At 36.8% G+C, this 72089-nt stretch overlaps 3 protein-coding genes and 1 long non-coding RNA gene across 6 annotated transcripts; 1 reads left to right on the plus strand and 3 right to left on the minus strand.

Moving 5' to 3' along the window:
• Positions 1 to 13292: 13292 nt before the first annotated feature.
• On the minus strand, positions 13293 to 16138 carry LOC108482429 (trihelix transcription factor PTL-like). Of its 3 annotated transcripts, none has more exons than XR_008283310.1 (3): positions 15552 to 16138; positions 13796 to 15008; positions 13293 to 13641 (listed from the first exon to the last, which is right to left on the minus strand). XR_008283310.1 is itself a non-coding variant. In XM_017785562.2 (3 exons), exons 1-2 carry the CDS (start codon positions 15989 to 15991, stop codon positions 13865 to 13867), a joined length of 1584 nt encoding a protein of 527 aa, XP_017641051.1. In that variant the 5' UTR covers positions 15992 to 16138; the 3' UTR covers positions 13293 to 13641; positions 13852 to 13864. The 3 variants fall into 3 exon arrangements, 2 of the variants coding, with proteins under 2 accessions (XP_017641051.1, XP_017641050.1); XM_017785562.2 differs by having other exon boundaries at positions 13852 to 15008; XM_017785561.2 differs by having other exon boundaries at positions 13293 to 15008.
• Positions 16139 to 21854: 5716 nt separating this feature from the next.
• On the minus strand, positions 21855 to 22826 carry LOC108481137 (uncharacterized). The gene has a single exon (XM_017784302.1). The coding sequence runs from the start codon at positions 22824 to 22826 to the stop codon at positions 21855 to 21857; it is 972 nt and encodes a 323-aa protein (XP_017639791.1).
• Positions 22827 to 26375: 3549 nt separating this feature from the next.
• LOC108481138 (uncharacterized) lies at positions 26376 to 27574 on the minus strand. The gene is made up of 2 exons (XM_017784304.1): positions 27457 to 27574; positions 26376 to 27361 (listed from the first exon to the last, which is right to left on the minus strand). The coding sequence occupies exons 1-2, from the start codon at positions 27572 to 27574 to the stop codon at positions 26376 to 26378; spliced, it is 1104 nt and encodes a 367-aa protein (XP_017639793.1).
• Positions 27575 to 39523: 11949 nt separating this feature from the next.
• On the plus strand, positions 39524 to 40914 carry LOC128294855 (uncharacterized). Its single transcript, XR_008285166.1, has 3 exons — positions 39524 to 39569; positions 40036 to 40120; positions 40902 to 40914. It is a non-coding gene; the product is annotated as an uncharacterized LOC128294855 (long non-coding RNA).
• The last annotated feature ends 31175 nt before the right edge of the window (positions 40915 to 72089 follow it).

The raw sequence follows: 72089 nt of genomic DNA on the forward strand, positions 1-72089 counted from the left end.
ATCAAGGTAAGGTTTATAATTTATTGTGACCATATATTAGCAAGGAAGGAAGCTCGTGCAATGGCTAACAAAGATGGGCGTGGGCGCAAGGCGGACGGAGGTCCGGGTCCGAGTCCGAGCTAAGGTATGTTTTAATGTTATATTTTTAAAATGAACGGACTTCAAAGAGTAACCTTTAAGATAAAATGGGACGATATATTATTGAAAGGAAATGCGCGTCCGGTGGCCAAGAAGATGTTGGTTAACTGGAGGTCCTGTGTTCGAACAACGTTATGCGCAAAACGGGTTTCTTTTTGCTGAACGACGTGGGAAGGACCGTGACGGATTGAAATGCTACCAACCGCAGGAGGATTGGTGAGTGGTGGATCGTCAAGAAGTGGAGAGTTTGAATTAAATTCAAACTTTGATTATGGCCATGAATTAAGGAGATAAGGAAGGAATTAAAATTGGAAAAGGATTTTATTTTATTCTAATCTTAATCTTATTTCTTTTTGCTCTTATTCTTTTCTATTTTTCCCAAAAGCTGAACAATTTTCTCATTTTTTTAATTATTTTCTTTCCTTCTCTCATCTATTCCCCTCTTCTCTTTTCTTTCTCCTCTTGCCGATTGTTCTTAAGCTAATCCCTCTCTTTTCTCTTCCGTTATTTCTTCCATAAACTCTCTACCTCTCATTCTTCCTCTCTTTCATTTATAGTAAAAGCTGAACCGATATTCTTTTCATTGCTAACCGAATATCAACAAGCCGAAATCCTGTGATCACTGCTTGTGCCGATTTCTTCAAAGCCAGGTTCTCCTATGTTCTTTTGTTTTTATTTACAATTATCTTTTCTTAATCCTAGATACCTGACAGCAATTCTACTTCAAGGTTATAGCCCCACATTATCATCTTCTTCACCACCCAAAAGCCGAAAGTACCACGGGTTTAGGGGCTTGTAGCCGGAACTTCTTCAAACTCCTGGATTCGGGTTTTACCATTGTTCTAAGGATAAATCTGCATCGGATTGTGAGGAAATCAAGTAAGAGTAAAGGGTAAGTACTTATCATCTCAGATCTGTTCTTATTTTTCAAAGTTAAGAAAAGCCGAAATCCCTAAAATATAGGAAGGCTGTCGAATTGGGCATGTGGCTCTAAGGGTTTTTAACTGACGTTTTCTGTCAATGATTAGTGTCTTCTTAAGTGTTGGATTGAAAGCGTGAATCATTGGAACAATCGGATTCGGAGCTAGCTATCGACTGTGGCAAAAAGGTAACGTTTCAAAGGCTTTTAGGGACATGGTTCGATCATGGGTGAGTAAGGTTTGGAATTTAGTGATTATGGTTTGTAAATAAGAATTGTGCTAATCAATTGTAGGATATCGAAAGAGATCTCGAGAGCGATCGTCATGAATCAAGTGTGTACCAACACCTTTTCTTAGTTCAATTTAAAAAAGTCGAAATGCCGAAATTCCGGCATTTCATAGGCTTGTGAGTATGCGAATGCTCTCAAGACATAGAGTAATTGTTAGATCTAGCACCGCAAAATGGTAAGTAAGCTTGTGTGACGTTTCAACGTACTTCGAAAAAAGGGCCTCGATGGGCCAAAACTGAGCCCAATGGGCTTACGGCCCAATATGGGCAAGAGGTGGGCAAAGTAACCTGTCAGTTAGATGGGAGAATCAAATTGCATAAGATTGTTAAGAATTACTGGAATAACGTGTATAGTTGCGTAAGTACGAAATTACCCCTAAAGAGCATAATTACCGAAATACCCCTAGGGTTTATATTGGCTAAACTGCATGATTGATTAATACCGTATTTTACATGATATGCATTTATTAATATCATTGCATGGGATTGGGGTATTGATAGAGGAAGTCTTGAATGTGGTTCATCCACGTCTTGGAGGCTTTGCCTCAACTGTCGATAATTGAGCAGAGTTCTTTTAATCGTGGAGTGTAGAAATTTGGGTGGGTTGAGATATTCCCACATGGAGTGTAGGGTGGTACGGGACTGTGTAGCGGTTGGTGGGTTGAGTAGTCTCCCAGATGGGTTTGCATGCATTATTACCACTGTTACTTATGTTACTGAACTGGGCCTAAGGGCCACATTGTTATGTAAAAAAAAGGGCTAAGGCCTTGCTACTGCATTTTGAAAAGGGCTTTGTTCCACTGTGTACTGTTATCTGAATAGGGCTTAGGCCCAATGGGCTCGAGCTGATTTGGGCTTTGGATGGGTTTCAGATATACATCGAGTTTTCCCAAACTCACCCTTCCTCTTCCATCATTGCGGTGAGCCCTAGTTGGTGGACTTGAAGTCAGGCGGGATTCGATCGCCACACGTTTTCGCAAATTCGTTTCTTCCGTGAACGGATTTTCGACATCTTTATTTTATGGTTTTGGGTTTTTGTTGTAATAAGGCCGCTAATTATTTTATGGTTTGGGTTGCTTTCCTATTATTTAATTCTATTATGATAAAACTGAACTATGGTAATTAACGGAATGGATTAGCTTTAGGACGCGTTTTCAAAAATGTTAAAGTGTTTTCAAAATATCACAAACACAAGTAAGACTTCCGCTAAGCAAACGTATTCAACCTTAACCACTTTCTTAAGGTAGACACAACCAAACGGTTTTATCCAAATTATACGAGATGTTAGACTGTGGCAATGGCGGTGTGCATGTCTAGGATTGGATCCGAAGGGAGCTTGGTACTTAAGCAGTCCGACGGACTCACCTCCTCTTCTTCCTGGTTTCCTACCTGGTGCACAGCTTCCGTTCACTTTAACCTACTTTTAAAAGTGTCTTTTACAACACCAAACTAATTTTTTCCAAACTAAGTAATACGGAATGATTTGAACGCTTCGATGTGGCGCATCAGATCCGATCATAACGTCTAGGCCGGGTTTAGGGTGTTACACTTTAGCTGCCGTGAAACATAGGCTACTATCTTACCATCTTGCATCAAAACACAGCCTAAACCACTTAATGACGCATCACTGTAAATTGTAAATTCTTTACCCGATTCAGGCAAGACTAACACAAGTGCTTCTGTCAATAAAGCTTTTAATCTGTCAAAGCTCTGCTGACATTTATCAGTCCACTCAAATTTTACATCTTTCTGTAGCAAACGAGTCATTGGAGAAGCTATCATTGAAAAAATTTTCACAAATCTCCGATAATAACTGGCTAGTCCCAGAAAACTTTAGACTTCAGACACATTCTTCAGTGGTTTCCAATTTACAATGGCTAAAATTTTATTCAGGTCTCCTCGGACACCTTCAGCGGATACTATATGCCCAAGAAAGCTAACTTCCCTCAGCCAAAATTCACATTTACTGAATTTAGCATACAGTTGTTTCTCTCGCAAAGTTTGCAACACTGTTCTCAAATGCTCAGCATGCTCATTTTCATTCCTAGAATAAACCAAAATATCATCTATGAATACCACTACAAACCTTTCTAAATACGAGCTGAAAATTCTGTTCATCAAGTCCATAAACACTGCAGGTGCATTTGTCAAGCCAAATGGCATCACAAGAAACTCATAATGTCCATATCTGGTTCTAATAGTTGTCTTTGGCATATCCGATTCCTTTACCCATTGTTGATAATAACCAGAAAGAAGATCAATCTTCGAAAATATAGCAGCACACTTTAACTGGTCAAACAAGTCATTGATCTAAGGCAATGGATACTTGTTCTTTATTGTAACTTTATTGAGCTGTCTGTAATCAATACATAGCCTTAACGATCCATCCTTCTTCTTTACAAATAAAATCGGTGCACCCTAAGGTGAATAACTAGGTCGAGCAAAACCTCTGTCAACCAATTCTTGCAATTGTACTTTCAGCTTTTTCAACTCAAGAGGAGCCATTCTGTAAGGTGCTATGGATAACGGTGCCATTCCCAGAACTAGGTCTATAGAGAATTATATTTCTCTTTCCGGTGGCAAACCAAGTAATCCTTCTGGGAATACATCAGGAAATTCACTTACTATCAGCACTGACTGAATCTTTGACCCAGATACTTTAGTATCCATCACATATGCAAGATAAGCGTCATACCCCTTTTTGACATATTTCTGTGCTAATATTGCTGAAATCACATTAGGTAATCCATCCAATTTATCAGATTCAACACGAACCAATTCACCATTCTGACATTTCAATACAATATACTTTTGCTAATAGTTTACCACTGCATCATATCGGGTTAACCAATCCATTCCTAAGATTACATCAAATTCATCAAATGACAATAACATCAAGTTAGCCGGAAAGCAATAACCTTTTACCATCAACGAACAGTTCTTACAAACCTTATCCACCATAACACACTGGCCCAGGGGGTTTGAAACCTAAACCACAAATTCAATGTATTCAACAGGTAAATTTTTAACAGACACTAGGTTCATGCATATATATGAATGTATGGAACCAGGGTCAATCAATGCAATAATATTAGTATCAAATAGAGAAAATGTACCAGTAATAACGTCTAGCGCAGAGGCATCTTCTCTAGCACGAATAGCATATGACCTCGCAGGTGCCCATGCCTTATATCTAACTACCATATCCTTAGTAGTACCTCGACTACCACTAACATTACCAGGGTGACGGGGTGGTCTGCCTCTCACCACAAGGTTGCTCAGCTTTGGAGCTAATTCTATCTTCTTTTCAACTCTTTTGGAACAATCCTAAGAAAATGATCAAGTGAACCGTATTTGAAACAAGCTCCACTTCTAGACCGACATTCCCCATGATGAAACTTGTTGCAATGTTTACATTTCAGTTTGGGATTACCGACACTACCCACACTGGTCATAGATGGAGTTGAAGACCTCAGGTTAGATCGTTGAGAGCCCCACTCTCTTCCAGAGTATCCCATAGAAGTGGTCACATAATCATACTACTTTTTTAATTTCTTAGAAGCAAAATTGTGACTTACTCATAGCTCTTTTTCTAGAAATCCGAGCCTCTTTTTTGGCTTGTTTTTTTTTCTTTACTCAGTTCCTTAGCCTTGTGTGCTTAGTCGGCTAACGCTGTAAATTCTCTTATCTCAAGAATCCCAATCAACAACTTGATATCTTCATTTAGACCGTCTTCAAAACATTTACACATTTCAGCCTCGGTTAAAACCCGTTTCCTGGCATACTTACTCAGTCGAACAAATTCCCATTCATATTCAGATACAGTCATGCTTCCTTGTTTGAGTTCCAGAAATTCTTTCTTTTTCTGATTCATAAACCTTTGACTAACATATTTCTTCCTAAATTCAATCTAGAAGAATTCCCAAGTAATATTCTCTCTCATTACAACGGAAGTTATGGTATTCCACCAATGATAAGTCAAATCTTTCAGTAAGGATACTACATATTTCAGGAAATCGACAAGTGTGCAGCACAGTTTATCTAAAACTCGAACATTATTTTCGAGCCAAAACTCTGTCCTTTCCAGATCATCATCTGCAGTAGCCCTAAATTCTTCTCCCCATGTTTGTGGATTTTACCTATCGGAGGCTTACCAATTCTAACAGGTTCAGCACCTTGTGATACCTCAGGAACTGGTTGAGGAGCAAGTAGGGGAGGTCGTTGTATAGTGGGGTTTGTTCTCAAGTATTGTGTAAACCATTAATTCATCATTTGAAAGAAGGCTTGTTTTGCCTCCTCACTTCGGCCATCAGACACAGGACTTTCACAGTCGTAGAGGTGACTCTTTGAACTGAAGCTGAAGCATTGCTCTCAACTTCCTCGGATTCAGCTCTAGCTCAGTTGGATGACATTACTATATGAAAAACATATTTAAAAATGATTAGGAGTCATCACACTATCACAATTTATATAATGGCATGTATTGCTAAACTCGTGTCTGCTACGTCAAATCTAAGAATTGGCTAAATCGTAGCTCTGATACCACTAAAAGTAACACTCCTAATCCGTACCCATCATTGGAATAGGATTTTGAAGTATTACCAAAACATTCAGAACATTTTTCAATTAATTCATGCAAGTCACTATTCTATAACCGAGATTATTCATAACATCCTTTAATTGGACCCTCGAGGTCCAATAAGAGAAATAGAATCAAATCAAGACTTAATTGAGACCTCTAAGAATTTTTCGTGGAATTACAAAATTTTTCCAAGGTGTAGCGCTCACACGCCCGTGTGGTCCAAGGGACACGCCCGTGTAACCCTAAGACACGCTAGTGCTAGAGGTCGTGTTCGACCCTGTGTAACTCTCTAACTTGCACACACGGCCATGCCACACCCCGTGTGCTAGGTCGTATGGTTAATTAATTTAATTTGAATTAGGTGCAGGTTTCACACGGCCAATACACACGCCCATGTTTTAGGCCATGTGGTACACACGGCTGAGACACATGCCCGTGTCTCTGCCCGTGTGCTTAATTCTTAGCATTCTGTTTCTCAAAATTAGGCTGCAGAGGGCACACGGCCTAACCACATGCCCGTGTTACCGGGCCGTGTGTCACATACGGTCTAGACACATGCTCGTGTGTCTGCTCATATGGACAAAATGAAACCATTTCCTAGCTTCATTTCTCACCCAAAAACCTGTACTTGAAGCTCACAAGAAATACCAACCAATTCAATCATTCCAATTGAGCAAATCCATCATTCATCAAGGCATACCATTTCATGCATACATGGTTTCAAACTCACCTTAACTTAACTTAAGCATTCACAACATTGGGTCACATGAACTTAGCATAACACATATAGATATATATATACCATAATAGTTTACTAAATCATATCCAAAATGAACCACCACTAGCCATTCCAATGGCTAGGTTACAAAATGACATTTCAAGCCACTATTGGCCAAGTTTCCTTATACATGCCATTACACCAAAATGATTTCACTAAATATACCCAAAATTCTAGTTGATAGTGTGACGATGCTCCGTGATCTTCCAACCTTCACGAGCTTCCGAGCACTATAAAACAGAGGAAAAATAAAAGGAGTAAGCATTACATGCTTAGTAAATTCCTATAACAGAAACTAAACTTATCAATCTTGTTTATTAAAATCTAGGCATACAATGTTATGTTTCTATCCATTTGGCTAAATGGCCTAAACACATACATTTCATCAAACATGTTAGTCACCAACTATTCATATAAATCAACTAACATAGATGAGCTCATCAAGCAATGTTCTTTCAAGTCATTATCATTTTATCTCAAGATTTTCATGCCAAGTTAAGAGTTATATGTCCATTGAATTATCGAAATTTCGGTGAAGGCTCAAGTAGTACACTTGAGGTGTACGATTCATTAATCCGTCAATTCTTTCGAGGGTACCCCTTAGGGTATTTAACTAAGGAACACACTCATGAGCCACATGTCGTATAACAGGATTACCAGTCCAGGCTAAATCCTTTATATAGCATATGATCACAAGAGCTTAATTAGGGTTACCAGTCCAGGCTAAACCCTAATTATAACGTGTGCTCGAGAGGTATTATGCCGAGATTACCTATTCGGGCTAAATCCTTTTTATAAAAAGGCCATTGGGATTACTCATTTGAGCTAAATCTTGTCTGCAACAAATGCAGGACCTTATTAGTTTAGGGAAAGCATATACATTCATCGGAATTCAATATTCAATCGGGACTTAACCCCTTTTTCATCATTTCAAGCATGTATCAATTTTTCATCATAGCATACAAATAAGCACATCAACATAAATCACATTACATGCAAACACAACATTCAATTAACATAATTACATGCCCGATTAAGTTACACGAACTTACCTCGACACTTGTTTGCGCAATAATCTACTAATCCTAAATCTTTTCCTTTCCTCGATCTAACATCGAGTTTGTGTTTTCGAGATCTATATAAATGAATTTAATCATAAATTTCATACATTTTATACTTAGACGGACTCAATTTACGTCCTATGCAAAATTACCATTTTAACCTTAAATTTTCCAAAAATTCTGATTTTGTCCCTAGGCCCGAAAAATGAAACTTGTACAAATTAATCCCTATTCCAAGCCTAACCAAAACCCCATTACAAATTTTCCAGCACATGTTTCCTTCAATTTCACAAGTTTACATTTTAGTCCCTAAATCAAGTTTTCATCAAAATTTACTTTGTAAATGTTATTTATCTATCAATAATCTTTCATTTTCTACCATAAATTTCTAATTTCCAGCATAATACATCCATGACCCATTTTCATACCTTGATAAATTTTCAAATAAATCCCTCAAATAGAGAGATTAAGCTATCCCGATTTCAAAAATACTAAAATTACTAAAAATGGGACAAGGGAACTTACCCAATTAGGCTTTGAAAGCTTTTTTTCTCTCTCCTAGGGTTTCTATGTGTTTTTAGGTTGAAGATGATGAAAATAAGATGATATAATTTCTTTTCATCTTTTAATTAATTAAGTATTTTGGTATTTTCAATTTAGTCCCTTGTCTTTTTCTATAATTCCATGGATGAGTCACCATAAAAAAACTACATACTTTTATTAATGGTCTAATTACCATATAAGGATCTTAAGTTTTGAATTCCATAGCTATTTAATCCTCATAGCTATTGGAATTCAACTTTCGCATTTTATGTGATTTAGTCATTCTCGTAATTAGGCACTAAATCGATAAAATGTTCATATCAAAATTTTCACACGTCATTTCTATCATATTACGGGCCATATGTTAAAGTAAAAATAAAATATATTTTGGATCGGATATGTGGTCCTGAGACCACTGTTTCGATTTCATTGAAAAATAGGCTATTACAGTGGGCTCCAACAATCTCGAATAAAAAATAGAACCGGAGACAATTTTTTTACTTCTAGTAGGAAAGTAACTTCTCTCTCAATAGAAACCGATAGAATTGTTATTCTTAGAAAATAAATTTCTCACTGTTTTCAAGCAGAATAACAATATCTCAAAATTGTGTATAACTTGTATTTTTAGCCTTACCAATGTCATCTATTTATAGAGAGAGATAGAATAATAATGATTGAATTAGTAAAATACAAATAATTCTTGTTTGATAAATAAATTAATCCTTTAGTTCTATTATGAGAGAGGGGTTCCCTAGTTAAATATATTAGAATTGTTGTCCCTCATATGTATTATGAGGGATTTTGTGCCTCTCCTGTATTTGGCCCAATTATATGTGCTTCCTATACTTTTAACCCAACACTTTATAATCTAATCTAACCAATACATGTTTTTCTATTTCCCAAAATAAATATTATTTATTAAATTAATTTCAATAAATTAATTTTCTAATTAAATAATTTTCTCAACCCAATTCTAATTTCGTTAAAATCATGGCAACTTTAGCATAAAACAATTTATGAGAAAATATATTTAACTTACATATTCAAGTAATTCATGATAACTAATTAATTTAATTCCATTTTTGAACTTCAATCATTTGATTAAATAATAATTTAAAAACTTAAATTAATTCTAAAGTCATTTCCTCCTCTACTAGCTCGTTGAAACTAGAAATGAATTACATGTTGAATCAAATGAACATAAATGAATAGGAAATGGGTAACATTTAGAAATGAATGTGGTTTCTCACTAAGTATAGAAATGACCGAGAATTAATTTATAGTTTTCTGAATAATTATTTAATTAATTAAATAATTGAAGTTTGAAAATGAAATTAAATTAATTAGTCATTGTGAATTCATTGAATGTAGAAAAGTTAAATATCTTTTGTCATAAATTATTTTACGATAATGTTGTCATGTTTTTAACTAAATCGAATCGAGTTAAGAAAATTATTTAATTGAAAATTTAATTTATAATTTTATTTTAGGAAATAAAGAACATGTATTGGGTTGGGTTGAATTATAAAGTGTTGTGTTAAAAGTCCAGTAAGCACTTATAACTGGACCTATTACAAGAGGGGCTCGAATCCCCATCATAATACATATGTGGGGAAGCATAACTTATTAGCCTTTGTCTCTCCTGGTTCAAATAGGAGATTGTTTTTCTATTAAAAAGGCATTAAATGTTTCTACTAATTCAACTAGGGTTTCAGTTCCTCCCCTATAAATAGATGACACCGGTGGGGCTAAAAATACAACAAGTTATATACAACTTTGAGATATTGTTATTTTGCCCGAAAATAGTGATAATTTATTTCTAAGTATAAATTTTATTTTCTAGGAATATTAATTCTATCAGTTTCTATAAGAGAGAGATTTACTTTCCTACAAAGTAAGAATTTTATTTATGGTTTTGTGTTTGATCTGAAATTATTCGAGCCCATACTTGAAGCAGATTTTGGTATGAGAATAGTGGAGAAGGTCGTTCGGTTGAAAGTCGATAGTGACAAGGATCTGTTTGGCCCAAAACACAGGTGTGATTTCGAGAAAATTTTATTGCTATAAATATCATAAATCGGCTCGATTTTTAAAAATTTTATTTTTCCGCTATGCAAGAAAATCATTTTCAAATTAGATTTTTTTCAACACTAAATACGTCTAACATAAAGAAAAGGTATTATTCATTTAGAGTTTATTACTATAAATATCACAAAAGGGCTCAGTTTTGAAAAAATTTAAAAACCTCTACTGTAACTGTAAAACTGTTTTCTTAACCGATTTTTTCAATAGTAAGGTGAGTAAAGTTCTTGTAAATTGGAGGGAAGTTAGAGAATATTTTCATGTGTTCAACTGATCAAAGTGCTTGGAACCATATTTGTGCATTATTGTTTCTTTGTTATCAAACCGACTCAAGGCTCTACAAATTCGTGACATTGTCTTTCAAAACATCATGACATTCACTTACAAAGTCGCAACATTGTCTCTTGCAATGTTGTGACATTATACAAATAGAGAGTAACATACGACGTCAAAAGTACAACCTCGTGACATTGCGCAACATCCCAAAATTATCCCTCCCTATAATGTTTTGTCTTTTTTGAGTCTCGAACACCTGCGCTCTTCCCCGAATCTCTCATAAATGGTTTTAAATTGATTATAAAGCAGTTAAAATTCCTTAAACTTGATTTATTCATTTTATAAAAATATTTTAAGTTTAAATTAAAAAATATATTTCAAGATTTCTTATTTGTACATATTCTAATAGCATCTTTCATGCGTGTCAGACGTTAGGAGAGGTGAAGGGTGTTATAAGCTCTCTTTTTTCCTTCTCAAGATAAGGCCAGCTAATATACTTTCTCTAGTACTTCATCAAGAGAAAGTTATAGTTTACCCTATCCATTGGAATACACTTGTCATTGTGATCCACCATAGATAAGTCTCCTCTTTCAAGAAAGAGTTGCACACGTTGGTTTCTCTTCAGGGCTGCATTGAAGTATTTAAACACCTTTTGAATATTTAGTAACCAATACTCCGACACTGATGGATCATCACAGCCACATTCCTTGCTATGAATTGCATCTGCTTTAAGCCCTTTTGTTGTTTCCATTGCTTAGGCCAACAAAATATGGGGTTCACTAGGGCTCTTACTAGGCATTGCAACCTTGCCCTTGAGTTTACCATTGAGCTTCCTACTAGTTTTACCCCATCTAGTAGTGTGTAATGGTTGGTTTCTAGATAATGATGGGGGTTGAGTAACCTGATTAATTCCCTCATTTTTAACACTAGAATCCTTCTTAGGATCAACTAGAGCCTTAAATCTGAATCCTAAATTTAAATTCCCTTGATATTCAAGTTCATTCGCAAGCCATTTCTTTAGACCATTTTGTATTATATGTTGGACAACCATCCATGGACCATAATTATTGCATACTATCAGTTGATCCGTTGTCTTCTCCAACACCGATATCCATCTTTGATCGTTAATCGTTAGTCTCATCCCTTTGCCTCATAGGGTGAGCGTCCTTCGTATGACCATAGTGACCCCCAAGTGAATAAAATATTGGATGAAAATCCATACTAAACCCTTTATAGAACTCCTTCGACCTAAATTTTAGAAAGTAATGACCTGCTCAAATTAATTGATATTGCCATTCTTTCAAATCGCCCCTTCACAGCACTACTAGTACTACTATCAATTTTCACTACTTTACCTACCAGCAATGGCATGTAGCTTCGGTTATACCAAGCACCAGAGGGACCTGGTAATCTAATCCAAACCACCACTTGATTTGGATGATGTTGCAAGGTCAAGAAATCCTTTATCCAAGGTTGAACGATTAGGCAATGGCTAAAGATTATTCAGGAGCCCTTCTGACAGTACCTGAGAATAGTCATTAGCAAGATCCATAAGTTGCACGGTTTGCGTCGGCTTCCATAAAGCCTAGATTTTATTTAAGAGCATATTAAAGCCAATCTTTCTACCAGGCAATTTTATGATGATCAACTGATTCATGCTTTATTTGACTAGATAATGAACCCTTTCAAAAAAGGAGGTCGAAGGTACTCTATCTACCTTTTCAATTATTACGTAACCTTCCAATTTCACTATCATCATCCTCCTCTATAGTTGAAGCATTCGTTTTCCCTGTGAGCAACGCATGTAATTTATCTTTGAAAGAGACCATCCCCTCATCTGTATGTTCTACCATCATTCCACCGCTATCTGGTCAATCCTCTTCGCCCAAGCGAACCTTCTTCGTGACCCTACCACCCACTCCTTTGGGGACAACTTCGATCCAGAACTATCGCCAATTATGTTGTTATAATATTTTTCTATCTTATCTTTTGATATCTAATTTATTTACGTTTGTTGTATGATAAAAATGACCATTAAAAATCCTTTATTTCTTCGACCCAACCACTCTTCTGATTTTGAGAAAAAAGAATTTATTTATCAATATAACTCATTTATATATTCATGTCAAAATAATAAATAAATAGGACTCATAAAAATTATTTACTTCTAGGGAAAAACTTTTACCGCATTAGGCTAACTCCAAAACTCAATTTTATTAAATTTAAATATAAACTCGATTCAACTTAATCATAAAAATTTAACAACTCGAATCTTTGTAACTTGAAATCAGAAATTATCCAAGAACGAAATTATTCAAACTCGAAATAACTAAAACAAGCAAATCAAAATAATATGAACTAAAATAAATCTAACTCGAAAACTTGACTATTAAATCTAAATGGCCCAAACCTAAAATGATCTAAATCTAAAATGACCAAAATATTTTAAAAACTCCCCAATTCAATCCAAAACCAAACCGGTTCATCCTATCAAAATCTAAATGAGATTACAAGTTTTTTATTAGATATTTATTAGTTAAATTTATTTATATCGAACAAATATTTTACCTTTAAAAAAAACAAATATAAATGGAATATCAAATAGAATGATCTCGAGTATATATATGTAAAACCCGTTAATCCTTGGCCTACTTATTTGATACAAATGCAAACAAAATCTGAAAGATTTGCATTCTGGTTTACAATCTGATCCAAAGTCACTGTTTCCTTAACCTATGCACCGTACTTCAGAGAAATTGTACATAAACTTTTGCACACGTGGGGGCAAATGCCCTCTATAATGCAGAGATATTTCATCAGACATTTACTAAACAACAAATTCTCAGTAAATATACATTGAAAGAAGAAGAAAGAAAGAAAGTGATAATGAAGAAGTATCATAAATCAAGTTTCCATGCACTAAATCAACTATATATATTGAAATGCAGTGGTTTTTCCTTTTCCGCTCTCCCCTGCAAGATATATTAAATCAAACCCATTAATCCATATTTGAATTAGCTAAGAACAACATGAAACACAGTTTGCTGTACATAAATTTTCAAGAGTCAAAGATCAGTCAAACTGCTTGCTTACACATTCTACACAGCCTCTCAAAAGAGAACTTACCCATGTGGGATGGATTACAATAATTGTGAAACCTGTCATCTTTTGTTTGAACTTACTGGTTTTTTTTCATCAGTTGCTGAGTTTCAGACCATAGTTTTCCCACAAGTTATTATCTCCATCAGCCATGAAGAAGCGAAAGCAACTATCGCTTACAGCATGAGAAGAGCCGTCATTTGGTTGGAGTCTCAATGTCTCAGGTCCTTGAGTGAAAATGGTCTCATGGGGTTGATAATAATCAAAGCCTCTTGAGTTCTCCTTTCTCTTTTTGTTACTCTCCTTGGTTTTCATTAGGGTATATGAACCACCAATGGTATCCCATTTGTCTTTGCACATTAAACCACTCCTTTCAAATCCTAAACACCCCATCTTAGCAGCGATTTCCTCCCACAAAACCACCTCTTCTGAATACCCTACTTGTTGGAACCTTGTTTCCATGGCGGTCCTCAGCTGTATGAGCCTAGAAACCTCAGCTTCTTGCCACCCATCAGCCTTAACAGTGTGGTTAATTGTTCCATTCCCATTTTCATTATGGTTTTCACCGTCAGATGATGCCGCCTTCAACTGTTTGCCAGCCAGGTTCTGTAATGCCTCCATTAAAGCAGCATCACGAGCTTCAATCCATGCTCTCTCTTTAGCCCAAAACTTATGCTCTCTATCTATTCTTATTGCTGCTTCTTTCCTCCATTGTTCTTCCCTTAAAACCCTCTCTTGCTCCTTTTCCTCGAGCGTCTTGGTCAGTTTCACAAGCCATGCCTCTTGCCTCTCCATTAGCTTCCCGATTTGCGAGTCGATGAACTCTTTTATCTTGGCTTTCCAGCTTCTGCAACCCCTTTTCTTTTTCAGCTTTGCACTGCTTAAATCATTGTTATCTGAGGAACAAGTGTCGAATTTTGAGGAACTTGAGAGACTAAGACTATCACTGCAAAGCTTTTGCGAGTGATAGATCTCTTGATTTGCTTGAGTATTGATGCTATTTTGAGCGCCATGAAACTGAAAACTGTTGCCGATTAGGGGAGTTTCTTGGCCTAAAACTCCATTGTTGTTGCTGGTATCCCCATATAAAGCTTCAAGTTGACGAAAGAATCGATAGTGTTTACCATCCTGTCTCCCAGCCTTGCCTTCCTTAGTCTTTTTATAATATTTATACAAGTTTTCGAATTTCTCCCTGCATTTTTTCCCACTCCTTTGGTACCCATGTTCCTCAAACATGACTCTACAGCACCAAGAAAAAAGGGAAGGAAATGGCAATAAATTAAACTTTAAACCTATTAGAAAACAGATGAACCCTAATTCAAATGTGTATGACCATGGAAATATCATGTGATGAATGTTGATAAAGCTCTTATTTGACCATTCAAAATTGAAAAATAAAGATGGGTCTTTCGGCAAGGGACTGATGAAAACGTCTTTTCATGGATAAAACTTGCAGATGGGTACTTAAAACATCCAAAAGGTTAGTCATTTTTATAGTAAAAACCAGTAAAAACTTGCACAATAATGGAGGCAACACATTTTCAAAGGAAAAAAAGAGAGCAAGTCAGTTGAAGACTATAGAAATGATCAGCTATCGTTTATTTTCTTTAAAAATAAATAAAAGAAGAAAACTCGTGTAATACTGTTCCTGGTTTGAACCCCATTTCATATCTTTAAAAGGAGAAACAATCCATGGAGTGAAGTTGCTAGCTTTGGGAATGGAAGAAAATAGAGAATTAGGGTATGGAGAGCATGGAAGAATAAATATATTATTTGTATATACCTGGAAACTTCATCCCACAAAGGACCCTTTTGATTAGCTTCTTTGAACTTGGGGTCGAGATGAGATCTGATCTCAAGAAGTGTTAAGGTCTCTTGTCTCGGCCACCTTCCATTTCCTCCATCACCTCCAAAAGCACTGGCTTCACCGTCGAACCCACAGCTGGGACTAAGTGTGGAAGCACTAGTGACAGTGGCAACAGCAGCCATGGGAGTGGCATTAGTATTACCAGTAGAATCAGAAGGGAACTCATGTCTACCCACCATTTGCATCACATCGAAGGGGTGGTGGGGTTGCTGCGGTGGCGGCAGATTCCGGTGGTGGCCGGGGGAGAATAACTCAGTATCCTGTGGAATTGCTTGGAAATTGATGGGTTTTCCGTTGAGTAGTTGCCTAAGATCGGGTATGGCATATTGATGGTGACGATGATCCTCCATTTCCATATCGATTTATGAACCCAAAAAGAAAAAAAACAATGGAAAAGGAAAAGGAAAGAGTAGAGTAAAGCTAAAAAAATAAAAATAAAGAGTGAAAGAGAAAGGTTTTAATAGAGAGAAAGAGTGTATGAAAGAGAGAGAAAGCGGCAGACTCGGATCGTGTCGTCCACGAAAAATCTCCAAATTAAGCTTAGGCCAACGGTCCCACACACTACAAATATACGTATTTTGCTACAATCCTTTCCAAAATTACCTACATTTGTATATAGTTGGAGTACCTATTAATCCTAACCCAGGTTAATTTGGGTGTACCTTAATTTGGATTTTGATATTTATTTTGTATCAGCTTATTTTAAGTAAAAGAATTTTTAAATTTTTACAAAAATATTTATTCATTCTTTTTCAATTTATAAGAGTAATTTAATTTATGTTAATTTTAAAAGTAAAGTGAATAATTAAAGATAATTAATTATGGTATTAATATCTTTAATTAATTGCAAATGATTTTAGCTCTCGATGTTTATATATTTTGTTAATTTAGTCTAAGTTCTAAAAATTTAACAAATTTAGTCTCAATATTTAGCATTTACATAAATGTTGCAAGATAAATTTGTTAAGTTATTACCAAATTAACAAAATGTGTAAATTTTAATGGCTAAATTTATTATTATACTAATCAAAATTATGTACAAATGATAGAAAACATTAACGTCATGGTTAATTATTCTTAGTTTCTTACATTCAAAATTGATAGGAATTAAATTGCTTGATTTTTTAGAAGGACTAATTTGTCCAAATTCAAAATTAAAAAAACTAAAAATACATTTTACCGATTTTTTAAATTTAGAAAAGAGATTCATATCATTTTAAATTATTTATTCAAATTATTGTTAATCCAAGCCACTCTAGATTCTAATCATTTTAGGTTTGAGTTATTTTGTGTTCAAATTATTTTGAATTAAACAATTTTAAATTAAAAACTTAAATTATTAATTTTTATAATAAAATTAAATTAAATCGATATCGAACTGGTTTTTGAATTGGGGCGAAAATCAAGGGTAGTGTCAAAACATTCCAATCACAACCCATTCCTCGACCGCGAGAAAAACCTTTGGGCCCTTTGGGGCTTGGAAGCCTTAAACACTTCATCATTTTGATAGATTCTTAAGCTGAATTTGTCAATTGTCATTCATTTCTGCACCTTCCTCTATTGATCCTTATTACCAACACATTTAATTCAGGTTTTCTATATTTGATATTATTTAGTGACTTTCGCTATTGTTTGGATAACCTTTGTTAGCATGTTCATTACCACTAATATAATTTTAATAACCTATGATATTCGATATAGTTGTATTAACCTTTGGCATACTTTCAATTTGGTAGCTTTTGATATAATTTTAATAACCTTTAATATGATTTTTATAACCCTTTGATATAAAGTGTGTCGAAACCATTTTTTTGAAAACAGGAAATCGACTTTTGAAAACGAAAAGTTGGGAGTCGCCACCAATCGTTTTTAATAGGGTGTGATTGGACCACCTCAAAACACGGTCGTTTTTAATAAATAAATAAATTTTTCAAAACGACGATTTTAGTCTGCGAAAATAGAAAATCGGTTTGAGAGTCAGTTACGTACGAGGAAGGATTAGCACCCTCGACACGCCCAAAATTAGTACTTAATTGATTATTTAGTGTCTTAATGTCAAAAATTAAAGATTTGGACAGAGTTCAAAACGCGATCCTCCTTTTATTGGCTTTTAAAACATTTAGGTAAGTTAAATGTGTATTAAAGATCATCTCACCTCAAGGTAAAATATTACATCCAATACGTTAGGACACAACATTTTTTACCCTCAATTGTGAGCTTGCCTTTAAAATGTGCGTTTTAGCCTTAAGAGGATATTCGAATATTCAAAACAAACAAAGAAAGCGAAACCCAGTACGTTAGGGCACGATTCTTCGAATTCTTTAAATACCGAACATTGCCTTTATTTTGAAAATTTTTTAGAGTGAACTGGTAAGAGGATATTCGAATATTCAAGACAAACAAAGAAAGCGAAACCCAGTACGTTAGGGCACGATTCTTCGAATTCTTTAAATACCGAACATTGTCTTTATTTTGAAAATTTTTGAGAGAAGATCAATGGATAAATGAATTAAGGACATATATTTTTTTAAAAATGATGATAATAGACAACATGAAAATAATAATATGAGAATAATGCTAACCATATATAAATAATAAAAATAATAATAATAGTAATTAATAGAAATAATTAATAAAACAACAAGTAATAATAAATACAATAATGTAATAAACATTGTGCTAATAGTATTAATAATAATATTAAAAACATGATGATAATAACAAAAATATGTTGACGATAACATTAAATATGGGGATAATAGTAAAAAAATAAAAAATTTGGAATAACAATGTTAAATTAGTAATAGTGAGAAATAGTAAATAATAATAATTTGATATAAAAATGGTAACCGATAATAAACAATGGTATAAAAATATAATATAATAAGTCTATGTATAATAGAAATTTATATTTAAAATAATTAACTTGCTTAAATATATATATATTTACATAATAAATATATAATAATAAATAGATAATATAATAATATGAAACATAACTCAAATTAATTAAATTAATAGAAAATAAAAAATATAAAAATAATGAGAATAAAGCTGAAATTAATTAATTTAATGTAAAAATAACAAAAATAAAAAAGGGTTAAATTGAATTAAAATGAAAACTTTGGGGCCAAATCGAAAGGAAATAAAATCGAGGTAAACTCCTCTCTTTTCCTTCTTTCGTTTGTGTAAAGAAAAATGTGAACACCAAAGTAAACAAAATTGAATAATATAAAAAGTTACCTTAAAAATCTGATTTGTATTCTCTTTGATTTCGTATGTGTATCCTCTAAAAAATTCACCCCAAAAATCCTCTAAAAATCTTCTCCAAATCCCCCAATACAATAGTTTTTCCATAGCTTTTATAGCCAAATTTTACAACTTATAACAAGTAGGGTGATGGAGGTAGTAGGGGTGATAGAGGTAGTGGACAGTTTAGTAGGGTGTGGGGGTGATGGAAGTAGTGGATGGTTTAGTAGGGTGATGGAGTTAATGGTCGGTTTAGTGGGGTGTTTAATTTGGGCTGGTTTGATTGGGCCCGAGCAGAAATTTGGTTCTGCAGCTGCCTCTCTTTGCTCATTGTCGTGTAATGAGAATAGAGCAAAGATTTTAGAAGGGCCAAATTTGCTTGGGCTGGCTGAGTCTTGTCTTTTTTGCCACAGCCCACCGCACTTTATTGCTTCAAAAATGCTCCTTTGCTGCTTCATGTAAATGAGATTTGTTAAAATTTGATCTGCTCCGCTCCGCCTTCGTGAAGATAAGATTCATCAGATGTCGACCGCTCCACTCTTGTTCAGCGGAGATAAGATCTGATATATTTAGCCTGCTTCACTCTTGCTCAGTGAAGATAAGTCTGATGATTGGAATCTGCTCCATCGCTAGTACAGGGAGATAAGATTCACCAAAATTCGATCTGCTCCGCTCCTGCTCAGCGAAGATAAGATCTGCTATATTTAGCCTGCTTCACTCCTACTCAGTGAAGATAAGGCTGATGATTAGAATCTGCTCCATGGCTGATACATGGAGATAAGACTCGCCACAATTTGATCTGCTTCACTCTTGCTCAGTGAAGAAAAGATCGGGTATGTTTAGCCTACTCCACTCCTGCTCCATGAAGATAAGGCTGGTGGCTGAAATCTGCTTCACTCCTACTCAGTGAAGATAAGACTCGCCAAAATTTGATCTGCTTCACTCCTGCTTAGTGAAGATAAGATCGGGTATGTTTAGCCTGCTCCATTCCTGCTCAGTGAAGATAAGGCTGATGATATCTATCTTTTTAATTGTCCACTGGGGGATCCTATCTGTAGAAGAGTGATTTTATGCTTATGCTAGATGTTTAGGATGCCATGATTAATCAAATGCTCCTAACTAGATGTATTATGGATATTTAAATGCATAAATGCAAAATGTCATGAGAATGATCATTTAAATTTTTAGGCTGTTATCGCTCGCTGTTTGCTATGGTAACATCCCTAATGTATGCCTTCTCATCCATCTTGATAAAAGAGGGCTTGAGGATACTGTAAGTCCCTTTTCCTTCACACGTTTCTAGCTCTTTAAGCCTGGTGAATTTTAAATAATTGTCCTATTTCAGGATCTTGTATTGTTTAGAAATCTTTCAGAGTAATATGTAAAACCTCTTTTGAGAACATTGTTAGTTCATTAATCATTATTTCAATAAAAATACTCGAAAAAGATTATAATGATAAGTAAAACAGAAATTTATTCAAGTCAGAATTTGCGAAAGATGTATCAACAAAGAAAGCAGTCATTGTTTGAGATACAAAAATAGATGAAAAGGAACAGAATAGGTGCCCCAGATTTCACAGTTTGAGCTTCTCTGTACAAACTCCTCGATGACCTTTTTAAACTTGGCACGCGCTCAAAGGATCTATAGCATTTTGTTGATGCCCCAAGATGTAGCTTATCTCCTCTTTGTCGATTCAAGTGTAGTGAGACAATTACCTGCCCCAGTTTGGATCGAAATTTGAATTGCCCTTTGCGGGTTTTCAATTCAAAATCCCTTTGGTCTCAAGACGCCCTTTTACGGGTTTTCACATTGGCCTCTCTTTTTTTTTTGGCGCCCTTTACGAGTTTTCACCTCAACTGCTTCAAGCAAAATATCTTTTGACAGAATCCAAATTTATCGGGTTAGGCAAGCTCTTGCCATCCATCTTTGCTAGTATCAATGCCCCTCCAGAGAAAGCCTTTTTTTACCACATAGGGTCCTTCCCAATTTGGCATCCATTTTCCCCTGAAATCTTTTTGCATAGGGAGAATCTTTTTCAATACTAAGTCTCCCTCATGGAACACCCTAGGGCGAACTTTTTTGTTGTAGGCTCGCATTATTCTCCTCTGGTACATTTGACTATGACGAATAGCCTTCAGCCTCTTCTCTTCAATCAAGTTTAACTGATCGTAACGAGATTGGATCCATTCTGCTTCGTCTAACTTCAGCTCTGATAACACTCGGAGAGAAGGGATTTCGACCTCAATAGGTAAAACTGCCTCCATCCCATAAACCAATGAGAAAGGTGTTGCCCCGGTAGAAGTTCTGACAAATGTCTGATAAGCATAAAGAGCAAATGGGAGCTTTTTATGCCAATCTTTGTAAGTCTCCGCCATCTTCCCCACAATCTTCTTGATATTCTTATTAGCTGCCTCAACCGCCCCATTCATTTTTGGGCGGTATGGTGATGAGTTGTAATGTTTAATGTTGAACCGATTGCAGACTTCTGCTATTGCACTATTGTTCAGATTCAACGCGTTGTCAGATACGATTCTTTCTGGCATACCATAACGACATACGATCTTTTTCTTCACGAACTTGCTGACCGCCGACTTTGTGACATTGGCGTACAAAGCAGCCTCCACCCATTTGGTAAAGTAGTCAATGACCATAAAAATAAATCGATGTCCATTGGAAGCCTTTGGCGAAATTGGCCTAATGACGTCCATACCCCACATTGAGAATGGCCATGGGGAAGTCATAACATGGAGGGGTGAAGGAGGCACATGGATCTTGTCTCTATAAATTTGACACTTATGGCACTTCTTAACGTAATTGATGCAATCTCCTTCCATTGTGGACCAGTAATATCCGAATCTCATGATTTGTCAAGCCACTATAAAACCATTGGCATGTGTCCCACAGACGCCATCATGGACTTCCTCTAGAATTTTCTTTGCCTCAACAACGTCAACACATCTTAGCAACACCTAATCCTTTCTTTCCTTATATAGGACCTCACCGTCCAGAACATAGTCACTGGCTAACCTCCTCAATGTTCTTTTATCATTTTCGGTTGCTTGATCTGGATATGCACGGCTCTTCATATATTGTAAGATATCATGATACCAAGGATGATCATCTCTCTCTTCCTCTTCATCGACATTACAGCAGTGAGCCGGAGCCTCACAGATACTCATTTGAATTGGCTTCATATCCTCCTGTTCATTTACTTTGATCATGGAAGCCAGTGTAACCAAGGCGTCAGCCATTTGATTCTCGTCTTGCGGGAGGTAATGAAAGGTAATATCATCAAACTCTTCAATTAACTCCAGGATTAACTTTCGGTAATTGATCAATTTGGGATCTCTCGTTTCCCACTCACCTTTAAGCTGATAAATTACCAATGCAGAATCTCCATACACTTCTAATACTTTGATTTCGCGATCTATAGCTGTCCGAATTCCCATGATACATGATTCGTATTCTGCCATGTTGTTTGTGCAGTCAAAATCCAGCTTGCAAGTGAATGGATAATGGTCTCCGTTTGGGGATATCAGTACTGCCCCAACTCCATTTCCAACGGTATTTGATGCTCCGTCAAAATTTAATTTCCAAGAATGATCTTTAGACATGTCTCCTTCAGCGATTGCTACATACATTAGATCTTCATTGGGGAAACTGAAATTCAAAGGTTTATAGTCCTCCAAAGCTCTACTGGCTAGGAAGTCTGCTATTGCACTCCCATTCACAGCTTTTTGGTTTACATAAACTATATCAAATTCGGAGAGCAGAATCTGCCATCGGGCCATCCTTCCATTTAAAGTGGTTGATTCCATCATGTATTTGGGAGGGTCTAGCTTTGAGATTAGCCAAGTTGTATGGTACAACATGTATTGCCTCAACCTTTGTGTTGTCCAAACCAAAGCAGAGCATAGCTTCTCAATTGGCGGATACCCCATTTCACACTCAGTGAATTTTTTACTGAGGTAATATATTGCTCTTTCTTTTCTCTAGTCTCATCATGTTGACCGAGCACACACCCCATCGAATTATCAAATACTGTTAAGTACAGTATCAATGGTCTACCAGGGCTTGGTGGTGTTAGCACTAGGGGACTGGACAAATATTGTTTAACCTTTTCAAAGGTTTTTTGGCATTCATCATCCCATACCCCAGGATTATGCTTTTTAAGAAGACGGAATATAGGGTCACACTTCTCAGTCAGTTGCGAAATAAACCGTGTGATATAGTTTAGTCTCTCTAGGAAACCTCAGACTTCTTTCTGAGTTTGTGGCAGTGGCAGCTCCTGAATAGCCTTGACTTTATCAAGGTCGACTTCTATTCTCTTCTCACTGACTACGAAGCCGAGTAACTTTCCGGACCTAGCTCCGAAGGTGCATTTTGACGAATTGAGCTTTAATTGGAATTTTCTCAACCTCAGGAACAATTTTCTCAACACTCACACATGCTCCTCTTCAGTTAGGGATTTTGCAATCATGTCGTCAACGTAGACCTCAATTTCCTTGTGCATCATGTCATGGAACAAGGTTACCATGGCTCTTTGGTATGTGGCTCCTGCATTTTTCAACCCGAAGGGCATCACCTTGTAGCAAAACGTTCCCCATAAAGTTATAAATGTGGTTTTTTCCATATCCTCAGGATGTATCTTAATCTGATTGTACCCGGAGAACCTATCCATAAAGGAGAACAGTGAATAGCCTCCCGTATTATCCACTAGAGTGTCTATGTGAGGCAATGGAAAGTTATCCTTTGGGTTGGCCTTATTTAAATCTCTGTAATCTACACACATCCGTACTTTCCCATCTTTCTTAGGGACAGGGACGACGTTGGCCACCCATTCTGAATAATTGACCACCTGTAGGAATCTAGTATTAAACTGCTTCTTGACTTCTTCCTTTATTTTCATTGCTACATCGGGTTTCATCCTTTGGAGCTTCTGCTGAACTGGCTTGCACCCCTTTTTTGTAGGGACACGGTGTACTGCGATATCAGTACTTAAACCAGGCATATCTTGATATGACCATGCAAAGACGTCCTTGAATTCTTGCAACAGCTCAATAAGGTTTTGTCTTGTTTTCTCGTTAACGCAAGTGCCAATTTTAACTTCCCTCCCCTTTTCCAGGGCCACAATCTCAATAGTCTCTTTGTGTGGCAGGATCTGCTCCTCTTCTCGCTCCACTATCCTTAACAAATCGGGAGATAAACCATAATCCTCGTCCTCTTCCAAATCTTGAAGTCCCTCAAAGTACATGTCTCGCTTGAAAGGAAATTTCAGGCTCGTATCAGCATTACTCATGACGTTGACATCCGGGGGCCTATTATGAGTATAAGAGAATACCCAAAGAAAACGAAATGAATAATTCCTTTGTATGTTATGATTGTGTATGAAATGAAAAGGAAGAAAAAATAATTGCTCGAACTGATATATGAAAATGCATTTTTTATTGAAAATAATAATGTTTGAACATGAGCCTATTTCACAAAAGATCCTTATTGTCCCTAGGCTAGAAGACAACAGGTGAGTTTTAGATATTACTCTGTGTTAGCTCTAAAGATTACAGGAATTTCTTCCTTAGTCTAGTTATCCAAAACACTCCCAGGCTCATACGGGCAAATGCCTGATAATTTCCTTTCTATTGCTTCCTCTTTAAATGTGGCGTTGATGCTCCAAATTCCCATCGCATCTTCGGCCATTCCTTCTTTCACCTTTTGCTGTATAGAATGAATAAACCCTCCAGACACAAATATTTGGGAAATGTGGGGGAAGTTCATTGACTCCCACCTGACTTCTGTCCCACTCAATCTTGCTCTTCGCTGTTCTTGTTTCCTTTCAAACTCCTTCTTCACTTGGCTTGCATCTAGCCTGAATCCCAAACCGAAGCGATCTCACTTGCCAACCAAGACTGGCACTCTAACTCGTCCACGGAGGTGCCTCCCGAGTCCTCTACCAGGTAACGCCTCTTTTCCAACTGTCAGCTGCAGGCTCATTTCCGTAGCCCCTGATATCTTAGGTATCGAAATCCTGCTTCCTTCAGCTATAAACATTGCGTTTACAAACTGTAACGATCGAAATGAACATTCAACCTCTTCGTTGTCATTCTCTACGTAGGGTGCATCACTGGTAACTGACGCAATAATGTCCTCCTCCGTATTTATTATTATTAGCCAACCCTCAGTAACCATCTTTAGCTTCTGGTGCAGCAAGGATGGCACTACCCCAGCTAAGTGAATCCAAGGTCTTCCTAATAGACAGTTATAGGAAGGCTTAATATCCATCACGAGGAAATCTACCTCCTATGTGTTTGGGCCAATCTGAAGAGGTACCTCTATCCTCCCCATTACTTTCCTTTCTGTGCCATCAAATGCTCTTACTATGTTCTGACACGTCTTCATATGGGAATTATTTATAGGTAAATGGTTTAACGTAGCCCAAGGTAACATGTTCAATGCGGACCCATTATCAACTAGTACTCCGGGTAGCGTATTCCCCTTACAACATGTAGTAACATGCAGAGCCTTAGTAGACCCTCTACCCCCTGGTGGTATCTCATCATCGTTGAAGGAGATGAAATTGTTAGTGATTATGTTACCGACGAGACAGTCCAATTTGTTAACCGAAATCTCATCCACAACATAGGTTTCGTTCAACACTTTCATCAATATATTGCGGTGAACCTCTGAATTTAACAGTAGAGACAATACCGATATGCGATCCTGTTGTTGGTGTAATTGTTCCACAACACTATATTCACTGTATCTTAGGAACTTTAATAACTCATTGGCTTTATTTTCCATTACTGGCTCATTAACCAGTGGTTCTGATCTCTCTACTTCTTGCTTGAGCATGACGGGTTTCCCTTTTGCTGGTTCGGCTTCTGTGTTTGGCGTGTCAATCGAACCCTGCTTCTTTGAAACTGCTATACTACAGTTATAATTCCAAGGCACCCTATGGCTATCTTTATAAGGGGAAGCTGTTGGCTTCTGGATTATAACTCTTGGTGTAACTCTTGCTTCTACTTCATTAACTCCGGGTTTCGAAATAATTATCACTGGACGGCTGGCTCTGCAGCCTTCTTCACTTGACTCTCCTCCTAGAGAGCATACATCCTCTTCTTTGACAGACTCGAGGAACTCCAATTCCTTATTATCCATTAGACCTTGTACTAGGGCTCTGAACTCAATACAATTCTGGATCTCGTGATCTTTCTCATGATGGAACTCACAGTAGTTCCGTGTATCTTGGATTTTATCCCCCAACCCCTGCGGGACTAAACCTCTTTTCTGCATTTCCTTCTAAATTAGCTTCAATGGGGTTCTCACCTCCGCGATATTCAGCTTAACTTTCCTCCCCATATTCTCAATTATCGCGTTTACCCCTTTATCAGTATGACTGGGCAACGGATTTCCCGTACCAGGTGTATCATTGAATTTTACAACACCTGCTTTGATAAGCCTTTCCACGCACCTTTTGAACGAGGTACAGTTTTCTATCGAGTGCCCCGTATTTCCTTGTGGTATTCACACTGAGCATTTGCGTCGTACCACTTATGGTATGGGGGCTGCAGTGGCTCTAAGTAGAAAGGAGCCACTACATGTGCATCAAACAGACTTTTGTACAACTCCCTATATGTCATTGGTATGGGAGTGAATTGAAACTTCTCTGTATTCTGTCTCATGTTTGGCTCCCGCCTTGGTAAGGCCTGCTGACCTATGACTATCGCCCTTGACTGATTAACAGTGGTAGGTTTTGTGTAGCCTGAGCTCACATTACTTACTTCATTCTCTCTTTTCTTCGGGGCTGACCTTCTCGTGCTCTCCCCAACTTCTATCTTACCCAATCTTATGGCATTTTCGATCATTTCGTCAGACATTACTATGTTTTCAAAACTCTTGGTTGCATTACCTAACATGTGAGTAATGAAAGGCGCTTTCAATGTATTGATGAAGAGCATGGTTGTTTTTTTTTCTAGCAACGGTGGTTGGACCTGTGTAGCGACCTCTCTCCATCTCTGAGCATACTGACGGAAACTTTCGCTTGGCTTCTTCTCCATATTCTGAAGTGTGATCCGGTCAGGTGCTATATTTGTTATATGGCCATACTGCTTCAGGAAGACCTGAGCTAGGTCTTTCCATGACTTGACTTGGGTCCTACTCAATTGATTGTACCATTTCGCTGCAACCCTACTCAAACTGTCCTGAAAACAATGGATCAACAGTTGATCGTTGTTGACATACCCCGTCATCCTTCGATAAAACATCGTAATGTGAGCCTCAGGGCAGCTGGTTCTGTTATATCTTTCAAACTCCAGCATTTTAAACTTCAGGGGAAGTACTAAGTCCGGAACCAAACTCAGTTCCTTTGCATCGATTCCGCAGTAATGATCAGCATTCTCTAACTCCTTGAACTTTTCCTCCAACCATTTGCATCGATCCTCAAATTGTTTTAGGACCTCAGCCTTTGCCTTTTCTACCTCTACCACGTGTCGAAGTCAGGGACCTGGGGGCTTGCCAGATTATCTCCAAGGTTGGTGCTTGATCCTGCTGGGAAGTTTACTGGTGTCGAGGTACCAGTTTGATAAAGAGGTTGGATATTAAAAGACACCCTTGGTGGTTGTGTTTGCATGTTCACTGGCGCAAAACTTGTAGGACAAGCGGAATCCTCATTGTCATTTCCCGTGTCCCCCATAGGGCCTTTTCCTTTGTTAGACCCTCCCTTCAGCAGCTATGTTAGCTGGCTCATCATGTTGTTCTGTGAACTAGCATGTTTTTCTGGGACTCCAACATTTGATCCCTCATCTCCTGCTGGATCCTAGCCAGCTGTTCTTGCATATGAGCTTGCAGTTGCTCTCGCATTTCATTTTTCATTCGTTCTAATTTCTCTAACCTCTGATCCATATCCTTTGTTTTCCTCCGTGTATAATAGCGATGTTCCAATGTAACTAGATAAATTATCACTAATTAATAGGGTTCTTTTATGTAACTCAATGTTTATGATGCTATGCAATGTAAATGCATGACATGGATGCAAAAATGAGACATCGATTCGAATTCAATTCCATTTAGAAAACTTCACTGAAAAACAAAATCTTTTACATAAAATGAATTACATATACGGTCTTGCCTTAACACTCAAAGCTTTTATTTTCCTAAGAAGGCAGGCTAACTCTCGCCCCCGATCTGACTCTAACTCATATTTGACTCCTAGCACATCTGCTTAGACTGCCAAAGTCTGTAAATGATCAGCCACCACCCGTATCTGAGTTATAGCTTCACCCATGAGGTAATCCCGATCTCGGACCTGATCTTGAGATCGGTGAAGTTGCTCCCCTAGTTGCTCATTATTTGCTTCCAATAATTCAATTTGATTCTCACAGTTTTGAAGTGTAGTCTCAAGTTCTTCTACCTTCCCCTTCAAATTCTCGATCTTACTTAGGCTAGCCCTTAATTCAATCACTGAGTTACGACTCCGATGTTGCTGTAGTACCATTTCTAACTCTGCCACCCGAGCTCTTAACATCTATTTTTCATTCTGGCTATCATCCAAACTCTTTTTACAAGTGACTTCTCGAGCTTGAGCATCATGGAACTTTTTCTCCCACCAATCAGCCCTAGCCTTTTCCTCTTGGATTTCTTGCCTCCACTATTCAGACATTTTACCCAAGCCAGCATTTCTCATTGACTTATGCAGCTGCTTGTAATCAGTTTTCAGACTGTCCAGGTCTTCCTCAACCTCTCTCTTTCTCTTTCTCAAATTCTCAGCCTCAGATTTTTGAACATCAACATCCAGCTTTAATTATACTTTTTCCTCCTTTAACTTCTCTATTTTCCTTTCTAACTCCGAGGTTTTCTTTTCGAAGTCTTGCTTTATGATTTCCAATTCAGAGGGGACCACTCGTAGATATTCCTCTATCGGTCGAGCTTCTTCTAAATTTGGCCTCAGGATATTATCGTTAACCCTTCTACTCCACCATTCATTATATTCAAGAGTCACCATTGGATTCACTGCAACTCCCTTTATCCGGCAAGTTTGGTTCCAGGCGTTATAAATCTCACGGCTCTTTTTCTTGGAATCTTTCTCCCCATACGAGAACCCACTCTGAGCTAGCCCATGCATCATTGGTATAAATTGTCTTGATCTATATTGCCTCAATACAAGCAGAGGGGCGTATCCAACGGCTCCTCAAATCCCCAACAATGGGACCCAATCATAACTCCCACATCGGTAGAGAATCTCATCAGAAACCATCTAAAGGGCCTTCCATTCGATATCCTCTTCTTGGAGATTTTGAAGTATCGCCATCCATTTTTCTTCTATTATGTCATCTCTTCTCGATATGGTTACTATCTCCTTCAAAGTTGAGTAATCTCCGAAAAAAGGTCGGTAAGATCCTTTTTCTACCCTCCAAAAGTGGCAATGAAACCATACTAACAAGAGTTGTGCACACCCAATAAATCTGCCTTCACCTGCCCTCCGACATGCACTCAAAGATCTGAAAGTCTCAGCCAAGATTACAGGAACATGAATGACTCCTTTACCAAATCGGTCAAACAGGTCGGCGACTGCTTCATCTACATGCCTTAAAGCCTTAGGGAAAATAACCAAACCATAAATGCTCAAGGCGAAGACATCAACTCTTTTCTTCATATCAGGGTGTGTCAGGATCAGCTCTCTCAATTTCTCCCAAGGGATGCACTTTCCACTGCCTTTCTACTGGACTCGAGCTGCAACCCACTGCTCACTCATCCCAGTGATATTCATCAACCTCTTTACAAAGGTTGGGGTATTGATAGCTCTAGAATAAATCTTATCAACTTGAAACCTCGGACAATGATGCAAGACTGTATATTCCTTGACAGTAGGTGCTAGATCCACCTTTCCAAAAGTAAAACAACTGTAGGCGGAATTTCAAAATTGAGCCATGGCGTGGAACAAATACCTATCTACCTTAACATCGAGGAGATAAGGAATATCACCATAATTACAGTAGAGTAGCTGCTTCATCTTATCATCCCAGTGACTCCATGATTCTTTTTACTCCTGAAGATCATTCTGAACCACACTAATACGGGTAAAGTCCCATAACTCTGACGTGTACTCCTTTGTCAAACTGTCACCTTTCTCCAACTGTGCATTCTCCGACCATCTTTGGACAAACGAGTTGTCTTTCACTTTATCAAAGAATTCGTTCTTCATGGAAAAACTTTCTATTAGTAACCGAACCGTATATCGACACCTCCTTTTATGATGAAAATGTTATGCAATCACTATTAAAGAAAGAGGGAAAAACACAAGTCAGAATTATGCATAAGAATAGAAATCTAAGCAATCAAGAAATTATCAAACGCCTATTCGGGAAACCACTAGGGCTAGGTGTAATTCTACCTAAGGCGAGTTTCTACTGCTCACTATATGTGGTTTAGTTCTAAAGTAAAGGTACCTGAATTAGCAGATTCCTCGATCTTCGCCCATTATAGGTTCATATGGATTAAGTTCGGTTCAGGGGAATACATTTCCCTATGCCCATGGCGGAGGTGAAAACTTCACGAAGACATAAGTACGGATGTATTCCGGAAGCGATCCCCTAGCCCATGCGGAGGTGAAAACCTCACGAAAGCATAGTTTCTCATTCCCACTTAAAAGGTGTAACCACAACGGTCATGCGATATGATGCGAGAGTATATAAAGAAATTCAACGGAAAAAACAAACTCAACAAGGACACAGAAAATGCAAAGCGAGGATCGTGTATTTTTAGAAAAATTGAATTTCTAAATTTCAACAAGAAGATAGAAAATAATCAATTTACAGCTCGACTCTCTTATTGTCCACAGTGGAGTCGCCAAGCTGTCGAAACTATTTTTTTGAAAACGGAAAATTGACTTTTGAAAACGAAAAGTTGGGAGTCGCCAGCAATCGTTTTTAATAGGGTGTGATTGGATCACCTCAAAACACGGTCGTTTTTAATAAATAAATAAAATTTTCAAAACGACGATTTTAGTCTGCGAAAATAGAAAACCAGTTCGGGAGTCAGTTACGTACGAGGAAGGATTAGCACCCTCGACACGCCCAAAATTGGTACTTGATTGATTATTTAGTGTCTTAATGTCGAAAATTAAAGATTTGGACAGAGTTCAAAACGCGATTCTCCTTTTATTGGCTTTTAAAACATTTAGGTAAGTCAAATGTGTATTAAAGACCATCTCACCTCAAGGTAAAACATTACATCCAATACGTTAGGACACAACATTTTTTACCCTCAATTGTGAGCTTACCTTTAAAACGTGCGTTTTAGCCTTAAGAGGATATTCGAATATTCAAAACAAACAAAGAAAGCGAAACCCAATACTTTAGGGCACGATTCTTCGAATTCTTTAAATACTGAACATTGCCTTTATTTTGAAAATTTTTTAGAATGAACTGGTAAGAGGATATTTGAATATTCAAGACAAACAAAGAAAGCGAAACCCAGTACGTTAGAGCAGATTCTTCGAATTCTTTAAATACCGAACATTGCCTTTATTTTGAAAAATTTTGAGAGAAGATCAATGGATAAATGAATTAAGGACATAGATTTTTTTAAAAATGATGATAATAGACAACATGAAAATAATAATATGAGAATAATGCTAACCATATATAAATAATAAAAATAATAATAATAGTAATTAATAGAAATAATTAATAAAACAACAATAATAATAAATACAATAATGTAATAAACATTGTGCTAATAGTATTAATAATAATATTAAAAACATGATGATAATAACAAAAAATATGTTGACGATAACATTAAATATGGGGATAATAGTAAAAAAATAAAAAAATTGGAATAACAATGTTAAATTAGTAATAGTGAGAAGTAGTAAATAATAATAATTTGATATAAAATGGTAACCGATAATAAACAATGGTATAAAAAATAATATAATAAGTCTATGTATAATAGAAATTTATATTTAAAATAATTAACTTCGCTTAAAATATATTTATATATATTTACATAATAAATATATAATAAATAGATAATATAATAATATGAAACATAACTCAAATTAATTAAATTAATAGAAAATAAAAAAACAAATATAAAAATAATGAGAATAAAGCTCAAATTAATTAATTTAACAGTAAAATAACAAAAATAAAAAAGGGTTAAATTGAATTAAAAATGAAAACTTTGGGGTCAAATCAGAAAGGAAATAAAATTAGAGGTAAACTCCCTCTCTTTTTCCTTCTTTCGTTTGTGTAAAGAAAAAATGTGAATACCAAAGTAAACAAAATTGAATAATATAAAAAGTTACCTTAAAAATCTGATTTGTATTCTCTTTGATTTCGTATGTGTATCCTCTAAAAAATTCCCCCCAAAAATCCTCTAAAAATCTTCTCCAAATCCCCCCATACAATAGTTTTTCCATAGCTTTTATAGTCAAATTTTACAACTTATAACAAGTCGGGTGATGGAGGTAGTGGGGGTGATGGAGGTAATGGACAGTTTAGTAGGGTGTGGGGGTGATGGAGGTAGTGGATGGTTTAGTAGGGTGATGGAGTTAGTGGTCGGTTTAGTGGGGTGTTTAATTTGGGTTGGTTTGCTTGGGCCCGGGCAGAAATTTGGTCCTACAAAGTTTATCACTTTCATGTATATATATACTTATATAATTCTTCTTCGATGTAAATTTTATAATTTAATTTATACTTAAATTTAAAATCTATCACACATTTTAGTTTGTGTGATCTAACATCATTAGAATGTAATAACGTAATATTGATATCTAATAATATAATACGTGGTGATCTAATATTGTGACACATGATAAGCATTAATAAAAAATTTAAAAAAATCTAAAATTATATAAATTTTATGAAAAATAACTAGACAAATGGATATCTAAATTTAAATGATCTTGGATGTCATTTTATCCAAATTCATTCTGGTTTTGATTTTTTATATATTTTTTTAAATTTCAAAATCATAATATAAAAGTTTGATAATTTTAGAAAAATTTCTTTTCTTATTTTTTAAAATTTTTATACTTTTTGGATAATTTTTTTATCTTCTAAAATATTCTTTCATCTTCAATAAGGCCGTCCGCTTGGCTTTATTTTTGCTCGGATCTCTTCTCCTTACCTATCACTTTTTTATACACTAAATGGATCATTCAATTTTTCATCATTATCGTTATCATATTATTAATATTATTGTTGTTAATGATTTTGGTTGAACAAAAATTCTTAATGTTAATAAATTATCATGCTTTTTAAGGAAATATTAAAAAATATACTTTTTAATAAATTTTCATGATTTTTTAATTCTTTGAAGTTTTGTGAAGTATTGATTTTGTAGCATTTGATTTTATATACTTGATATTCGTACAATTAATTTTTATTAAAATTAAAAATATATAAAATTATTTAAAAAAACATGTCATGAATGAATTTGAATAACATAATGTTTGGTTTCATTTCATTATGGACTTCTGTTTGTCCAAATTTATTCTAGATGTGAAATAAATTTTTATAAATTTATAATTTTTTATATTTATTTAAGCTTGCATATGTGCCATAATATGAAGTTGTCACATGTTATATTATTGGTTGTTGATGTCAAGTCATCATATTCTAATAATGTTATAGTATAGGTACCAATATGTGTGATGATTCCAAACTTAGATACTAGTTAGGTCCAAAAGAAAATTAAATACCAAGTACAAGAAACCAAGTTAAGGGAACAATACATATATTAACCTATTTGTAAACAACTTTCGATCGAGGGCAAAGCAGAATGATTTTTAGGGGCGGATGAAATTTTAATTTTTATAATCTATATCTTTATAATTTGTAAATGATTAAATCAAATTTTTATAATTTTATGGGGGCTAAAGTAAAATTTTACTTTTACTAATTTAAAATTTTTAAAAATTATAAAGGCCTAAATAGCAAATTTACAGTTTAGGAGGGGCCCCAGTCCCCTGGCTTCACCCCTACTTGCGATCCTATCAAGAACTTATGATGACCATTATTTCAATATATATCTATACTAGTTTTTTTCATGTGATGCACAAGTTAATTATGTGTATTACTTAAAATAGGCATGACATCAAATTTAGCCCTCAACGATTACATGTCACATTCCAAAAATAGAGCTAAAAGAAATATGGATAAAAAATTAGGAATTTCTTTTTAGAAAAAAATAGGGCAAGAGAATTAGAAGGCCTTAAAAGTTATTTCTTCTAAGAATTAATAAGAATGAGTTTGTTAGTTTAGTGGTACGACCTTAACTTACTCTTAAACCTCAAGTTTGAAATCCCTTGTGTGCATTTAGCTAAAATATTTTATTTCCTTATTTTTACCCCATAAAAGTGCCGAATTTTCAAACTAGCCTAACCCAAAAATTATTTTTTTTAAATTCAGTCCTTAATTTAAAATCAACCCCAATTTTAAAATAATTCATAATCCTATTGAAATTAGGGAAAAAAGTTTATAAATAACCAAGTTTTTCAAACCTTAGAATTCTTAACCTAGAGAATTTTTCAAAAAAAAACTCCTAAAAGATATTTATTTTTCTCCACCATTTCCAAATAAAATTTCAAACAAAAGGATTCAAAGTTTTCAAAATCAATCCTTTCCTCTCAAGTGTATCGTCAATCTCCTCTTCTAAATTAAGGTTTGTGTCTTCAAATCAAGTGTGGGATCTAATTTAGACCATTATGTATGATTAATTAAAATTGGGTAGTATGTATGAGAACACCCCTTATTATGCGAACTCTATTGCATGAGCGACCCTCCCCTGTATTACGAACTACCTTGCATGTACGAACTCTCCTGTATCGCAAACACCCCCTTAGTTGCGAACCCCAGTGTTGTGAACCCCTATAGACAAGCCCATATGTGAACCCTCATGACTTTTAGTATAGGATTTAATATGCGAACCCCTATAGACAAGCCCCCTCATGCGACCCATATGTAAAACCATATAGGACTAAATACACGAGCTCCAAGAATATACATGCGACCCATATGATAATGCATGCGAACCTTACATGTTATTTATGTGAACCCTATCTGTTTATGACATGCAAACCCCCTATGATTTATATGTGAACCCTAGGTTATGATATATGAACCCTAAGTTGTTATTACATGCGTGGCCATATTAATACATGTGAACTACTTGTATGATTATTACATGCGAACCCCTTACATGTTACATGCGAACCCTACATGTTGTCTATGCGAACTCTGTATATGTGAACACTAGGTGCCAACTCTGTATGCACGAACCTCTAGATGCAAACTCTACTTGTGCCAACACTAGGTGCGAACTTTGCATGTGCAAACCCCTAGGTGCGAACTCAGTATGCACGAACTCTGTATGTGCAAACCCTTAGGTGTGAACCCTACTTACGTGAACCCCTAAGTGTGTGAGCCTATATATGCAACCCTATATGTGTGATTCCTGTGCAAACCCTACTTATGTATGTGTTAGCCAAATTCAGTATGTTAAAATGCTTGAAGTTGTTGTATATGTAATACTATTTTTAATTCGCATAAATTAATTACTTATGTGAAATTGGTGCGAATGGATGCATGAACACATGCCGTTATATGTTAAAACAGATTGATGAAAAACAACATATCATGCTAAGTATATGTGCATAATTCATGAAATTGAGAGTGGAGAATGGAGGACTTCCATAGGAAATAGTGACAATTTAAGTCCATATCGAAAGACAGTACTGCACGAAGTAGGTGGTAGTTTCATCAAAACTGGATTAAACAGAGATGATAGTTAAAAAGCCATCAAAATCGGGCAACCAGGATGGTAAGTTGTTGTACTAAAAGTTAGCGTCACAAATGACAAGTGAACAACCATCTTCATCGGGAAATCTAGAATGGTTAGTTATTGATATGTGTGTTGGAGTGTCGAGTAATGCTCGAGGGTAGATAGGATAGATGAGTGGGGAATTAAAATTATAATTGAATCACATCATAAGTATATATTGTACATGCATGGATTTATAATTCTTATGTCATGCTTAAATTGCTTTTATGCCATGAATTGAATGCTTTACTATTGTAGAAATATATAAAATAGTTTAGAAACTGGACTCACACTGAGTTGTCATAAGTTCACTCTCCTTTTTTTTTCTTACCTCTCAAGTAGCGTAGAGAACTAAGTCTTAGAATGGCATCAGAGGGACATCGAATTAGCAGTTTATTTTTACTTTTAATTAAAAATTTCCATTAAAAGTTATTATTATTATTTAATTCTTTTTGGGTTGTAATTGTTAAATATTTCCTAGTTTTACATCTTAGGTTTGAGATTATTTAATTTATTAGGATACTTAATTAAAACTCTGATGAATGCATGCTATATGATTTAGAAAACTAATATTCATAAATGTTTTCCGTTGCTTTACAATGTACTTAAACTTTTGATAGTTCTTTTCTTAAAAACCTAAAAGTCGTTTTCTCAAAACTTCACATTAATCAACGCAATAAATAAATGAATGAGTCAAGTCGGTTTAATGAATGAATATTTTCCTAAAATGCAATAGATCAACTTCCTTACAAATCAACGTAAGTAAAAGAATGGCTTTACAGGATCACTTTGGTGATCGAATGTAACGCCTTCGACTTAGTTGAAACTCTTAAGTCGGGTCGGGGGTTTAAAATTACATATTTTGTCAATTTGACACTTATTTTTTTTTTGAACTAAATTTGACCATTAGTATTTCAAAAAGAGACATTAAAAAGGAATAAGGGCCATTAAAATATATTAAAAATATATATTTTATTAAAAATATAATACTATTCTTTATAACTTATTAACATTAAAAATATTTTAACATAATTTAAAAGATTCTTTAAATTTTCAATTAAATATTTAGTTACAACTATAAAAAAAATTGGTTAGAAAGCATATTAAATGAAAATAATTTAAGGGTATTTTCATTTGTAATCAAATTTTAAGTAATTAAATTTTAAAAATGAAAATAGTTTATAAAGGTAAAGTGAGTAAAGCAATATAGCCAAACCCAAAATTACATTTCGAGAGATAAAAAGTTAAAATTCCTTTTATTAAAATTTTATGTACAACAGTAATTAAAATTTATATCAAACACTTAAATCGTGTAATTTTATCTTCACTTTTGTTATTGTATAAAAAAATTTATTATTTAGAGAAACCACGTGATGAAGGCACGTTTTAATTAAACAAATATATTTAATTTAATTACTAAACATGTTTTAATTAAATAAAACTATTAACTTATTTAATTTAGTGAAACCACGTACGTAATACAATATATTAAAATGCTATTATTTCTCAATACCAAGCAAAACGTTAAAAGAATCAAAATTGAAAATATATCAAAATAATTGAAAATGTAATTAGAATGTTAAATTATAACTCATGTCGACCACTTAATTTTTTTTTTTCAAAATGTTTCGATACACTACTAAATATATAAATGATAGGCCAACGCCAATGAAACTTCCTAAGAACATATTCATTTTCTTAATAAAAGGTAAAGTAGAGATCGAATTTAAAAATAATGTCAACTAAAAATTTAAATATAAAATTTTTATTATTTCACATCGAGAAAATATTTATCAAACATAATATTTACACTAATAATGAAAACCTTAAAAAAAATCCCAAGAACATATTGAATAGTTTTTAAGATCAATAATTGAAGAATTGATGCAGATAGGCATAGGCCCTCTTATTTCGATGTGTTTTTGCTAGGATTTCAATGTACAATATGAAGGCAGCCCATGTGATTCCAAAGACCTGATGGTGATTTGTTTAAAGCCGTACCAGAAAATGTTTTGTTATTTATTATTTATTTATGACTAGATTTTAATATTTATTTTAACATATTTATATTACTATCTACTTTATAAAAATATCACGTTTAAAATGGAATTAGTTGAGCAATAAATGGATTCTGAATTCCAAATATGTAACTCAGTTTTGGTTTAAAATAAAAAAATAAGTATGAAATGATAGATTGTCTTGCCCAAACATATAAAATTTTAAAGAAACTAATAATGATTCTTTTACCCAACTTGATAAAATTACAGTATTCCAGTTAATTTCTTGGTAGACTACTATTACATTCCAGTTAAAATCGCAGGTAACAAATATTTATATTATATTTTGTACATCTTAAAATTAGATTTAAGTATGAAATGGAATTCCACCTAAATAATGATATTTTTCTCGATTCTTTGAGGAAATGAATAAATAATTTTCGAGTTTTCTAATTGAGTCTTAATTCAATTGATTTTAGTATTATTGTCAATGTAAAAGACATAAATTTAAACACATTAAAACGTATTTATCTTTTTATTTAAATATAAAAATGTATAAGAAGGGACTATATATTATTTTAGATATCCCATAAAAATATATATATATATTTTACCACATGAGACATTATTTGTTAGACTTTTCCTTCAAACACCACTAATGGATCCACTAGATCCCACTAAAAGGGCTAGATAGTTGTAAAACAAAGATTCCAAGCACTAGAAAAAATGTTGTCTAAACTTGGTAGATTTTTTAACATTTGCTTTCGCTAAATTATTTGCTTCAATGTTTATTTCTATGAGGATTTTAGTCAGGTCCCAACGCTTTTCAACACTAAAGCAGTCATCGATATATATATTTTTTCAATTGAATTTAAGATGTTAAGTGATACTTTTTTTCATTAAAAAATTGTAAAAAGAAAAAAAAAAGAGATGGAATTATTAGAGTGGGTGGTTGGAAGAAAAATGAGGCAATACACAGAAAGTTATTCAAAAATAAGGGAAGGTGGTGGGTTGGAATAGAAAGTGTGAGTATGCTGGAAAATTTTTTAACGACATGTAAAAAATAGTATATTTTCGGTTGGGGTCAACCTGTCCAATACTTTCTCATTTAGTTAGTTTGTAATAGGTGAAATCCAATTTATTTGGACTCAAAAGTCAATACCACAAAAGATTTTTTATTTTTTGAAGAAAAATAAAATAATGAATACATAGACATGATACATGGTGCATATAATGCATAAAACAATATAAGCTGAATGTGCACAAATGTCACTGCTCACAGAAAAAGCTTAAATAAAAGAGATAAACAAATTCACAATAATTGCAACACTGAATGATTCAAAAGTAATCTATAGATGTATCACCTTGATCAAATCACCGATGTATGCCTTCTTTGTAACAGCCCGATTTTGGGCCTAGTCGAAACAGTGGTTTCAGAACCACTATTCCGAAGTTAGAGAAATTATTTTAATATTATTTTATGTGTGATGACATGATTATAAAAGTGCATGAAAAATTTGATGAATAAATTTTAGCATTTGAGAGCTTAATTGCGAAAAAAGACTAAATCGCATAAAGGGTAAAAGTTCAATTTCACTGGATAGACATACCAAATAGCTAGAGAACCAAAATTAAGGGTTTTTAAAGAGCAAATAAGCCCTTATTTATGGCATGGTCGGCCATAGAGACAATGAGAGTCAAAAAGTCAAAAATGTAGAAGGGTTGGTATTTGATGACATGAGCTATTTGAGTAAAATAAAGAAAAGTTGTCATCTTTTTTCTCTTCTTCTCTACACCACCGAAATTTCAGCCATTTTAGGGGTTTTTGAGCTTCAAAACTTCAGCAACTTGTAACCCTCTCAAGTAAGTGGTTTTGATGGTCTTTCTTGATGATTTTTGTTCTTTTAGAACCCTTGTAGCATGAGCTTTCAAATGAGGGGACTATATTGCAAAATGGTTGAAAGTCTAGGGTTTTACCATGAAAGAGTTCATGTTGTTTTCTGAAATTTTATGAAGAAAATGAATCATAGTTGTGAGATAAATAACTTTTGTGAAAAGATTTCTCATGAAAACCCTAAAAAGGGTCATTTTGCATAAGTTGTAGAATAGGTGATAAATGTATGATATAATGAGAATTTTGGGTTACTCCTAGTATAAAAAGTATTTGACTAGGCAATGAGAAAATGTGATAAAACTCGATTTTCGGGTCTAAGGGTAAAATGGATATTTTGTAAAAGTCTAGGGGCAAAACGGTCATTTTACCAAGGTATGAGTCTTAAGTTGAATTAAATGATTTGTGTATTAAATAAGCTAATTTTTGACATTTTAGATCAAGAGAAACGTGATTCGGGTCTTGATCGAGGAAAGAATAAAGGTTACGATGATTAAGCTTGTTTCTATCATTTTGCACTGAGGTAAGTAAATGTGTCATTTTAGCTTACTTTTAAAAGTTTTATTTTTATCGGGTATCATAATCTTAATCAATACCATGAAAGCATAAATAATGCGATATAAGAGTAACTTAAATTATGAACAAGTGCGACAACATCAAGTTAGATACGAAATCATGTTGAACCTCGGAAATACTATAGGATACAAAAGGTGAGTCATGAGAAATTGAGTGGTCTGAACTCATGAGTTGAGTCTAAGTTCATGAGATAAGTAAAATATGTAATGTGGGTCCGGGTACTGACTTTGTGTGCAGACTCGTGAGTAGCTCAATGAGCGGGTATTACATGACAGAGTTATAGGGTCCAGGTACTGACTTGGTAAAAAGACCCGTGAGTAGCTCAATTATGCAAGTATTACAAAGTATGAGGTAGCCTTGGCTACTTGTATAGCTTTTAGGAGTAAACTATCCATGTATCCATTGGTATTTCCGAGTGTTCAATAAGTAACTTGGTGAATGGGTTGGTGATACTTCCAATGAGGTATATTAGTAGAGAGAATGAACTTGAGTATTTTAAAGGTAATTATAGGTATGTATACTAAAATCTCTAATAAGACCTTAGTATGTGATGAGATGTAGCAAGTACGCATAAAAGAAGTGAAGGGCAAGATAGTGAGCTTAAAATGATACATTATTTAAGTATGACAAGCCATTGTTTGACAAATGTGTTTCTAATCAAACTTATTTGCATATATGAACTTACTAAGCTCCCATGCTTACCCTCTTTCCTTTCCCTTTTCTTATAGTGCCGCCAAAGTAATTCGAGAATCATCGACTATGTTGGGGAAGCCAGTCACACTATCCTCGGAGCACTTGGTATAGCTAGTTTTATCATTTTGAATATGGCATGTATAGAAACTCTTGAATTTGTTTTGGTGTCACATTATTTTGGGGCCAAATGTGTTGGCTTGTTTTAGTATTTGACTCATTTTGTATAAGGCCATGAAAATGGCTAATATTTAAAGTTATTATATGAATGCAAGATAGTTTTTCTTGAATATATGAAATGTATTTAGGCCATAGCTATGGTTGCTTGGTTGAGAAATCATATTAAGTTAGTTTTGATATGTTGGTTGGTGTTAAAATTGTGTTTCAGAATGGCAAAAAAGCTTGGTAGAGAGCCTTATATTGTCCACACGGGTAGACACACGGGCTTGTGTCTAGGCTGTGTGTGACACACAGCCAGCCCCATGGGCGTGTTGTCCGGCTGTGTGTCCCATGTATGTAAAAATTTTAAGTCAGTATACATGGTAGTAAACACACGGGCAGAGACAATGCCGTGTGTCTCAACTGAGTGGAGGACAAGGCCTCTAGCCACGGGCATATGCCTTGGCCATGTGACCCTTAAGGGCCGCTGACGTGAAAAACAAAATATCAAGGTTATTAGACATGGGCTAGGACACAGGCGTGTCATGACCATGTGAAGGGCACGGGCCATAGACACAGACGTGTGTCCTACCTTGTGAAAACCCCTGTAGGTTCGAATGTAGAATTTAATTTACACGAGCTTGGGGCACGGGTGTTTCCCCTTGTGTTTAGTGCGTGTAAACCACACGGGCCATCAGCACGACCATGTCATAATAGCTACATGGGCGTGTTGTCTTTCCACATAGGCGTGTGCCCTGTTTCAAGGGTCATCTTTATTAAGTCTGTTTAAGGATCTGAGTTAGTTCTAAATGGCTTCTAATGAGTGTTTGAGGCCTCGTAGGCCCATATTAAGGAGTTTAGACAAAGTCTGAATTTTTTTTTGAATTTGATCAAGTCTTGGTGACTCAAAAACGTTTGAATGCATGTGTTTAAGTTCAGTAATGCCTCGTATTTTGTCTTGGCTTAGGGCATGAGTGTGGGGTATTACATTTAGTGGTATCAGAGCTATGGTTTTATCGATTCTTGGACTATCCTAGCGTGTACGAGTTTAGCTATACATGCCATAGATAAATTGTGATAGTGTGGTGGCTCCTGATTTTGTTATTATGTTTTCTTATAGTAATGGATCCCGATCGAACTATAGCGGACGATGTAAAAAGTAATGCACCGGCTCCTGCTGAAGAGGTGGTGCCATCCGATAATCGACCTTCTGCGATTAGTCAAGGAGGAGGAGAAGGGGCCCGAGAAGCTTTTCTCCACATGATGAATGAATGGTACACGGAGTTCGTCCGAGCGGACCCGAATGCTCAACCTTCTCCACCTCCACCTATTCCTCAACCTATCCCTGTAGCACCCCAGGGTATGGATTTTGTGAGATTGAATAGACCTCTAGTGGACAAGATCCAAAAGCATAGAGCCGAGGAGTTCCGTGCTAATAAAGATGACGATCCCGAAAGGGCAGAGTTCTAGTTTGAAAATACCATTAGGGTATTCGATGAATTATCTTGTACTTCCAAAGAATGCTTGAAGTGTGCTATATCCTTGTTCAAGGACTCAGCATACCACTGGTGGAAGACATTGGTTTTAGTGGTACCTCAGGAGAAGGTCACCTGGAATTCTTATAAGAAGAATTCCGGAAGAAATATATTAGTGAGAGATTCATGGATCAAAAGCGTAAGGAGTTTCTTGACTTGAAACAAGGCCCCGTGACGGTTATTGAATATGAAAGGGAGTTCGTCCGACTCAGTAAGTATGCCCGGAAGTGTGTGTCCTCTGAGGCTAAGATGTGTCGAAGGTTTGAGGATGAACTGCATGAGGATATTAGGTTGTTAGTGGGTGTCCTTGAATTGAAGGAGTTTGTAGTGCTCGATAATTGCTCTTGTAAATTCGAGGAATTAATCAAGGAAAAGAAAAAAACCGAGGCTGAGACTAAAGATACAAGGAAGAGGCATGCAAGTAAGTCATTTCCATCTCAGTCTAAGAAATCTAGAGACGTTTACTCTCGTTCTCATGTATCTGCTGGACACTCGTACAGAGATCGTAAGAGGCGAGATTCAGATTTTAAATCTCAGGCTATATCAGTGGCTAGTGTAGGTAATGTCAGATCTTCCCGACCAAAGTACCAGCATTGTGGCAGAAGTCATTTCTGCAAGTGTAGAATGAATGTGACAGCCCAAAATTGACCCTAGTCGGAATGTGGTTTCGGGACCACAAAACCGAGGCATAAAAATAATTTAAAATTTATTTTGATGCCTATAATATGTGTGTACTCATGTGTGACATTTTTGATGATTGATTTAGTGTTATAAAGGTGAATTCCACTAGAAAGGACTTAGTAATGAAGTTTGAAAGTACGATAGGGAAATGTGTGATGACTAATTAAAGCATGCATGCAAAACAATGGACTTGCATGTCAAATTCCCCCTTTTATAGGTGGTGGCCGGCCATGACATGGTTTATGGGCAAAGAAAACATGTTGAAACATGTTTTGTTAATGGAGCATGAAAGAAATGATTAATAATTAGATGTGGGAAGAGAAACAAAAAAAAATGTGTGAGAGTGTAGCATTTCCCCATTGCCGTGCAACTAAGAAAGAAAACAAAAAATTTTGTTCATCCTTGTTCTCTCCTTTTGGCCGAAAATGCTAAGAGGAAGAAGAGATTTTGCTTCATTTTCTTTGTTTAGAAGAGATCTAGAAGGAGATTTGGCTAAACTTGCATCAAGATTAAGGTATGTATGAGGTTGTGTCATGAGATTCATGCATGTTTTAGTTGCCAACTTGATGTTCATGTTAGCCATGGTTCAAATCCTTGTTATGCCATGGAAGTGGTATTTGGTCAAAGTTGATATTGTGATAAAGCCATTGCATGCTAAATGTGAAGCTTGATGATGATGCATGCAATGATGGATTGTCTACTCTTGAAATTTCTTTGTAGCAATCTTGAGTAAGACATTGAGTTTTTCTTTGTTTAACCATGACCGAAGTTGAATGGGGCATGATTGGGATGTATTCGGCCATGATGCATTCATGAGCATGGTTTATGCTTCATGCATGTTAGTTAAAACTTGTGTTTTGGATGGTTATGGACACCTTGAAATTCGGCCTTGCACCTATATGTGTAAATATGTTTGTTTGAAGAAGAAATTTGTTGAAGAATGTTGTGAAATTGCATGTACATTCGGCCTAGTACATGTATAGTGTGAAAAAAACCTTGAAATTATTTTTGATTTTTATGTATTTATGACCATGTATAATCGGCCACATGAGTAATTTGAGCACTTGATGTTATGTTAAGATTCTTGAGCTTAAATATATGGATGTATGTATATGTGGCCATATAATGGCGTTTTGATTCAAAGGTTGAATAATAAAGTGAGATGATATGAGATGCGAATGTGATTGACTAGTATACATTATTGATAGAAATATTGAATACTTCTACTTGTATTCGTTAAGCTCAAGAGCAAAGGGGAGCTAAATCCGATAAAGGGAAGGAAAAAGTGATCGAATAGCCGTTGAAGCCGTTCGACAACATCCGAGGTAAGTCCTCAAGAAATGACCCTACTCGAATTATGTGAAATGAAATATGGATGTGTAATGATTATTGATATATGTGTGTATGAGTATTTGAATGATACCGGGCTAAGTCCCAAGGCGATTATGCTAGTGATATGTTTGAGCCTTAGTAACGAAAATGAAACATGGATGTGTAATGATTATCGATGTATGTGTGCATGAACAATTGAATGACATCCGGCTAAGTCCCAAGACATTTATGCTAATAATTATATCCGGTTAAGACCCAAAGGCAATTGTGCTAGTGACTACATCCGGCTAAGACCAAGGCATTCGTGCAAGTTGTTAAATCCGGCTAACACCGAAGGCATTTGTGCAACTCGTTATATCCGGGCTAAGACCCGAAGGCATTCGTGCATGTGGTTATATCCGGTTGTATTCCGAAGAAGCTTGGGCTGAAGGTGAGCGTTGGTTGCTGTAATAAATTTAATTAGTACGCTCGAAAAGCCCAAAGGATAAGGTATGTTTACTTGTGCATTGGAAAAGTCGATATGTTTGAGTAACATTCGTTCAATCGACTAACGAATTTTCAGCTAATGAATTGGTTGATATCTTGTGAAAGTATATAATGATGAAGCGTGAAGTAAGTATGATTATGTGTATGTGGATTAATGAAATGATTCATTTGGCTATGTGAATGTAATGCTTTAGTTAAAGCTGATTTTATTGCTTGAGACTTACTAAGCATAAAAATGCTTACCCGCTGCTTTGGCTCTCTGTTTTATAGATTTTGCTCGTTAGCGATCGGATTCGGGATCATTAAAGTCAAGTCATCTACACTATCAGAGCCTCCATTTTGGTATAATTTTGGTTGAACTTTGAAATGGCATGTATAGGACTACCCTATTGTTGAAGTCATGTACCTTTCGGTTTTGTGTAAGCTTGGATAGCCATGCGAAAATGGCTTATATCGTTTTAGTAGATTCTATAATCGTTTGTATGATGATCATTATGGGGTATGGAATTGTTTTGAAAAGATTAGCCATTGGAATGGTTAATCATGATCACACTTTGTGCTATGTATGCAAAAGGGCCAATTGAATCGTGGAAATCATGAAATTAGTAAAGGTTACCTTGAAAACAGATGCTGGCAGCAGCAGTGGTGTGGTTTTGAAAAATCACCAAAATTTGTAGGAATGGTATTAAATAGTGAATAAGTTATGTAATTGAACCTTGATGAGTCTACTTTCATATGGAATAAACGAAACGGTCATAGAAGTTACATGTTAAGAGTTATTAAAGTTATTGTGAGACAGGGCCAGAACGGTTTCTGGGTCCCCTGTCGCGACTTTAAAAATTTACTATAAATCATCCAGAAAGATTTAGAAGTCATGCCTTATATGTTCAGATTCCATTTTGAGTCTAGTTTCATTAGAAACAAACGGCACCAGTATTAAAGCCCTGTACAGAGAGATATTCAATTTGTAACGCGCGAAGGTCAGAGCAGTCAATCCCTGTAATATGGGTGACTTTAACTAATAAACTGTTCCAATTGGACGGACCAAAAATTCTAGAAATAAATCCATGGAAGGATATATGAGTCTAAATTCAGGGAAAATTTACGGAACCAGTTTTCGAGTTTTGAAACTCGAGATATGATTTTTAAGGCGACAGTGACGCAGTTTTCCAGCCTGTCTGGAAATGCCAAATTGGTCGGTGCTTGAAGAGGATTTAGCTCGTTAACCCCTCGCGTCCGACACCGGCGATGGTCTTGGGTTCGGGGTGTTACAATTTTATTGGTATCAGAGCTACGGTTTAGTTGATTCTAGGACTACCGTGATATGTTTGGGGTCTAGCTATACATGCCATTAAATGATGAATTGATAGTGTGGTGATTTCGACAATTTGACTTTGTGTTTGTTTATAGCAATGGATCCGATCCCAACCGAGCAATAGCTGATGATGTGGAGAGTGTGGCGCTGCTCCGCGCAAGGGACAGCGCGGCGGACTCTCAACCTATGGCCAGCAATCCGAATGATGAGGCTAGGCAAGCCTTTTATAGTGTGATGAATGATTGGTTTAACCAATACATTCGAACTAACACTACTGAATGATTGGTTTAACCAATACATTCGAACTAACACTACTGTTCCACAACCTCCATTCCCGACAAATGCAACCCCAGACCTACAATACCTCCGTAATCGACCAAATAAGGTCAAGTAAGCCCCAATCGATAGGATTCGAAAACATGGGGCCACCGAATTTAAAGCTACGGATGATGACGATGTCGAGCAAGCTGAATTTTGGTTGGACAACACTATCCGGTGCTCGATGAGCTATCTTGTACACCGATGAGTGCTTAAAGTGTACCATCTCCTTGTTACGCGATTCCGCCTACTATTGGTGGAGTACTCGACTTCGTGGTGCCTAGAGAGCAAGTGACTTGGGAGTTCTTTCAAACCGAGTTCAAAAAAGTATATCATCGAGATTCATTGACCAAAAGCGAAGGAATTTCTTGATCTTAAGCAAGGCTCTATGTCGCCATCGACTACGAACGAAAATTTGTGAGGCTTAGCCAGACGCACGAGAATGCATTTCGTCCAAGCTATTATGTGTAAACGCTTCGAGGATGGGCTGAATGATGATATAAGGATGTTCGTTGGCATTCTCGAAATACGAGAGTTCGTAGTACTTGTTGAGCGAGCTTGTAAAGTCAAGAGCTTAGAAAGGAGAAACAAAAGTTGATGTGGGAACCGGAGAATTCGAAAAGGTCCTCGGAAAGTCTCTTCAACAGCATCGAAGAGATTTCGAGATGATGTGAGCCGGTCTAGAGGCGCTTGGGCTTTTCTAGACGAGATCGCGGTCGACCCCTGTGACCACACGAGTCACTTCGATCGCCGATGGTGGAAATGATCGCGAGAGAGAGCGGAGTGTCGCATTGTGGCAAATGGCATTCGGGAGTCAGAGGTTCCGTGATCGCTCCTGCTATAAGTGTGGATCGGTGACCACTTTATCAAGGATCGCCCGAGGTTGCTTGAACAAAATGTAAGTCAAAGTGGAAACCCGGTGCTACCAACGCCGAGGTAGGCCATTTAAATGCGGGCAATGCTAGTGGCGGTCGAGAGGGTCGAGAGATGCTACAACAAGACACGAGGCTCTTGCTCTGCTAGGACTTATGCCATACGCGCACGCGAGGATCTTGCCTCACCGGATGTTATTATCGGTACTTTCACTCTTTTCGATACTAATGTGATTGCTTTGATTGACCCCGGTTCTACTCATTCTTATATATGTGAAACCTTAGCATCCAAGAAGACTTTGCCTATTGAGTCTCTCGAGTTTGTAATTCGGTGTCAAACCCTTGGGTCATTACGTGCTTGTCAACAAAGTGTGCAAGAAAAGTCCCTAGTATTCCGAGGTTCTTGTTTTCCGGTGGACTTGATGCTTTTGCCGTTCGATAAATTCGACGTTATTCTTGGTTTGGATTGGTTGACCATGCACGATGCGGTTGTAAATTGCAAAAGCAAGACTATCGATCCGAGGTGTGCGAATAACGAGATAATTCGGGTTGAGTCTACGGACTTAAAGGGGTTGCCGGTATGTAATATCAGCAATGTTGGCGGAAATATGTAAGAAAAGGGTGCGGCGTACCTTGCGTATGTGCTCGATGACAAGGAGTCGAAAAGAAACTCAAATCTGTGCTGTGGTTTGTGAATACCGGATGTTTTCCCGAAGAATTGCGGGTTTACCACTGCTCGAGAAATAGAGTTTGGCATCGAATTGGTACCGGTACCACTCCAATTTCGATAGCTCCGTATCGTATGGCAATCGACGGAATTAAAGGAGTTGAAAGCTCGGTTGCAAGAATTGGTGGATAGAGGTTTTGCTCGCCGAGTTTTTCGCCTTTGGGTGCGCCGGTGTTGTTTGTGAAAAGAAGGATGGGACCATGAGGTTGTGCATCGACTATCGTCGACTTAATAAAGCGACGATAAAGAACAAATATTCGTTATCAGCGTATTGATGACTTGTTCGATCAACTGAAGGAGCCTCGGTGTTCTCGAAAATAGATTTGAGATCGAGCTATTATCGATTCATGAATTCGAGATTGGACGTACCCAAGATTGCCTTGAGCGAGATATGGTCACTACGAGTTCTGGTGATGCCATTTGGACTTACTAATGCCCTGCAGATTTATGGATTTAATGAATCGGATCTTGGACCATATTTGGATCGGTTCGTAGTCGTGTTCATTGATGACATCTTGGTCTATTCAAGAAATGAGACCGAACATGCTGAACACCGAGGTTAGTCTGCAAATTCTACGGATAAGCAATTATATGCTAAGTTCACAAGTGTGAGTTACGGTTAAGAGAGGTTAGCTTCTTGGGGCATGTGATATCAGATCGGGCATTCGAGTCGACCGAACAAAATTTCAGCCATACTTAACTGGAAGCCTCAGAAATATTACCGAGGTTCGAGCTTTTTGGGCTGGCGGTTATTACCGACGATTTGTAAAAGGTTTCTCAACGATATCCACGGCAATGACGAAGCTACTCCAAAAGGACGTAAGGTTCGAATGGTCGGAGAAATGTCAGAAAAGTTTCGATCAACTGAAAACTTATTTGACTAAAGCCCCAATTCTAGTGCAACCCGAATCTGGCAAAGAGATTGTCATCTATAGTGACGCCTCCCTACTTGGGTTAGGTTGTGTATTGATGCAAGAAGGTCGAGTTGTGGCCTATGCGTCGAGGCAATTAAAGCCACATGAGAAAAATTATCCGACCCATGATCTCGAATTGGTCGCCATCGTATTCGCTTTAAAGATTTGGCGACATTACTTATTTGGTGAGAAGTGCCATGTGTATTCGGATCACAAAAGTCTCAAATATTTGATGACTCAAAGAGACTTAAATCTGCGACAAAGACGTTGGCTCGAGTTGTTAAAGGATTATGAGCTGGTCATTGACTATCACCCGGAAAGGCGAATGTGGTTGCGGATGCCTTGAGTCGTAAATCATTATTCGCTTTCTGACGATGAATGTGCACTTGTCCATTCGATCCGACAACGTGTTAGTAGTTGAATTGAAAGCCAAACCATTGTTGATACATCAAATTTGTGAAGCTCGGAAGGTCGACAATGAGTTGGTTGCAAAGCGGGCGAGTGTGTTCGAACAAGGAATCGGAGTTTCGGATCGATGATGACGATTGTTTGAGGTTCAGAGTCGTCTGTGTGTTCCAAAGAATTGAACTTATTTCGATATCTTGAACGAAGCCCATTGTAGCCGAATGGCGATCCACCCGGGAGTACGAAGATGTACAACGATTTGAAACGTCGGTTTTGGTGGCATGGTATGAAACGAGACATCTCCGACTTTGTTTCGAGGTGTTTAATATGTCAACAAGTGAAAGCGGAACATCAAGTGCCTTGAGATTACTTGACCGATCACGATACCCGAGTGGAAATGGGATCGAGTCACAATGGACTTCGTATCCGGACTGCCATTGTCAGTGAGTAAGAAGGATGCGATTTGGGTTGTTGTAGATAGATTGACTAAGTCAGCTCACTTTGTCCCCATACGTACGGACTTTTCAATGGACAAACTAGCCGAACTGTACGTTTCTCAGATTGTGAGATTACACGGGGTGCCTATTTCCATCGTGTCGGATAGAGATCCGAGATTTACCTCGCGATTTTGGAAAAAGTTGCAAGAAGCTTTGGGTACTAAGTTGCATTTCAGCACCGCCTTTCACCCCCAAACCGATGGTCAATCCGAGCGGATAATTCAGATACTTGAGGATATGTTGAGATGTTGCATCCTCGAGTTCGATGGTTCATGGGAGCGGTATTTGCCTTTGATTGAATTAAGCACAACAAACTTTCAATCAAGTATTAAGATGGCACCCTACGAGGCTTTGTACGGTCGTAAATGCCGTACACCATTGTTTTGGACCGAGCTCGGTGAAAGCAAAATTTTCGGGTGGATTTGATTAGAGATCTTTGAGCAGAAAGTGAAAGTAATCCGTGAAAGGTGAAGATAGCCTCCGATCGTCGAAGTCGACGCGGATCTGAAGCGTAAAGACATCGAGCATCGTGGGGATAAAGTGTTTCTCAAGGTTTCACCTTGGAAAAAGATACTCAGATTCGGCCGTAAGGGCAAGTTGAGCCCGAGGTTCATTGGACCATATGAGATATCCGAGCGTGTCGGTCCAGTGGCATATCGTCTGATTTTGCCCCCTGAACTCGAAAAGATTCACGATGTCTTTCATGTTTCGATGCTTCGACGTTATAGATCTGATCCATCGCACGTGATTAGTCCGTCGGAGGTTGAAATTCAAGCCAATATGAGTTATGAGGAAGAACCGATTCGTATCCTATCACGTGAAGTGAAAGAGTTGCGAAACAAGCGGGTTCCGCTAGTGAAAGTGTTATGGCTCAAACACGGGATAGAAGAAGCTACTTGGGAGACTGAGAACTCTATGAAAGAGCGATACCCAACCCTATTTACCGGTAAGATTTTCGGGGACGAAAATTTCTTAAGTGGGGGAGAGTTGTGACAGCCCAAAATTGACCCTAGTCGGAATGTGGTTTCGGGACCACAAAACCGAGGCATAAAAATAATTTAAAATTTATTTTGATGCCTATAATATGTGTGTACTCATGTGTGACATTTTTGATGATTGATTTAGTGTTATAAAGGTGAATTCCACTAGAAAGGACTTAGTAGTGAACTTTGAAAGTACGATAGGGAAATGTGTGATGACTAATTAAAGCATGCATGCAAAACAATGGACTTGCATGTCAAATTCCCCCTTTTATAGGTGGTGGCCGGCCATGACATGGTTTATGGGCAAAGAAAACATGTTGAAACATGTTTTGTTAATGGAGCATGAAAGAAATGATTAATAATTAGATGTGGGAAGAGAAACAAAAAAAAAAATGTGTGTGAGAGTGTAGCATTTCCCCCCATTGCCGTGCAACTAAGAAAGAAAACAAAAAAATTTTGTTCATCCTTGTTCTCTCCTTTTTGGCCGAAAATACTAAGAGGAAGAAGAGATTTTTGCTTCATTTTCTTTGTTTAGAAGAGATCTAGAAGGAGATTTGGCTAAACTTGCATCAAGATTAAGGTATGTATGAGGTTGTGTCATGAGATTCATGCATGTTTTAGTTGCCAACTTGATGTTCATGTTAGCCATGGCTCAAATCCTTGTTATGCCATGGAAGTGGTATTTGGTCAAAGTTGATATTGTGATAAAGCCATTGCATGCTAAATGTGAAGCTTGATGATGATGCATGCAATGATGGATTGTCTACTCTTGAAATTTCTTTGTAGCAATCTTGAGTAAGACATTGAGTTTTTCTTTGTTTAACCATGACCGAAGTTGAATGGGGCATGATTGGGATGTATTCGGCCATGATGCATTCATAAGCATGGTTTATGCTTCATGCATGTTAGTTAAAACTTGTGTTTTGGATGGTTATGGACACCTTGAAATTGCCTTGCACCTATATGTGTAAATATGTTTGTTTGAAGAAGAAATTTGTTGAAGAATGTTGTGAAATTGCATGTACATTCGCCTAGTACATGTATAGTGTGAAAAAACCTTGAAATTATTTTTGATTTTTATGTATTTATGACCATGTATAATCGGCCACATGAGTAATTTGAGCACTTGATGTTATGTTAAGATTCTTGAGCTTAAATATATGGATGTATGTATATGTGGCCATATAATGGCGTTTTGATTCAAAGGTTGAATAATAAAGTGAGATGATATGAGATGCGAATGTGATTGACTAGTATACATTATTGATAGAAATATTGAATACTTCTACTTGTATTCGTTAAGCTCAAGAGCAAAGGGAGCTAAATCCGATAAAGGGAAGGAAAAAGTGATCGAATAGCCGTTGAAGCCGTTCGACAACATCCGAGGTAAGTCCTCAAGAAATGATCCTACTCGAATTATGTGAAATGAAATATGGATGTGTAATGATTATTGATATATGTGTATGAGTATTTGAATGATACCGGGCTAAGTCCGAAGGCGATTATGCTAGTGATATGTTTGAGCCTTAGTAACGAAAATGAAACATGGATGTGTAATGATTATCGATGTATGTGTGCATGAACAATTGAATGACATCCGGCTAAGTCCCAAGACATTTATGCTAATAATTATATCCGGTTAAGACCCAAAGGCAATTGTGCTAGTGACTACATCCGGCTAAGACCCAAGGCATTCGTGCAAGTTGTTAAATCCGGGCTAACACCGAAGGCATTTGTGCAACTCGTTATATCCGGCTAAGACCAAGGCATTCGTGCATGTGGTTATATCCGGTTGTATTCGAAGAAGCTTGGGCTGAAGGTGGCGTTGGTTGCTGTAATAAATTTAATTAGTACGCTCGAAAAGCCCAAAGGATAAGGTATGTTTACTTGTGCATTGGAAAAGTCGATATGTTTGAGTAACATTCGTTCAATCGACTAACGAATTTTCAGCTAATGAATTGGTTGATATCTTGTGAAAGTATATAATGATGAAGCGTGAAGTAAGTATGATTATGTGTATGTGGATTAATGAAATGATTCATTTGGCTATGTGAATGTAATGCTTTAGTTAAAGCTGATTTTATTGCTTGAGACTTACTAAGCATAAAAATGCTTACCCCGTTGCTTTGGCTCTCTGTTTTATAGATTTTGCTCGTTAGCGATCGGATTCGGGATCATTAAAGTCGAAGTCATCTACACTATCAGAGCCTCCATTTTGGTATAATTTTGGTTGAACTTTGAAATGGCATGTATAGGACTACCCTATTGTTGAAGTCATGTACCTTTCGGTTTTGTGTAAGCTTGGATAGCCATGCGAAAATGGCTTATATACGTTTTTAGTAGATTCTATAATCGTTTGTATGATGATCATTATGGGGTATGGAATTGTTTTGAAAAGATTAGCCATTGGAATGGTTAATCATGATCACACTTTGTGCTATGTATGCAAAAAGGGCCAATTGAATCGTGGAAATCATGAAATTAGTAAAGGTTACCTTGAAAACAGATGCTGGCAGCAGCAGTGGTGTGGTTTTGAAAAATCACCAAAATTTGTAGGAATGGTATTAAATAGTGAATAAGTTATGTAATTGAACCTTGATGAGTCTACTTGCATATGGAAGAAACGAAACGGTCATAGAAGTTACATGTTAAGAGTTATTAAAGTTATTGTGAGACAGGGCCAGAACGGTTTCTGGGTCCCCTGTCGCAACTTTAAAAATTTACTATAAATCATCCAGAAAGAATTAGAAGTCATGCCTTATATGTTCAGATTCCATTTTGAGTCTAGTTTCATTAGAAACAAACGGCACCAGTATTAAAGACCTGTACAGAGAGATATTCAATTTGTAACGCGCGAAGGTCAGAGCAGTCAATCCCTGTAATATGGGTGACTTTAGCTAATAAACTGTACCAATTGGCCCGACCAAAAATTCTAGAAATAAATCCATGGAAGGATATATGAGTCTAAATTCAGGGAAAATTTACGGAACCAGTTTCCGAGTTTTGAAACTCGAGATATGATTTTTAAGGCGACAGTGATGCAGTTTTCCAGCCTGTTTGGAAATGCCAAATTGGTCGGTGCTTTAAGAGGATTTAGCTCGTTAACCCCTCGCGTCCGACACCGGCGATGGTCTCGGGTTCGGGGTGTTACAATGAACGATGGATCCTATCTTTGATGTGGGTCTCGAGATCATTTTATCAAAGATTTCCCCAAGATGAATGAGAAACAAAAGTTTCAAAGTACAAGGCCAAGTGGCACAAATTCTAAAGGAAAGCCTCAAAAGAATGCCGGAATTGGAGGTAGCAGCAAGAATGTGACGAGAGACACCATAGTGAGATTAGAAGCTAGAACTCTGGCTAGAACCTACGCCATACGTGCGCGTGAATATGCATCTTCTCCCAATGTGATCACTGGTACATTTTCTCTCTATGACAACACTGTTATTACTTTGATTGACCCTGGTTCTACTCATTCATATGTGTGCATGAAATTGGTGTCTAGCATGAACATACCTGTTGAGTCTACAGAGTTTATGATTAAGGTGTCAAACCCTCTAGGCAAGCATGTGATAGTCGATAAAGTATGCAGGAAATGTCCTTTGATAGTTAGAGGTCACTGTTTTTCGGCCGATTTGATGTTGTTACCCTTCAATGAGTTTGATGTCATTTTGGGTAAGGACTGGTTGATGTCATTTTGGGTATGGACTGGTTGACACTCCATGATGCTGTAGTAAATTGCAAACAAAAAGTTATTAAATTGAAATGTGAAAATGGCAAAACTCTTTGGGTTAAATTAGATGAACCAGAGAACTTACGTATTGTCATATCCTCAAAGTCTGCCTAGAAGTGTTTGAGAAAAGGTTGTGAAGCTTATTTGGCTTTTGTAATGAATACTAAGGAGTTTGAGTTGAGGGTTGAGTCAGTGCCAGTGGTAAGTGAATTTGTAGATGTATTTTCGGAAGAATTACCCAGGTTACCCCCTAATAGAGAAGTTGAATTTGGTATAGAGCTAATACTAGGGACAACGCCTATTTCGATTGCTCCGTACCACATGGCTCCAACTGAGTTGAAAGAACTAAGTCATAAATGCAAGAGTTGGCAGATAAAGGTTTTATGAGACCAAACTTTTCACAGTGGGGTACACCGGTGCTATTTGTGAAAAAGAAAGATAGATCCATGAGGTTGTGTATAGATTACCGACAGTTAAATAAGATGACAATCAAGAATAAATATCCGTTGCCGTGGATTGACGAATTGTTTGATCAATTAAAAGGAGCAGCATGGTTTTCTAAGATAGACTTGAGATCCGGCTACTATCAACTGAGAGTTAAAGAGTTAGATGTGCCTAAGATTGCTTTTAAGACGAGGTATAGCCACTACGAGTTCCTCGTCATGCCTTTTGGCTTGACAAATGCCCCCTCTGTGTTTATGGATTTAATGAATAGAATATTTTGGCCATATTAGATAAGTTTGTTGTATTTATCAATGATATCTTAATCTATTCTAGAGATAAGGTGGAACATGCCAAACACTTGAAAATCGTTCTACAGACTCTGAGAGACAATTAGTTGTATGCCAAGTTTAGTAAAAGTGCATTTTGGCTTCGAGAAGTCAGATTTTTAGGTCATATTGTCTCGAGCAATGGCATTAGGGTTGATCATAGCAAGGTTTTTACTGTTGTTGAATGGAAACCACCAAAGAATATGACCGAGGTTAGAAGCTTTTTGGGTTTGGCTGGTTATTATAGACGATTTGTAAAGGACTTTTCCATGATTGCTACTCCTATGACGAGGTTATTGAAAAAAAAAGTTAAGTTTAAATGGTCGGATAAGTGTCAGCAGAGTTTCGAGAAGTTGAAGAAGCTGTTGACTGAGGCTCCAGTATTAGTACAACTCGAATCAGGAAAAGAGTTCGTGATTTACAGTGATGCTTCTCTAAATGGCTTGGGATGCGTACTTATGCAGGAAGGCAAGGTTATAGCTTATGCCTCGAGACAATTGAAACCTCACAAGAAGAATTACCTGGCACATGACCTAGAGTTGGCCGTCATAGTGTTTGCCTTGAAGATCTGGCGACATTATTCGTTTGGAGAGATATGCCATGTATACATTGATCATAAGAGTCTCAAGTACTTGATGACTTAGAAGGATTTAAATTTGAGACAACGGAGGTGGTTAGAACTATTAAAAGATTATGAGTTGATTATCGACTACCATCCGGGTAAGGCGAATATGGTCGCAAATGCATTGAGTAGAAAATCATTAGTTGCACTGAGAGCAGTGAACACTCATTTGGCATTATCAAAGGATAGTTCGATTCTAGATGAGTTAAAAGCTAGACCAACGTTTCTCCAAGAAATTTGTGAAGTTCAGATGAGTGACAATGAATTGCTAGCCAAGAAAGCACGATGTGAATTGGGTGTTGAATCAGATTTTCGGATTGATTCTGATGGTTCCTTGAGGTTCCGGGGTAGGATTTACGTTCGTAAGGACATTGGGTTGATTCCAAAAATTTTATTTAAGGCACATAGTGGTTGTTTGTTAGTGCACCCCAGAAGTACGCAAATGTATAATGATATAAGGAAAATGTATTGGTGGTTGGGGATGAAAAGAGACATTTTGGTGTTTGTATCAAAATGCTTAGTGTGCCAACAAGTGAATGCCGAACACCAAGTACCTTCGAGTTTACTTCAACCTATAATGGTCCTCGAGTGGAAGTGGGATCGAATACTATGTATTTTGTGACTGGTTTGCCAATAACTCCGAGGAAGAAAGATGCCGTATGGGTTGTGGTTGATCAACAGACAAAGTCGGTTCACTTTATCCTAGTGCAAATGGACTACTAGCTTGATAAGCTAGCCGACTTGTACATTTTCGAGATTGTGAGGCTTCATGGAGTGCCCTTGTCGATTATTTCAAATAGGGAGCCAAGGTTTACTTTGAGGTTTTGGAAGAAGTTGCAAGAAGCATTAGGGACAAAGTTGAATTTTAGCACAGCCTTCCACCCGCAAACCGACGGTCAGTCAGAGAGAGTAATTCAGACCCTTGAGGATATGTTGCATTATTGTCTCCTGGAGTTTCAAGGCAGTTGGGAGAAGTATCTACCGCTGGTAGAATTTGCTTATAACAATAGCTATCAGTCGAGTTTGAAAATGGCACCTTACGAAGCTTTGTATGGGCGTAAGTGTTAAACGTCCTTATATTGGTAGAACTTAAAGAGAATCAGATTCACGGGGTCGATTTGGTCAAAGAGATCGAAGAGAAGGTTAAGGTGATTCGTGATTGCTTGAGAGCCGCTTTAGATAAACAGAAATCCTACGTGGATTTGAAACGAAGGAAAATCGAGTTTCACGTTGGTGATAGCGTATTTTTGAAAGTATCCCCGTGGAGAAAAGTCCTTAGATTCGGTAGAAAAGACAAGTTCAGTTTACGGTTTATTGGACCTTATGAGGTGACCAAGAAACTTGGACTAGTAGCATACTGATTAGCCTTGCCTCATGAACTGGAGAAAATTCATAATGTGTTCCATGTATCAATGTTACGCCGCTATCAATCTGACCCCTCACACGTGATTTCACTAGGAGAAATTGAAGTAAGCCTGGATATGACCTATGGTGAGGAACCGATTAAGATTTTGGATCGAGAGGTCAAGAAATTGAGGAATAAAAGTGTAGCACTCGTGAAGGTTTTGTGGCATAGACATGGAGTTAAGGCAGCCACGTGGGAAACTGAAGAGACTATAAGAGACCAATACACAAACTTATTCACCGGTAAGATTTTCGGGGACGAAAATCCTTAAGGGGGAGAATTGTAACAGCCTGATTTTGGGCCTAGTCGGAACAGTGGTTTCGGAACCATTATTTTGAAGTCAGAGAAATTATTTTAATATTATTTTATGTGTGATGACATGATTATAAAAGTGCATGAAAAATTTGGTGAATAAATTTTAGTGTTTGAGAGCTTAATTGCGAAGAAGGACTAAATAGCATAAAGGGTAAAAAGTTCAATTTCACTTGATAGACATACCAAATAGCTAGAGAACCAAAATTAAGGGTTAGGAGCAAATAAGCCCTTATTTATGGGATGGCCGGCCATAGAGACAATGAGAGTCAAAAAGTCAAAAATGTAATAGGGTCGGTATTTGATGACATGAGTTATTCGAATAAAATAAAGAAAAGTTGTCATTTTTTTCTCTTCTTCTCTACACCATCAAAATTTCAGCCATTTTAGGGGTTTTGAGCTTTAAAATTTCAGCAACTTGTAACCCTCTCAAGTAAGTGATTTTGATGGTCTTTCTTGATGATTTTTGTACTTTTAGAACCCTTGTAGCATGAGCATTCAAATGAAGGGACTATTTTGCAAAATGGTTGAAAGTCTAGGGTTTTACCATGAAAGAGTTCATGTTATTTTTTGAAATTTTATGGAAGAAAATGAATCATGGTTGTGAAATAAACAACTTTTGTGAAAAGATTTCTCATGAAAACCTTAAAAAGGCCATTTTGCATAAGTTGTAGAATATGTGATAAAAGTATGATAAAATGAGAATTTTGGGTTACTCCTAGTATAAAAAGTATTTGGCTAGGCATGGTTAATGAGAAAATGTGATAAAACTCGATTTTTGGGTCTAAGGGTAAAATGGACATTTTGTGAAAGTCTAGGGGCAAAACGGTCATTTTAACGAGGTATGAGTCTGAACTTGAATTAAATGATTTGTGTATTAAATAAGCTAATTTTTTACATTTTAGATCAAGAGAAACGTGATTCGGGTCTTGATGGGAAAGAACAAAGTTTACGAGGATTAAGCTCATTCTCATCATTTTGTACCGAGGTAAGTACATATGCAAATAATGTGTCATTGTAGCTTACTTGTAAATGTTTTATTTTTATCGGGTATCATAATCTTACTCAATACCATGAAAGCATAAATCATACGATATAAGAGTAACTTACATTAAGAACAAGTGCGACAACATCAGGTTAGATACGAAATCCTATTAAACCTCGTAAATAATATAGGATACAAAAGGTGAGTCATAAGAAATTGAGTGGTCTGAACTCATGACTTGAGTCTGAGTTCATGAGATAAGTGAAATATGTAATGTGGGTCTGCGTATTGACTTTGTGTGCAGACCCATGAGTAGCTCAATGAGCAGGTATTACATGACGGAGCTATGGGGTCCGGGTACTGACTTGGTAAAAAGACCCGTGAGTAGCTCAATTATGCAAGTATTACAAAGTATGAGGTAGCCCTCTTAGGAGTAAACTATCCATGTATCTATTGGTATTTCCGAGTGTTCAATAGGTAACTCGGTGAATGGGTTGGTGATACTTCCAATGAGGTATATCAGTAGAGAGAATGAACTTGAGTATTTTAAGGGTAATTACAGGTATGTATACTAAACTCTTCAATAAGATCTTAGTATGTGATAAGATGTAATAAGTACGCATAAAAGAAGTGAAGGGCAAGATAGTGAGCTTAAAATGATACATCATTAAAGTATGACAAGCCATTGTTTGATGAATGTGTTTCTAATCACACTTATTTGCATATATGTACTTACTAAGCTCCCATGCTTACCCTATTTCCTTTCCCTTTTCTTATAGTGCTGCCAAAGTAATTCGAGAATCATCGACTACATCGGGGAAGCCAGTCACACTATCCTCAAAGCACTTGGTATATCTAGTTTTATCATTTTGAATATGTCATGTATAGGAACTCTTGAATTTGTTTTGGTGTCACATTATTTTGGGGCCAAATATGTTGGCTTGTTTTAGTATTTGATTCAGTTTGTATAAGGCCATGAAAATGGCTAATATTGAAAGTTATTATATGAATGTAAGATAGTTTTTCTTGAATATATGAAATGTATTTAGGCTATAGCTATGGTTGCTTGGTTGAGAAATCATATTAAGTTAATTTTGATATGTTGGTTGGTGTTAAAATTGTGTTTCAGGGTGCCAAAAGGGCTTGGTAGATAGCCTTATATTGTCCACACGGGTAGACATACGGGCTTGTGTCTGGGCCGTGTCCCCATGGGCGTGTTGTCCGGCCGTTTGTCCCCTTACGTAAAAGTTTCAAGTTAGTATGCAAGGTAGTAAACACACAGGCAGAGACACGGCCGTGTATCTCAACTGTGTGGAGGGCACGACCTCTGGCCACCGACGTGTGCCTTGGCCGTGTGACCCTTAAGGGCTGCTAACATCAGAAACAGAATGTCAAGGTTATTAGACACGGGCTAGGACACGGGCGTGTCATGGCCGTGTGAAGGACACAGGTCATAAACACGGGCGTGTGTCAGGCCGTGTGAAAACCACTGTAAGTTCGAATTTAGAATTTAATTCACATGAGCTGTAACACCCCAAACCCGGCCTGGACGTTATGACCGGATCTGATGCGCCACATTGATGCGTTCAAAACATTCCGTATTACTTAGTTTGGAAAAGCTGAGTTGGTGTTGTAAAGACACTTTTAAAAGTAAGTTAAAGTGAACGGAAGTCAGGCACCGTAGGAAACCGGGAAGAAGAGGAGGTGAGTCCGTTGATCGCTTAAGTACCAAGCTCCTTCGGATCCAATCCTAGACATGCACACCGCCATTGCCACACTCTAACATCTCGTACAATTTTGAGAAAACCGTTTGATTATGACCATCTTAAGAAAATGATTAAGGTTTCAAAACGTTTGCTTAAAAATATTTATTTTTCTTGGGAAAACATTTACTTTATGGAAACTTTGCGTGTCATCGTGATCTTTTAAAAACAAGTAGATTTTATAAAAGCGAACCCTAGTGCTAACCGGTTTAATAATCCCCAAAATAAAATCAATTAAAAAGAGCGGCCTTATTACAACTTTAAGCATAATAAAAATAAAATAATCCAAATTAAAGGCTAAACTTATTTAAAATCGGCAATCGATCTTCATGGCCACTCTGAATCCCTTGACTCCAAGTCCACCAATTCTAGGGCTCACCGCAAGGATGGAAGAGAAGGGGTGAGTTTGGGAAAACTCGGTGTATCTGAAACCCATCCAAAGCCCAATTCAGCTCGAGCCCATTGGGCCTAAGCCCTATTCAGATAACAAGATACACGTGAGGTCAAGCCCTTTTCGAATCACTGAGCAAGGCCTTAGCCCTTTTAACACAACAGTGTGGCCCATAGGCCCGGTTCGAGAACATGAGTATCAATGAAATAATGAATGCAAGCCCATCCGGGAGACTACTCAACCCACCAACCGCTACACCGCCTGCATCACCCTACACACCTTGTGGGAATATCTCAACCCACCCAAATTTTACACACACACAGTTAAAAAGAACGTCTCAATTTCAGTCGATTGAGGCAAAGCCTCCAAGACGTGGATGAACCACTTTCAAGATTTCCTCCATTAATACCCCAACCCCATGCAACAAATATTAATAAAAGCATATCATGTAAAATACAACATTGATCAATCATGCATTTTCACCAATTTAAAACCCTAGGGGTATATCGGTAATTTTGCTCTTTAGGGGTAATTCGGTAATTTTGCTCTTTAAGGGTAATTTCGTGTTCTACGTAATTACACAAGCTAATTCAGTAATTTTAACAATTTTATGCAATTTGATTCCACCATCTACCTAACCGGCTAATTTGCCCATCTCTTACCCATATTGGTCCAGTAAGCCCATTGGGCCCGCTTTTGGCCCATCGAGCCCTTTTTTGAAATACGCTAAAACATCACGCTGAACGTGCTTACCACCTTGCGGTGCGGATCTAACAATTACTCTATGAATTGAGAGCATTCACATACTTACATGACCATGAGATGCCGGAATTTCGGCATTTCGGCTTTTGCCGAATTGAACTAAGAAAGGGTGTTCGGTACACACCTGTTTCGCGATGACTGCTACTGAGATCCCTTACGATGTCCTACAATTATTCATCACCATTTTTAGCATACAAGTTATGCTTAACAAACTCAAAATCCACCCTACCTTCTTCTACCAAAGAACCCTTATTGATAGAAGTCGCTTACCTTCACGTGGTCCAATAATACGATTCAAGCTTATCCAAGTCGATACTCCAAGCCTCGCTGCTCCTCCAAAGTTGTCTACATCACACAGTCCAAGTCAGTCACTTGCCCACAAGGGCAAAATAGTCATTTAACACCCTAGGGGCAAAATGGTAATTCTACCCTACAGGGGTATTTCGGTAGTTTTACAAACCAGGGGTATTTTGGTAATTTTGTAAATCGAGGGTAAAACGGTAATTCTATAAATCGAGGGTAAAATAGTAATTCTATAAACTGAGGGTAAAATGGTAATTCTATAAATCGAGAGTACTTTGGTAATTTTACAAGTCGAGGGCATTTCAGTAATTGGTAAACTAAAGTATTATAAACATGGATAACAATACGAATGGGCCTAAAGCCTATTCTCGGCCCAAATGGGCCCACACTCGTGTGGCCCTTTTAACCCAAACCTAGCCACGATATTCGATTCACCTAGCCTAGTCCAATATTTACTACACAATCAAACAACTTATCCAATTGGGCCGTGAGGCCCATTGGGCCCACATGGCCCTTTCATTCATCATCGCGCTCAAGTAGCCATCCAACAATAACATGAGTGATAAATACACACCGATAGGAGACTGGAGTTAATCCGCGCTCCGAGCACTTCTAGCCGATGCCCAACCCAAACGAGCACGCCATAACGCGAAAGGGATCAGCCAAGAAAGGTACCTTGCTCTCCTCATAGTTCTCTCTATTTAAAGCCAGCTTCGCATCCACTCCTATGTTAGCTTACCGATGTGGGATCCCTCCATCATCAGAGTTTAAATTTAACACCAACTCTTGCCATCCCAACATAGCAAAATAATCAACCTTTGCATGCCAAGGGATTCGAACCAAAGTCCTCCTATATGCCAACTCACACCATCACCACTAGGCCACCAATTCATTTGTGCCATAAATCCAACACATTAAACTTTAAAGCGCACCTACTTGCTTCTAGATTTATTGAAAAGAAAAACCAAAATATATTGCAAGAGCCAAGACTTGAACCTTGGACCCCTTGCTTCTTCTATGGCGTCACTTCCTTGTCCCCTAAGTGGTGTCACCTTGCCACTACACCACACTCCTTTTTGTGTCACAATTTCTCCAACAATATTCTTAAGGCCTACCTACTACACCTGTGGTTTGATCTACCTTAAATTTTTACTAGAGTCCGTGTTTGAACCCAAGACTTCTCCAACACTTCTCAAAGACACTTAACCACTAAAACAAGCCTTCATTAACAAAATTTACATGCACAACAAAATATTAAAAGCTGCCTTCAACCGCTCTCATGCTCAAGGCCCAAAACTTCTAGGCCCAAATTCAGGGTGTTACAACTCTACCTCCCTTAAAGAAATTTCGTCCTCGAAATTTCCATTTAACAGGGTAGTCATCTGACATCTACCCCACTACGCTACCGCTGGGCACTCTGATCCTACTATCACTATCCCGGTGCTAGCTCCAACAACCCTTTCCAAAATCTTTAACATCGCTTGAGACAAAGCGTCATCCCCTGCGGCCCGGTCATACGGCCCATTTTCATTAATCGGTGGTGGACGTACCCCGCCAGCTGGCATGTGTTCAGATGACGCAGATCCAGCTTGAGTGCTACCTCGGCCTCGACCACGGCCTCTTCCTCGAGTAGCCCTTGTACTCATAACGATTTATCTGATTACGAATTTTATGACATTAGTTTATTGGTTTCACTGTTTAATACAAAATGTCTTATGAACAGATAGAGTTTTAGAGTTATTTCGCGCAATCATAGTTTAGCTACGGTTCCAGTCTTGTAGTCCTAATACTACATCATCAATAGCTCTAGCTCCGTACTATCTACAGTGTTATTTACAGTACAGTTCCATATAAATACTTAAAGCCGAAAAAGATCACTTACAGACTTGGTGCCGGGGATTCAGTGTGCCACTTCCTTATCAGTCCATGTAAAAATTAAAAACCATGTTTTTGTTTACCGAAAATAAAAAGATTTCATTTGAAAACACTTTTATTTTAAAACTATTGATTTAACCCCGTTTACAAATAGAAAAACTTGAACATCTTCGAAAAACTTACCATTTCCAAAAATACCCTTCTTAGGCACAAGTTTTTTGAAAAGATTTTCGGACCGATCCACGTACCGAGTTGTTGCAACCAGCTCGATACCACTAAATGTAACACCCCAAACCCGGCCGGACGTTATGACCGGATCGATGCGCCACATTGATGCGTTCAAAACATTCCAGTATTACTTAGTTTGGAAAAGCTGAGTTGGTGTTGTAAAGACACTTTTAAAAGTAAGTTAAAGTGAACGGAAGTCATGCACCGTAGGAAACCAGAAGAAGAGGAGGTGAGTCCGCTTGACCGCTAAGTACCAAGCTCCTTCGGATCCAATCCTAGACATGCACACCGCCATTGCCACACTCTAACATCTCGTACAATTTTGAGAAAACCGCTTGATTATGACCATCTTAAGAAAATGATTAAGGTTTCAAAACGTTTGCTTAAAAATATTTATTTTTCTTGGGAAAACATTTACTTTATGGAAACTTTGCGTGTCATCGTGATCTTTTAAAAGCAAGTAGATTTTATAAAACGAACCCTAGTGCTAACCGGTTTAATAATCCCCAAAATAAAATCAATTAAAAGAGTGGCCTTATTACAACTTTAAGCATAATAAAATAAAATAATCCAAATTAAAGGCTAAACTTATTTAAAATCGGCAATCAATCTTCATGGCCACTCTGAATCCCCGCCACTCCAAGTCCACCAATTCTAGGGCTCACCGCAAGGATGGAAGAGAAGGGGTAAGTTTGGGAAAACTCGGTATATCTGAAACCCATCCAAAGCCCAATTCAGCTCGAGCCCATTGGGCCTAAGCCCTATTCAGATAATAGTACACAAGAGGTCAAGCCCTTTTCGAATCACTGAGCAAGGCCTTAGCCCTTTTAACACAACAAGTGTGGCCCATAGGCCCGTTCAAGAACATGAGTATCAATGAAATAATGAATGCAAGCCCATCTGGGAGACTACTCAACCCACCAACCGCTACACCGCCTGCACCAGCCCTACACACCTTGTGGGGAATATCTCAACCCACCCATTTACACACTCACAGTTTAAAGAACGCACTCAAATTCGATCGATTGAGGCAAAGCCTCCAAGACGTGGATGAACCACTTTCAGTACTTCCTCCATTAATACCCCAACCCCATGCAACAAATATTAATAAAAGCATATCATGTAAAATACAACATTGATCAATCATCCAGCTCAGCCAATTTAAAACCCTAGGGGTATATCGGTAATTTTGCTCTTTAGGGGTAATTCGGTAATTTTGCTCTTTAAGGGTAATTTCGTGTTCTACGTAATTACACAAGCTAATTCAGTAATTTTTAACAATTTTATGCAATTTGATTCCATCATCTACCTAACCGGCTAATTTGCCCATCTCTTACCCATATTGGTCCGTAAGCCCATTGGGCCCAGTTTTGGCCCATCGAGCCCCTTTTTGAAATACGCTAAAACATCACGCTGAACGTGCTTACCACCTTGCGGTGCGGATCTAACAATTACTCTATGAATTGAGAGCATTCACATACTTACATGACCATGAGATGCCGAATTTGGCATTTCGGCTTTTTGAATTGAACTAAGAAAGGGTGTTGGTACACACTGCTTCGCGATGATCGCCATCGAGATCCCTTACGATGTCCTACAATTATTCATCACCATTTTAGCATACAAGTTATGCTTAACAAACTCAAAATCCACCCTACCTTCTTCTACCAAAGAACCCTTATTGACCGTAAGTCGCTTACCTTCACAGGTCCAATAATACGATTCAAGCTTATCCAAGTCGATACTCCAAGCCTCATTGCTCCTCCAAAGTTGTCTACATCACACAGTCCAAGTCGGTCACTTGCCCACAAGGGCAAAATAGTCATTTAACACCCTAGGGGCAAAATGGTAATTCTACCCTACAGGGGTATTTCGGTAGTTTTACAAACCAGGGGTATTTTGGTAATTTTGTAAATCGAAGGTAAAACGGTAATTCTATAAATCGAGGGTAAAATAGTAATTCTATAAACTGAGGGTAAAATGGTAATTCTATAAATCGAGAGTACTTTGGTAATTTTACAAGTCGAGGGCATTTCAGTAATTGGTAAACTAAAGTATTCTAAACATGGATAACAATACGAATGGGCCTAAAGCCTATTCTCGGCCCAAATGGGCCCACACGCTCGTGTGGCCCTTTTAACCCAAACCTAGCCACAGATATTCGATTCACCTAGCCTAGTCCAATATTTACTACACAATCAAACAACTTATCCAATTGGGCCCGTAGGCCCATTGGGCCCACATGGCCCCTTTCGGCCCATCGCGGCCCGAAGTAGCCATCCAACAATAAGAGTAGTGATAAATACACACCTGATAGGAGACTGGAGTTAATCCGCGCTCCGAGCACTTCAAGCCGATGCCCAACCCAAACGAGCACGCCATAACGCGAAAGGGATCAGCCAAGAAAGGTACCTTGCTCTCCTCATAGTTCTCTCTATTTAAAGCCAGCTTCGCATCCACTCCTATGTTAGCTTACCGATGTGGGATCCCTCCATCATCAGAGTTTAAATTTAACACCAACTCTTGCCATCCCAACATAGCAAAATAATCAACCTTTGCATGCCAAGGGATTCGAACCAAAGTCCTCCTATATGCCAACTCACACCATCACCACTAGGCCACTAATTCATTTGTGCCATAAATCCAACACATTAAACTTTAAAGTGCACCTACTTGCTTCTAGATTTATTGAAAAGAAAAACCAAAATATATTGCAAGAGCCAAGACTTGAACCTTGGACCCCTTGCTTCCTCTATGGCGTCACTTCCTTGTCCCCTAAGTGGTGTCACCTTGCCACTACACCACACTCCTTTTTGTGTCACAATTTCTCCAACAATATTCTTAAGGCCTACCTACTACACCTGTGGTTTGATCTACCTTAAATTTTTACTAGAGTCCGTGTTTGAACCCAAGACTTCTCCAACACTTCTCAAAGACACTTAACCACTAAAACAAGCCTTCATTAACAAAATTTACATGCACAACAAAATATTAAAAGCTGCCTTCAACCGCTCCCATGCTCAAGGCCCAAAACTTCTAGGCCCAAATTTAGGGTGTTACACGAGCTTGGGGCACGGGCGTGTCCCCTTGTGCTTCGGCTGTATGAACCACACGGGCCATCAGTACGACCATGTCATAATAGCCACACGGGCGTGTTGTCTTCCCACATGGACGTGTGCTCTGTTTTAAGGGTTATCTTTATTAAGTCGGATTAAGGACCCGAGTTGGTTCCGAATGGCTTCCAATGAACGTGTGAAGCCTTGTAGGCCCATATTAAGGAGTTTAGACAATGTTTGTAAAAATTTTTGAATTTGATCAAGTCTTGGTGACTCGAAAACATTTGAATGCATGTGTTTAAGTTCAGTAATGCCTCGTATTCCATCCCGGCTTAGGGCACGGGTGTGGGGTGTTACATCCTTACTCACCATGATTAGACCAACATGATGACAAACACAAGTCAATCAAGAAATCACTGTCAAAAGCCCCAAGAGGCCAACTACATTAGATGTACAAAAAGCGAAGTCTCAAATGACCTATCCTCCTTAGCATATCGGCGTCCATTTTTGTGAACTCTCTCCTGATAAAGTACTTCAAGAATGGTTCCAAATAAATCTAGTGTTGTCCTTCCTTTGGAAGATTTAACAACCCAAAATTTTATGTTTTTCACAGAGTTTGAGAAGTGCTAGAATTTCTAAACTAAGCCATTCTAGGAAGTTAAATTGGTGAATTTTCGGGAATCAGTAAGAAATCAGATTTTCAGGGCATTACTTTGTTGTTGATGTTTTTAAGTTTCTTTAATTAGTTGGTATTTAAAAATTGAGATTTTTGGCACATAGATTAAATTGTAAGAATAGTAAAATTATAGGGATCAATGTCTTAAGATTAGAAATTTGGATTGGAGAATCGATAGGCCTTTATGAGGTAAATATACCAAGGGTGAGATAGCAAATTTCCCATTTGGAATTAGCTATGGAGGGAACGCTTTTAAGAAACAACTTTTCATAAAGTTTTCATCCATCCACACCATTTTTTCTCATTTTCCTTTTAAATTTTTTATTTTATTTTCACCAAGTTTAATTTGGTAAGTTTAATTTGTACTAGATTATTTCATAAAAATAAGATTCGAAGATCAATTTCAAACATTTTCTCTTTATCTATTTAATGTTGAAGTTTTGGAGAGTAAGATAAAGAATTGGGTTTTCAAGTTTTCTTTGATTAATTCTTTTCATTTTCAACAAGGTAATGTGTTCTCTAATCACAAATTTCTATTTTATTATCATAAAAAGTTGATTTGGATTTTTTTCTAACTTTTTTATTCATGTTTTTACAGGAACTAGAGAAAGTTCAAATTCGCTGATTTCTTTGTTGTTTTGAGGTTAGATTTTGAATGCAAATGAGTTTATGATCACTTTGGAAGCAATAATATCATATTTAAGACATGTTTAAATGAGTTCTTGATATATTCCATAGTTGAGCTATTGTGAGAGAAGTTCCATAATCTTGAGAATTTTGTTGGAGTTAGTGTGTTTTTTACTAACAGTACATTGGACTAAATCCAAGGAGAATATATCTTGAATTCATTTATGGATTTATTCACTTGTGATGTTCATAGTGTGACACACCTTAATACTAGGTGGATAACGGACTATGTATTCGTGACTCGTATACTTTGATGTAAGTAGAAACCTGTGTCACACTCCAAGTTTTTCTAATCTGCGGTTTGGTTGATTGACTAAGTGAGGTTGGTGATGACTTGCATATAAACTAGTAAAATTTGCAAGAATTGACTTGTTTCATTCTGCGAAGTTTCTCTTGCAAAATGTTCCACTAGGTTTTGCCATCTTACGAATTTCTATTCCACGTTTGGCGAGCTTCTCCATTGGAAACCTGCCATTGGCGCGTACAACTGTGGCGAATAAGTTGTTTTAGAATCTTTAATCGGTAGGACATTTATAGGAAACATGCCATGTCCTATGTAGGAAACGTGTCATTTTGCATGACACCTGTAAAGCGTTATTAATGGTGTTTGATTAGTGGAACCATGTGAGATGAGTGGAATCATGTGTGCATGTAACATGATTAGGTAACTTGTTATGGTGGAATTACGGACAGGCTAATTCCTCTATAAATAGGATGAAAGCTTAATGGAGAAGGACTTTATTTTTCATTTCTCTGTTCATCCTTGTCGTTTCAGAAGAAACCTAGTGTGTTCTTTGCTGTGTGAAGAAGGTACTAGCTTTCAACTTGATTAATAACTGACGTTTTCAAGCTAATTGATGCTAAAGAAATGGGAGAAGGCCCTAGTGTAAAAGGGAAAGAACTCGTAGAATAGGCAAGCTTTTCTTGTTAATCTCTAGTGAGTTCTTTTCACTCGTGTTCTTATTAAAGCCAAGCTAATTTCATGATAATGTTGTCTTCTAGGTAAGTAAGTTTATTTAAAAATTAGCACTGAATGTCTATGTTAACAAACCAAAATAATAAAAACAATATGCACATGAATGATTGTAAATGGATACTCTTCCTTGGCATACAAGCTATACCAGCCCGATTTAGACCCTATTCGGAACGATGGTTTCGGGACCACAAATCCGAGTCAAAAAAATCTTTAAATAATTATTTTCTATTTTTATTATGTGTGAAATTATATGTGTGAAATTTTCGTGATTTAATTTTGTCGTTAGAGTGCTCGATTTAATAAAAAGGACTTAATCACGTAAAATATAAAAGTGACTAGTTAATTGTGTTTGTCTTTATAATATGAAGCATTTAAGATGCAATTTGACCATAATTCTAAAGGATGGACGATAGTAGGCTTAGTATATAAAGTTTACAAATTAAATAACAAAGGTTAAAATTGTAAATGAATAAATTAATGTAATAAAATAACATAAAACAAAAGCTACATGCATTCATCTTTTAGATAGCAAAATATTAAAGAAAGAAAACAAAGAATAAAAGCTTTGAAGTTTTGGTCAAGGGTTAACTTGATTAAGGTATGTAATTAACTTGGTTTTTGATAATTTTTACGTTTTTGAGATCATTGCAGTGTAATGTACAAAGCCCATGCTTGAATTTTTTATTTTGATGAATATTGTAAGTTATGCCATTGATGAATATTTGAGTTTTGTGATGTTAGTTGATGAATTATGAAAGATATGTTTTGGATTGATATGTTTTGGACTGGAATTTTTGATGATTTTGAGTAATTAGGACTAATTTGTAAAAATAATAAATTTAGGGAGTAAAATGTGAAATAAATGAAATGTATGGACTTGTATGAACATAAGGAAGGTTTGGCTTACGCATGGTGAGTGCAAATTTTGCATGTTTTGTGTTTTTTGCAATTTGGACTAAATTGTAAAAAGTGTGAAATATTAGGGGTAAAATAGTAATTTGTACATCTTTTTGGATTAAATTGAGTAAAAATATGTTTGAATGAGTTTAATTTGAATATGTTTAGATCAAGAACCAAAGAAATCAGTTTTGGATCGGGAAAAAACTAAAGTTGTCGGTTAGCCGTCCCGTTCCAATTTTCATCATCCGAGGTAAGTTTATAAGTAAATAAATATTGTAAATTTTGAATATATGTGAATGTAAAATGCTTATTTAAATTTTATGAGCTTGTATATATAATATTCGAATGTGTATAAGCTTGGGAATTAAGCTTATGAGTTCGATTCGACTGAATTACAATGTCCAAAAGCCCCGTATGAACCCTAGGAATAGCTAGGATACATATGTCATGACATAGGATTCTAATATGTGGAATGCGAGTAAGACCATGGCTTTTATATATGTGAGCGAGTAAGACCACGTTTAATATGTTAGCATCGATATGTGATTACGAGTAAGACTCTCTCTGGGATAATGGCATCGATATGTTGTAAGACCACGTCAGGGACGTTGGCATTGTACGATATGTGTGATTATCCGAGTATCCTATTCAATTCTGAATGGTTCAACGGGAAATAATAAGTTAAGATCGAATGAAAAATCAAGTTAAAAGGCTCAAGTATGTATTTATACTATGTTATGAAATTATGGTAAGTTGAATGTTTGAATTGATAATATAAATGTTACATGACAATGTGAACTATATGTATACATATGTGGAAGTATACTTTCGATCTACTTATGTATTTATGATGTAATTGAGAGTACATATGTATATGAAGGTCTATAATTGGCTAAACGTTAACTATATGTGACAGTGAAAATGAAATGTATATGCCTTCATATTTGAGAATTGGCATAGTATATTCGCCAAATATTACTATTGTATAAATATGTAATATTAAGGTTTGATTTATGAAGATTTGTATATATGATTAAATATTCGATTATATATATATACATTGATATTATAAATTTGAAAGTGTATGTTATTTTGATAATAGATGCATGTATATACGGTCAAGGTAAAATTTGTATATGTTATATATGAAGTTGTGAGCTTGAAAACAAAAATGATTCATGATAGCATAAATTAATTGTTTGAGTTAAGTTAATAATAACATTGAGCTGTTTATTTGCTTATGACTTACTAAGCTATTATAACTTACTGTATGTGTTTATGTTTGCCTCTGTATTATAGATTTTGGAGTCAAGTTACGAGCTCGGGGATCGTCAGCAAAGTCTATCACACTATCGACTATTTTTGGTACTTTTATAAGTTAAATTTGAACATATGGCATGTATAGGCTATACTGTATATGGTTATGTTCGAAGATGTGTGTATATATTAAGCCATGAGAAAATGGCTAATTTGATACCTAAATATTTGCTATCTTGTTCATAGTTCTTATGTGTGCTATGCTCGGTTTATATGCTTTTACCAAATGACGATATGTTTGCTT

This window comes from Gossypium arboreum, chromosome 1 (genome assembly GCF_025698485.1).
Source record: "Gossypium arboreum isolate Shixiya-1 chromosome 1, ASM2569848v2, whole genome shotgun sequence".
Classification (NCBI taxonomy): domain Eukaryota; kingdom Viridiplantae; phylum Streptophyta; class Magnoliopsida; order Malvales; family Malvaceae; genus Gossypium; species Gossypium arboreum.

Coding starts and splice junctions, on each gene's coding strand:
- LOC108481137 (XM_017784302.1), bottom strand. CDS start 22,826: ATGGGGTATCCGCCAATTGAGAAGCTATGCTCTGCTTTGGTTTGGACA.
- LOC108482429 (XM_017785562.2), bottom strand. CDS start 15,991: ATGGAAATGGAGGATCATCGTCACCATCAATATGCCATACCCGATCTT. Junction 15,009..15,551: donor TTGTGGGATGAAGTTTCCAG/GTATATACAAAT, acceptor TTGGTGCTGTAG/AGTCATGTTTGAGGAACATG.
- LOC108481138 (XM_017784304.1), bottom strand. CDS start 27,574: ATGGGGGACACGGGAAATGACAATGAGGATTCCGCTTGTCCTACAAGT. Junction 27,362..27,456: donor CCAACCTCTTTATCAAACTG/GTACCTCGACAC, acceptor GACACGTGGTAG/AGGTAGAAAAGGCAAAGGCT.